This window comes from Somniosus microcephalus, chromosome 21, assembly GCF_052327205.1.
Source record: "Somniosus microcephalus isolate GS21.2 chromosome 21, FLI_Smic_1.0, whole genome shotgun sequence".
Lineage (NCBI taxonomy): Eukaryota > Metazoa > Chordata > Chondrichthyes > Squaliformes > Somniosidae > Somniosus > Somniosus microcephalus.
In genome coordinates, this window is record NC_141007.1 from 44,105,766 (window position 1) to 44,177,338 (window position 71,573).

At 48.7% G+C, this 71,573-nt stretch overlaps 1 pseudogene and 1 gene segment (V, D, J or C); one reads left to right on the forward strand and one right to left on the reverse strand.

Annotated features, from left to right (window-relative positions):
- Nucleotides 1–17,828: 17,828 nt before the first annotated feature.
- On the reverse strand, nt 17,829–34,971 carry LOC147102754 (uncharacterized; annotated as a pseudogene).
- Nucleotides 34,972–35,386: 415 nt separating this feature from the next.
- Nucleotides 35,387–54,512, forward strand: LOC147102755 (Ig kappa chain V-V region T1-like). The segment is given in 4 exon segments: nt 35,387–35,475; nt 41,840–42,178; nt 48,214–48,356; nt 50,807–54,512. Coding segments are annotated over 4 exon segments (651 nt in total).
- The last annotated feature ends 17,061 nt before the right edge of the window (nt 54,513–71,573 follow it).

Here is a 71,573-nt window from a genome sequence, read left to right on the forward strand (position 1 = left end):
GTTTCTCTCTCTCCCTCCCTAGTTTGTGTTTCTCTCCCTCCCACCCAAATTTGTGTTTCTCTCTCCCTCCCTCCCTAGTTTGTGTTTGTCTCTCCCTCCCCAGTTTGTGTTTCTCTCCCTCCCTCCCCAGTTTGTGTTTCTCTCCCTCCCTCCCTAGTTTGTGATTCTCTCTCTCCCTCCCTTGTTTGTGTTTCTCTCTCTCACTCCCTAGTTTGTGTTTCTCTCTCTCCCTCCCCAGTTTGTGTTTCTCTCTCTCACTCCCTAGTTTGTGTTTCTCTCTCTCCCTCGCAAGTTTGTGTTTCTCTCTCTCCCTCCCCAGTTTGTGTTTCTCTCCCTCCCTCCCCAGTTTGTGTTTCTCTCTCTCCCTCCCTAGTTTGTGTTTCTCTCTCCCTCCCTCCCTAGTTTGTGTTTCTCTCTCTCCCTCCCTAGTTTGTGTTTCTCTCTCCCTCCCCAGTTTGTGTTTCTCTCCCTCCCTCCCCAGGTTGTGTTTTTCTCTCTCCCTCCCTAGTTTGTGTTTCTCTCCCCTTCCCGGTTTGTGTTTTTCTCTCTCCCTCCCCAGTTTGTGTTTCTCTCTCTCCCTACCTAGTTTGTGTTTCTCTCTCTCCCTCCCTAGTTTGTGTTTCTCTCTCTCCCTCCCTAGTTTGTGTTTCTCTCCCTCCTTCCCTAGTTGGTGTTTCTCTCTCTCCCTCCCTAGTTTGTGTTTCTCTCTCCCTCCCTAGTTTATGCTTCTCTCCCTCCCTCCCCAGTTTGTGTTTCTCTCTCTCCCTCCCTAGTTTGTGTTTCTCTCCCTCCCTCCCCACTTTGTGTTTCTCTCTCTCCCTCCCTAGTTTGTGTTTCTGTCTCTCCCTCCCTAGTTTGTGTTCTTCTCCCCCCCTCCCCAGTTTGTGTTTCTCTCCCTCCCTCCCCAGTTTGTGTTTCTCTCCCTCCCTCCCCAGTTTGTGTTTCTCTCCCTCCCTCCCTAGTTTGTGTTTCTCTCCCTCCCTCCCGAGTTTGTGTTTCTCTCTCTCCCTCCCCAGTTTGTGTTTCTCTCCCTCCCTCCCTAGTTTGTGTTTCTCTCTCTCCCTCCCCAGTTTGTGTTTCTCTCCCTCCCACCCTAGTTTGTGTTTCTCTCTCTCCCTCCCCAGTTTGTGTTTCTCTCTCCCTCCCTTCCCAGTTTATGTTTCTCTCTCTCCCTCCCCAGTTTGTGTTTCTCTCTCTCCCTCCCCAGTTTGTGTTTCTCTCTCTCCCTCCCCAGCGTGTGTTTCTCTCTCTCCCTCCCTAGTTTGTGTTTCTCTCGCTCTCTCCCTCCGCAGTTTGTGTTTCTCTCTCTCCCTCCCCAGCTTGTGTTTCTCTCTCTCCCTCCCTAGTTTGTGTTTCCCTCCCTCCCTAGTTTGTGTTTCTCTCTCTCCCTCCCCATTTTGTGTTTCTCTCCCTCCCTCCCTAGTTTGTGTTTCTCTCTCTCCCTCCCCAGTTTGTGTTTCTCTCCCTCCCACCCTAGTTTGTGTTTCTCCCTCTCCCTCCCCAGTTTGTGTTTCGCTCTCCCTCCCTCCCCAGTTTGTGTTTCTCTCTCTCCCTCCCCAGTTTGTGTTTCTGTCTCTCCCTCCCCAGTTTGTGTTTCTCTCTCTCCCTCCCCAGCGTGTGTTTCTCTCTCTCCCTCCCTAGTTTGTGTTTCTCTCGCTCTCTCCCTCCGCAGTTTGTGTTTCTCTCTCTCCCTCCCCAGCTTGTGTTTCTCTCTCTCCCTCCCTAGTTTGTGTTTCTCTCCCTCCCTCCCTAGTTTGTGTTTCTCTCTCTCCCTCCCCAGTTTGTGTTTCTCTCTCTCACTCCCTAGTTTGTGTTTCTCTCTCTCCCTCGCTAGTTTGTGTTTCTCTCTCTCCCTCCCCAGTTTGTGTTTCTCTCCCTCCCTCCCCAGTTTGTGTTTCTCTCTCTCCCTCCCTACTTTGTGTTTCTCTCCCTCCCTTCCCAGTTTGTGTTTTTCTCTCTCCCTCCCCAGTTTGTGTTTCTCTCTCTCCCTACCTAGTTTGTGTTTCTCTCTCTCCCTCCCTTATGTGTTTCTCTCTCTCCCTCCCTAGTTTGTGTTTCTCTCCCTCCCTCCCTAGTTTGTGTTTCTCTCTCTCCCTCCCTAGTTTGTGTTTCTCTCTCCCTCCCTAGTTTGTGCTTCTCTCCCTCCCTCCCCAGTTTGTGTTTCTCTCTCTCCCTCCCTAGTTTGTGTTTCTCTCCCTCCCACCCTAGTTTGTGTTTCTCTCCCTCCCTCCCCAGTTTGTGTTTCTCTCGCTCCCTCCCTAATTTGTGTTTCTCTCCCTCCCTCCCCACTTTGTGTTTCTCTCTCTCCCTCCCTAGTTTGTGTTTCTGTCTCTCCCTCACTAGTTTGTGTTTCTCTCCCCCCCTCCCCAGTTTGTGTTTCTCTCCCTCCCTCCCTAGTTTGTGTTTCTCTCCCTCCCTCCCCAGTTTGTGTTTCTCTCCCTCCCTACCTAGTTTGTGTTTCTCTCCCTCCCTCCCTAGTTTGTGTTTCTCTCTCTCCCTCCCCAGTTTGTGTTTCTCTCCCTCCCTCCCTGGTTTGTGTTTCTCTCTCTCCCTCCCCAGTTTGTGTTTCTCTCCCTCCCACCCTAGTTTGTGTTTCTCTCTCTCCCTCCCCAGTTTGTGTTTCTCTCTCCCTCCCTCCCCAGTTTGTGTTTCTCTCTCTCCCTCCCCAGTTTGTGTTTCTCTCTCTCCCTCCCCAGTTTGTGTTTCTCTCTCTCCCTCCCCAGCGTGTGTTTCTCTCTCTCCCTCCCTAGTTTGTGTTTCTCTCGCTCTCTCCCTCCGCAGTTTGTGTTTCTCTCTCTCCCTCCCCAGCTTGTGTTTCTCTCTCTCCCTCCCTAGTTTGTGTTTCTCTCCCTCCCTCCCTAGTTTGTGTTTCTCTCTCTCCCTCCCTAGTTTGTGTTTCTCTCTCTCCCTCCCCAGTTTGTGTTTCTCTCTCTCCTTCCCTAGTTAGTGTTTCTCTCTCTCCCTCCCTAGTTTGTGTTTCTCTCCCTCCCTCCCCAGTTTGTGTTTCTCTCTCTCCCTCCCTAGTTTGTGTTTCTCTCCCTCCCTCCCTAGTTTGTGTTTCTCTCTCTCCCCCCCCAGTTTGTGTTTCTCTCCCTCCCTCCCTAGTTTGTGTTTCTCTCCCTCCCTCCCTAGTTTGTGTTTCTCTCTCTCCCTCCCCAGTTTGGGTTTCTCTCCCTCCCTCCCTAGTTTGTGTTTCTCTCTCTCCCTCCCTAGTTTGTGTTTCTCTCCCTCCCTCCCTAGTTTGTGTTTCTCTCTCTCCCTCCCTAGTTTGTGTTTCTCTCTCCCTCCCTAGTTTGTGTTTCTCTCTCTCCCTCCCTAGTTTGTGATTCTCTCTCTCCCTCCCCAGTTTGTGTTTCACTCCCTCCCTCCCCTAGTTTGTGTTTCTCTCCCTTCCTCCCTAGTTTGTGTTTCGCTCTCCCTCCCCAGTTTGTGTTTCTCTCCCTCCCTCCCTAGTTTGTTTTTCTCTCCCTCCCTCCCTAGTTTGTGTTTCTCTCTCCCTCCCCAGTTTGTGTTTCTCTCTCTCCCTCCCCAGTTTGTGTTTCTCTCTCTCCCTCCCCAGTTTGTGTTTCTCTCTCTCCCTCCCCAGTTTGTGTTTCTCTCTCTCCCTCCCCCAGTTTGTGTTTCTCTCTCTCCCTCCCCAGTTTGTGTTTCTCTCCCTCCCTCCCTAGTTTGTGTTTTTCTCTCTCCCTCCCCAGTTTGTGTTTCTCTCCCTCCCTCCCTCCCTAGTTTGTGTTTCTCTCTCTCCCTCCCTAGTTTGTGTTTCTCTCTCTCCCTCCATAGCTTGTGTTTCTCTCTCTCCCTCCCTAGTTTGTGTTTCTCTCTGTCTCTCCCTAGTTTGTGTTTCTCTCCCTCCCTCCCTAGTTTGTGTTTCTCTCCCTCCCTCCCTAGTTTGTGTTTCTCTCGCTCCCCCAGTTTGTGTTTCTCTCCCTCCCTCCCCGGTTTGTGTTTCTCTCCCATCCCTCCCTAGTTTGTGTTTCTCTCTCCCTCCCTAGTTTGTGTTTCTCTCTCTCCCTCCCTAGTTTGTGTTTCTCTCTCCCTCCCTCCCTAGTTTGTGTTTCTCTCTCCCTCCCTCCCCAGTTTGTGTTTCTCTCTCCCTCCCTCCCTAGTTTGTGTTTCTCTCTCCCTCCCTCCCCAGTTTGTGTTTCTCTCCCTCCCTCCCTAGTTTGTGTTTCTCTCTCCCTCCCCAGTTTGTGTTTCTCTCACTCCCTCCCTAGTTTGTGTTTCTCTCTCTCCCTCCCCAGTTTGTGTTTCTCTCTCTCCCTCCCCAGTTTGTGTTTCTCTCCCTTCCTCCCCTAGTTTGTGTTTCTCTCTCTCCCTCCCCAGTTTGTGTTTCTCTCTCTCCCTCCCCAGTTTGTGTTTCTCTCTCTCCCTCCCCCAGTTTGTGTTTCTCTCTCTCCCTCCCCAGTTTGTGTTTCTCTCCCTCCCTTCCTAGTTTGTGTTTCTCTCTCTCCCTCCCTAGTTTGTGTTTCTCTCTCTCCCTCCCTCCCTAGTTTGTGTTTCTCTCTCTCCCTCCCCACTTTGTGTTTCTCTCTCTCCCTCCCCAGTTTGTGTTTCTCTCCCTTCCTCCCCTAGTTTGTGTTTCTCTCTCTCCCTCCCCAGTTTGTGTTTCTCTCTCTCCCTCCCCAGTTTGTGTTTCTCTCTCTCCCTCCCCCAGTTTGTGTTTCTCTCTCTCCCTCCCTAGTTTGTGTTTCTCTCTCCCTCCCTCCCTAGTTTGTGTTTCTCTCTCCCTCCCTCCCCAGTTTGTGTTTCTCTCTCCCATCCCTCCCCAGTTTGTGTTTCTCTCTCTCCCTCCCCAGTTTGTGTTTCTCTCCCTCCCTCCCTAGTTTGTGTTTCTCTCCCTCCCTCCCTAGTTTGTGTTTCTCTCCCTCCCTCCCTAGTTTGTGTTTCTCTCTCCCTCCCCAATTTGTGTTTCTCTCTCTCCATCCCCAGTTTGTGTTTCTCTCTCTCCCTCCCTCGTTTGTGTTTCTCTCTCTCCCTCCCCAGTTTGTGTTTCTCTCTCTCCCTCCCCAGTTTGTGTTTCTCTCTCTCCCTCCCCCAGTTTGTGTTTCTCTCTCTCCCTCCCCAGTTTGTGTTTCTCTCCCTCCCTTCCTAGTTTGTGTTTCTCTCTCTCCCTCCCTAGTTTGTGTTTCTCTCTCTCCCTCCCTCCCTAGTTTGTGTTTCTCTCTCTCCCTCCCTAGTTTGTGTTTCTCTCTCTCCCTCCCTAGTTTGTGTTTCTCTCTCTCCCTCCCTAGTTTGTGTTTCTCTCGCTCTCTCCCTAGTTTGTGTTTCTCTCCCTCCCTCCCTAGTTTCTGTTTCTCTCCCTCCCTCCCTAGGTTGTGTTTCTCTCGCTCCCCCAGTTTGTGTTTCTCTCCCTCCCTCCCTAGTTTGTGTTTCTCTCTCTCCCTCCCTAGTTTGTGTTTCTCTGTCTCCCTCCCTAGTTTGTGTTTCTCTCCCTCCCTCCCCAGTTTGTGTTTCTCTCTCTCCCTCCCTAGTTTGTGTTTCTCTCCCTCCCTAATTTGTGTTTCTCTCTCTCCCTCCCTAGTTTGTGTTTCTCTCCCTCCCTCCCCAGTTTATGTTTCTCTCTCTCCCTCCCTAGTTTGTGTTTCTCTCTCTCCCTCCCTAGTTTGTGTTTCTCTCTCTCCCTCCCTAGTTTGTGTTTCTCTCTCTCCCTCCCCAATTTGTGTTTCTCTCTCTCCCTCCCCAGTTTGTGTTTCTCTCTCTCCCTCCCCAGTTTGTGTTTCTCTCTCTCCCTCCCCCAGTTTGTGTTTCTCTCTCTCCCTCCCCAGTTTGTGTTTCTCTCCCTCCCTCCCTAGTTTGTGTTTTTCTCTCTCCCTCCCCAGTTTGTGTTTCTCTCCCTCCCTCCCTCCCTAGTTTGTGTTTCTCTCTCTCCCTCCCTAGTTTGTGTTTCTCTCTCTCCCTCCATAGCTTGTGTTTCTCTCTCTCCCTCCCTAGTTTGTGTTTCTCTCTGTCTCTCCCTAGTTTGTGTTTCTCTCCCTCCCTCCCTAGTTTGTGTTTCTCTCCCTCCCTCCCTAGTTTGTGTTTCTCTCGCTCCCCCAGTTTGTGTTTCTCTCCCTCCCTCCCCGGTTTGTGTTTCTCTCCCATCCCTCCCTAGTTTGTGTTTCTCTCTCCCTCCCTAGTTTGTGTTTCTCTCTCTCCCTCCCTAGTTTGTGTTTCTCTCTCCCTCCCTCCCTAGTTTGTGTTTCTCTCTCCCTCCCTCCCCAGTTTGTGTTTCTCTCTCCCTCCCTCCCTAGTTTGTGTTTCTCTCTCCCTCCCTCCCCAGTTTGTGTTTCTCTCCCTCCCTCCCTAGTTTGTGTTTCTCTCTCCCTCCCCAGTTTGTGTTTCTCTCACTCCCTCCCTAGTTTGTGTTTCTCTCTCTCCCTCCCCAGTTTGTGTTTCTCTCTCTCCCTCCCCAGTTTGTGTTTCTCTCCCTTCCTCCCCTAGTTTGTGTTTCTCTCTCTCCCTCCCCAGTTTGTGTTTCTCTCTCTCCCTCCCCAGTTTGTGTTTCTCTCTCTCCCTCCCCCAGTTTGTGTTTCTCTCTCTCCCTCCCCAGTTTGTGTTTCTCTCCCTCCCTTCCTAGTTTGTGTTTCTCTCTCTCCCTCCCTAGTTTGTGTTTCTCTCTCTCCCTCCCTCCCTAGTTTGTGTTTCTCTCTCTCCCTCCCCACTTTGTGTTTCTCTCTCTCCCTCCCCAGTTTGTGTTTCTCTCCCTTCCTCCCCTAGTTTGTGTTTCTCTCTCTCCCTCCCCAGTTTGTGTTTCTCTCTCTCCCTCCCCAGTTTGTGTTTCTCTCTCTCCCTCCCCCAGTTTGTGTTTCTCTCTCTCCCTCCCTAGTTTGTGTTTCTCTCTCCCTCCCTCCCTAGTTTGTGTTTCTCTCTCCCTCCCTCCCCAGTTTGTGTTTCTCTCTCCCATCCCTCCCCAGTTTGTGTTTCTCTCTCTCCCTCCCCAGTTTGTGTTTCTCTCCCTCCCTCCCTAGTTTGTGTTTCTCTCCCTCCCTCCCTAGTTTGTGTTTCTCTCCCTCCCTCCCTAGTTTGTGTTTCTCTCTCCCTCCCCAATTTGTGTTTCTCTCTCTCCATCCCCAGTTTGTGTTTCTCTCTCTCCCTCCCTCGTTTGTGTTTCTCTCTCTCCCTCCCCAGTTTGTGTTTCTCTCTCTCCCTCCCCAGTTTGTGTTTCTCTCTCTCCCTCCCCCAGTTTGTGTTTCTCTCTCTCCCTCCCCAGTTTGTGTTTCTCTCCCTCCCTTCCTAGTTTGTGTTTCTCTCTCTCCCTCCCTAGTTTGTGTTTCTCTCTCTCCCTCCCTCCCTAGTTTGTGTTTCTCTCTCTCCCTCCCTAGTTTGTGTTTCTCTCTCTCCCTCCCTAGTTTGTGTTTCTCTCTCTCCCTCCCTAGTTTGTGTTTCTCTCGCTCTCTCCCTAGTTTGTGTTTCTCTCCCTCCCTCCCTAGTTTCTGTTTCTCTCCCTCCCTCCCTAGGTTGTGTTTCTCTCGCTCCCCCAGTTTGTGTTTCTCTCCCTCCCTCCCTAGTTTGTGTTTCTCTCTCTCCCTCCCTAGTTTGTGTTTCTCTGTCTCCCTCCCTAGTTTGTGTTTCTCTCCCTCCCTCCCCAGTTTGTGTTTCTCTCTCTCCCTCCCTAGTTTGTGTTTCTCTCCCTCCCTAATTTGTGTTTCTCTCTCTCCCTCCCTAGTTTGTGTTTCTCTCCCTCCCTCCCCAGTTTATGTTTCTCTCTCTCCCTCCCTAGTTTGTGTTTCTCTCTCTCCCTCCCTAGTTTGTGTTTCTCTCTCTCCCTCCCTAGTTTGTGTTTCTCTCTCTCCCTCCCCAATTTGTGTTTCTCTCTCTCCCTCCCCAGTTTGTGTTTCTCTCCCTCCCTCCCTAGTTTGTGTTTCTCTCTCTCCCTCCCCAGTTTGTGTTTCTCTCCCTCCCTCCCTAGTTTGTGTTTCGCTCCCTCCCTCTCTAGTTTGTGTTTCTCTCCCTCCCTCCCTAGTTTGTGTTTCTCTCCCTCCCTCCCTAGTTTGTGTTTCTCTCTCCCTCCCCAGTTTGTGTTTCTCTCTCTCCCTCCCTAGTTTGTGTTTCTCTCGCTCCCCCAGATTGTGTTGCTCTCCCTCTTTCTCCCAGTTTGTGAGTCTTTCCCTCCCTCCCCAGTTTGCGTTTATCTCTCCTTCCCGCCCTCTCCCAGTTTGTGTTTCTTCCTCCCTCCCTCTCCCAGTTTATGCTTTTCTCTCCCCTCCCCAGTTACTCTCTCAGGACTCATGGGCCTAGAAATTGGGTATAGCCTCGCTTGAGGCGTTAGAACTGGCGCTGCGCAAAATTTATAGCCAGACGAAACGTATCGCCGCCTCGCACGATATTGGGTTGCATCACCCCAAAAGGGGATTGTGGCGTGAATTCAGACGTTGCACGGGCCTCCTAAGGCGCAAAACTTCCGGCGCTACCCAATATCGGCGCGGACGGGTGCAGCGCAGGTGATCTCAATTACCGATAACCAAGAGACTTCCAGGCGCCGGCCGGCTCTTAAAGGGGTGGGTCAGTCAACCTCAGCTTCCACACTCAACGCCCTGTAGGCCTCAGAATCGGCGCTCGCCCTTCTCTGGCGCAAAAAACTTGGTCAGGATGGAGAAGGTGAGACAGAGAGCAGAGCGCTTCAGCACTGAGGCTCTGGAGGAGTTGGTGTCCGCAGTGGAGCGCCGTCGAGATGTTCTGTATCCTGACAATGGCAGGAGGCCGAATCAAAAGGATTACCGCCGAGCTTGGAGGGATGTTTCTCAGAGGGTCAACTCCAGCAGCATGGCGACCAGGAGCCCTGTTCAGTGCAGGAAGAAATTCAACGACCTCACTCGGGTCGTTAGGGTGAGTGTTGTTTATGCAAACTTCTGATTCCCTCCATCTGCACCTGACTTCGCGCACCCTGTTGCCATGATGCCCCAATGGCCATCTGTCAGCAAGCACCCATGGCCCTTTCTGAGCACACACATGGACATTTGACTCAGGGCATCATGTAAGGGCTCTTGCACCATGGGGGGCATGAGATGATCTCTCAAGGCATCATGTAATGGCTCTTGCACCATGGGGGGCATGAGATGATCTCTCAAGGCATCATGTAAGGGCTCTTGCACCATGGGGGGCATGAGATGATCTCTCAAGGTATCATGTAAGGGCTCTTGCACCATGGGGGGCATGAGATGATCTCTCAAGGCATCATGTAAGGGCTCTTGCACCAAGGGGGGCATGAGATGATCACTCAGGGCATCATGTAACATAACTTCCCCTTCTTTCCCCTGCAGTCCAAGCTGGCGAGGATTGGCAAAGACCAGCTTCAAACCGGTGGAGGACCTCCACAAGTGGTCAATCTCACGAATCTCGAGGAGTGAGTGCACCAGATTCTTGGAGGACGCCTGAGTGGTCCTGTTACCACTGCAGCTGCCGACCCCATTCTCGACAGCGAGGGTAAGGCTCTCACCTTTTTCAGCTGTCCCCTTCCACTTAGTCCCCCCGCCAGCATGCTTTCTCAGTGTGCAGCCATGTCAGAGCCTTGCCGCAATCTGGCATGCCTTGCCACCAACCTGACCTTTTGCTAAAGCCACTCTTCCACCTCCCTGCTTTCAGATGCTGCATCACCAGCTCGGGATCCGGGCCCGAAGCTGCCAGTGCCAGTGCCTCCGGAGGCAAGGATCAGGAGGAAGCCAGAGCATCCGTTCCAACCTCAGGGGAGCCTACACATCTGCAGACTGGGGATAGTAGTTCCCTGGAGGGGAGGGGGGGGCTGTGATGATGAGCCAGTTGCCGGAACAAGCGGCATGCAGCAACGTGAGGGGAGTAGGCAAGTTCGGCCACTGGCTCCCCGGAGGGCAAGGCAGGGAGTGATGACTGCTGCACAGAGTGCAGAGGAGGTGCGTAGCCTGGCTGAAATGAGCACCCAGGCCCGGCTCAGGCACACTGAGCTGATGGCTGCAGTGGGGAGGATGCCTCAGTCGATAGAAACACTGGCAAAGAGTGTGTTGGACTTTGGAGCAGCAATGGAGAGGACTGTCCAGGGCTTCGAGGCTGCTATGGAAAGGACTGTTCAGAGCTTCGGACAATCCCTGGAAAGGTCTGTCCAGGGCTTGTCCGAGGCAGTGGAACGGACTGCTCCGGCCTTGTCCGAAGCAATGGAAAGAACTGTCGAGGGCTTCTCCGAAGCACTGGCACCTGCCACACAGGTCCTCACTGCTGCCGCGTAGTCACTTGCTGGCCTCGTCCACACCCAGATTGAGGCAACGCGAACTCTCACTGCAGCCACCCTATCTGCATCAGCTAGGATCACCCCGGGCCCTTCCAGTACCATACAAGGCCAGGAATCAGTGGAGCAGGCGATTGTGGCAGATGAGCCGAACCGGTCCCCTCAGAGAGCCAATGTGTCGTCCGACCATGGTGCAGGTGTCCTCTCTCGGCAGGTGACCATTGCTCATGCCACCGCTGGAACGTCTGCAGTGCAGCTGCCACCACCTGCAGGGCACACTGCTTCCAGCCATGCTCAGATCAAGCAGCCTGCGTCCGCACCCTCCAAGACCAGAGGTCGGCCAGGCCGTCTCTCAGGGGCTTCTGCGCTTCCACACAGTCAGCAGGCATCCCCCAGCCTTGACCCCGCCACTGGGGTTCAATTACGTAGGAGCAGCAGGGAGGGAAGGGGCCGACCGCGAAAGAGAAGTCGTTCTCCATCAGGGGGCCAGCAGTAGAGGGAGGTGCTGAGACATTTCTTTGGCCAAATTCAAGGACTCCCTCACCTGTTGTGATTGTTGGAAATGGTTTGTTTAGTTTTACGGCTTTGCCGAAGAGTTAACTGTTATTTTGTTAGTTATGGTTTCTGTTGACATGACGTTGTTATGCTGGAAAGAAGGACTTTTGTGACAATAAAGAAAAGTTTTAATTTGCAATGGTACACGTTACTATTTACAGTCATGCTGGCCTTCAGAGGCTTTCAAAGTTCCGAAGTGCGCAGGACGAATGACACCCATCATTCCGCCAGAGGGGCCTCGAACCGAGTCCTGATGAGCCTCTGACGGATGGCCCTTCCACTTTCAGGAGCCCTCCCATCTTCCTCCTCCTCCTCCTCGTCCGCATGCTCCTCCTCCTCCTCCTCCTCTGCATGCTCCTCCTCCTCCTCCTCGTCCGCCTGCTCATCCTCCTCCTCCTCCTCCTCGTCCGCCTGCTCTGCTAGACCTTGAGGGGCAGCTGGCATTGACTGGGTGTGTCGAATCGCCAAGTTGTGGAGCATGCAGCAGACGACGACGATGTGACCCACTTGCTCCGGCGAGTACTGCAGGGCTCCCCCCGAATGGTCCAGACAGCGGAAACGCTGTTTGAGCACACCAATAGTGTGCTCCACAATGTTCCTGGTCGCCTGATGGCTGCTGTTATACAGCTCTTCTGCTGGGGTGGTGGCCAAATGGAGTGGTGTCATGAGCCATGGGCAGAGAGGATAGCCCTTGTCCCCAAGAAGCCAGCCTCGTGGGCGAGCCGGCCCCTCAAAAAGGTCACAAACTGAGGTCTGCCGCAGGATGAAGGCATCGTGGCTGCTCCCTGGGAATTGGGCGTTGACTGCCATGATCATTTGGCGGTGGTCACAGACCAGCTGCACATTGAGGGAGTGGAACCCCTTGCGGTTGCGGAAGTCCTCAGGATTCAGTAATGGCGCCCGCAAAGCCACGTGTGTGCAATCAATCGCCCCCTGCACCATGGGGAAGTCCACAATATCAGCGAAGCGCCGCGCGCACTCTGCCTGCTTCTCCAGGGTCAGAGGGAAGGTGATGAATTGACGCCTTCGTCTATAAAGGGCAGCTGTAACTTGCCGGATGCAACAATGGACTGCAAACTGAGAGATATTCGCAATGTCCCCAGTGGCTGACTGAAAGGATCTGGTGGCATAGAAATTGAGGGCAACAGTCACTTTAACGGGCACCGACAAAGACGTCCTGCACCGTAGACGCGGCTGCAGATCCTCAGCAAGCAGGTGGCACAGCTCAGTTACAACCTCCTTCCCGAATCGGAGCCTTCGCACGCACTGCTCCTCCGACATTGCAAGGTATGACACCTGCTGCCTGAAGACCCTCGCAGCGTACCCTTGGATTGGCCGACCTCCATTGCCCCTCCTCCTTCTGGCCAATCCCGGCCCTCTCTCCTGCCGTCTCTCTGCCCCTTCACAGTGTCCGGCCATGAGGACGTGGCCCTCCAAAGCAGCTCCCATTCCGATGCCAGTCGGCCAAAACGCTGTTAGGTGTAGCGCTCCAACTGCTCCGGACAGGTTTGAAGGTCCCAAGTATTCTAAGGCTAAATTCAAAAAATTCTGCTCCACAGTAGCTCACCAACTCTCTCCAGCAACGATCACAATGAACAGGCCAAGTGGCTGCAGCTTTTATACTAGAGCTAGCCCCTTTAAATAGCGCCCCCCTGACTCCGAGAAGGGCCTGGTAACGTTCCATCGAACTGTCACTAATAGCGCTAGGCGCAAAGGTTCCGGGCGCCACCGAATATCCAGTCAGGGGCGCCTAAAAGGCGTTGCACACTGAAATGACGTCATGATATGCCTGCGCACGCGGGCGCGCGCTAACACTTAGCGCAGGCGTTAAATGTATAGTCAATATGGGAGGTGTCGCTATCTTCATTGCGCCCGCCTGAACATTGGGTAACGTCCTAATTCTCGGGCTCTTTAGGCGCTAATCGCTGGCGCTACCAACCGAATTTCTAGGCCTTGGAGTTTCCAGGCGATTTTCATTGTCCCCGATGCTGTCAAGAAACCGTGTTTCTGAATAGCGAGGAGGCCAGTCGGGCTCAGAAATGCGGCTTGGTTGCAAGCCATGACAGGCAAGGTACTTCGCACGTGTGAACCATTCATACAAGAACTGTTTTTCCCGAGTCATCAGCAGCAGCACCCGGGAGACCAACCGTCCATTCCAGTAGACTCCTGCCCAAAGCTGGATGGTTGGGAGTCCTAGTGCTAAACATATGTTTCACCCATCATCTATATTGCATTATCCTGGAATATTTTAATACATATAAGCTGGAATGTGCAGAAAACCAGCAACTCACTGAGGGTTCCGACATTGCTGTGAATTCTATTGCTCCAGCTTTAATTTTCTAGGCATTATCTCACCTCAACGTGCCTTCTTTTCTAAAAACAAAATGCACCCAGATCTTTGTTATTCTGTAGATGCAAGTGGAGTTCATAAGAATTTTTTTTGTTCTGTTTCTGGTCATTTATTTCAGCCAGGAGTGCATACACTAGTGAACTTATTTGGCCTCAAATGGGCATACTTTACAAACTGTCCTGTGCATTAATCTGGCCATGTTGATGAAATAGTGCAATAGAATATTTACATGTGCTAAAAAAAAATCACCCATCTAAATGCAGTAGCAGAAAGGTAATTGTAATAATGAATATTGACATGAGTTGGTCTTTTCTGAAATGTTTGATTTGAGGACAGATTGCATTTGTACACAGAGCACCTGCTGAAAGAAAACCCTCCATTCACAACCATATTGGCAACATTGGGCACCCAGCAGGTTTTCAAAGAACTCAACATCTACTTTTACTCCCAATGGCAAAATGGTTCAGATTAGATCCCCTTGAAGGTAAATTAACCTTAACTCAAGTAATTCGCGCTTGGATCCAAATTTAACATTTCGAAAACTGAATTAGAATGAACACACAAGATAAAATGCTGCAAGCTGATTGAAGGTGGGTTGCTGCTCTGCCAATAATGACAGCAGCTGACCATCTCCTCCTTACCCCAAACTGCAATGATTTTCGTCGATCTGCCAACAAATCCAGAAAGATTTTGGTTTAAATCCCAGATTCTGTATTTTCAATTGTAGTCTTAATCTTGAATAACTTTCAAATGTCTAATCTTCACTCCGAAGTTCCAGTTAGCATGCCAAACAGAAACAATGGCACTTTAATTGGCACCTTTTATCATAACTGGCCAGTTCCTGCCTGGACCCACAGCAATGTTGATTGCCTCTTAACTGCCCTCCGAAATGGCCTAGCAAGCCATTCAGTTGTACAATAACTGCTACAACAAAGTCACTTTGTGAGTTCCTTCACCACACAGACTGCAGTGGTTCAAGAAGGTGGCTCATCACCACCTTCTCAAGGGCAAGTAGGGATGGGTAATAAAATGGCCTTGTCAGCGACACCCACATGTCAATGAATAAAAAACATTTTCTCTTTTTACCTCTAACTTTCTAATACTCGCTTTTTAAAAATGAAATAAAAGCCCTACATTTCAACAGATAGAAAATATTTAATTGAAATCCTAATGTAATTTTGTGAAAGCATTTCTCATGAACAGTGCTCTGTACAATGACAGCTGACTATGAGTTACAACGTTTTAATCTAATTCACATATTCAAAATTCTGCTGTTAGAATGTAGTCTTTGACTCCCATCCTGTTTCCATCTCACTTTCTGCTTTCCTTCAGTTCAGTTTTACAATTGAGGCATTTGTTCTATTCCCCTGGGCACATTAAATCTTCTCTTACATTTGAATTTTGTTTATGCTTTTCCCATTTTGTTTCCTATGAATGGTTCTGAGAAACAGCTACACCAACTTCCTCCTGAGTGCAATAACTGTTCACCGTGCTTCTCTTTTCTATTTTTGACTTGAATCATTTCTCCACCAATAAACACTGAAACTGCCGTCTACGGGTTGTGTTCCAGATGACAGAATGGTTGGTCAAATGTTACCATGGAGTACTTCAACTACACTTTTACTGTAAGGCTGGAGGGGAGAACCAGCGTTGATTTGAAATGAATTGACTGGCAGCGATTTGCTCTCATAATTGAGAATAATAGATATCAGTGACTAAAAGCAGTAATCGCATCAGTTCAGAAGACATTATCAACTGTAAAAGTGAAATTCAAGTGGGTTATAGCTCTCCTACAGCCAATACACACTGTGTAATATGCTATTGAGCCATGTGGATCAAGAAGGTGTAACATTTAATCCTCTTTTGTGCTGTGCTCGGGGTAGTGGTGGTAACACTAGAATTGACTTCAACTTTCTCACCTAGCTGTCGAGGGGCGATGCTTAGACGCTAGCTTTTTGGAGATAGTCATTACCTGGCACTTGTGTGACGCGAATGTTACCTGCCACTTATCAGCCCAAGCCTGAATGTTGTCCAGGTCTTGCTGCATGCGGGCATGGACTGCTTCATTATCTGAGGAGTTGCGAATGGCAATGAACACTGTGCAGTCATCAGCGAACATCCCCACTTCTGACCTTATAATGGAGGGAAGGTCATTGATGAAGCAGCTGAAGATGGTTGGGCCTAGGACACTGCCCTGAGGAACTCCGTTATGATTGGCATGTAACATGATGTCTGAGCCAACTAAGGAAAATAGAGAATAGCTAATGAAAATCCACAGAACCCAGTTTATATTCCACCAGTGTACTGATTTGATAACTCACAAGACACAAAGCTTAAAGTGAATTATGGTCTGTTGTGGGGCTTAAACTCATAGGGCTAAAAATTCAGTGGCGCCACGTTTGGGGCGCCAAGCTCGCCTGGGCGCCGGAAGTGCCAGCCCGATATTCAGTTTGAGCACCCCGAGAGGGACGCGGGGCGCTGCTTGAGGTGCCCCGCGTCCCTCTTGGGGCGCTGAAACTGAATATCGCATGGCACGCTGCGGTACTGCAGGCCTTCCTCCCCTTCTTAAAGGGGAGGGGCCTGCACCAGCGCGATCACCGATCGCGAGTGCCGGCAAAAGAGCCCGGCACCGAGGAGAAGTGCCGGGCACTCGGGACACAGCCAGCACTGCCCAGGGGGGGGAACAGGAGGCCGGGGAGGGCGGCGCGAGGAGGTGCTGGCAGACGGCCACTGAAAAAAAATGGCCGCCCCGCACCTCCCCTTTAATTTGCGCCACTACCGCCACAGGTAGGCCCCCTGAACCGGTCGCGATTTGTGACCGGTGCTACGGGGGGGGGGGGGGCGCGACCCAATATCGCGTTCGGGGCGGTAGCGGGGCGCTGCGCACACCGATGATGTCATCGGTGGCGGCACAGCGCTACAGGCTAATGCTGCCATTAGCGCCCCGCTAAATTTTGCGGGAGGCGTGGCCAGTGGCGCTAAAGCCACTGAGTGCCCTCTTTAGGCGCTGACTGGTGGCGCAGCCCACCGAATTTCTAGGCCATAACCTTCTGCCTCAGAGATGAGAGTGTTACCAACTGAACCAAACCAGCACTTAAAATGTGTACATTACAGAAAATATATGTAATAACTCCACCAGGGTCACAATTTGTCGATAAATGAGGGAGGGTTCAGTCAGGTCCTTTCTCACATATAAAATAAGCCCAGTTTCAGCTACCTCCTAGTCATGTAATGTGTTTATTCCATGGACTGTTTTATTGAATGAGTTAAAACTAGCATTAAAAAATATAAGTACTCGAGTGTTTGGTTAATGGCATGGCTGTATATTGATTCCAGCTGATGTGATTATGCACAAGCATTATTAATAGCAGAGCATAGAATATTAAGCAGTGATTTTTCAGCAAACTGTTGGGGGTTTTCTCTCTGCCCCACAGCAGATGGAGACGAGCGTGTACTGGTTTCAAGCGATCTTTATTCAAACACATGCAGGGAGAGGCTCACTCAGCCGCAGCTGAGACAAGAGTCTAATTTTTACATTCGAGCAGTTGGCTTATATACAATCTTACATCTTGTTTCCTTCACATCTTCGGGACTTGGCCAATTAATTGTCCAAGTCATGTACACTTAATTACATCTCCACAAAACACATCGGGCTAAAAATTCGGTGGCGCCGCGTTTGGGGCACCAAGCTCGCCTGGGCGCCGGAAGTCCCGCCCCGGAAGGAGCCGGGAGCGCCAGCCCGATATTCAGTTTGAGCGCCCCAAGAGGGACACGGCGCCACATTCTTAAAGGGGAGGGGCCTGCACCAGCGCGATCACCGATCGCGAGTGCCGGCAAAAGAGCCCGGCACCGAGGAGAAGTGCCGGGTTCTCGGGACACAGCCGGCACTGCCCGGGGGGGAACAGGAGACCGGGGAGGGCGGCGCGAGGAGGTGCTGGCAGGCGGCCACTGAAAAAAATGGCCACCCCGCACCTCCCCTTTAATTTGCGCCACTACCGCCACAGGTAGGCCCCCTGAACCGGTCGCAATTTGTGACCGGCGCTAAAGGGGGGGGGGCGCGACCCAATATCGCGTTCGGGGCGGTAGCGGGACGCTACACACACCGATTATGTCATCGGTGGCGGCTCAGCGCTACAGGCTAACGCCGCCATTAGCGTCCGGCTAAATTTCGCGGGAGGTGTGGCCAGTGGCGCTAAAGCCACAGAGTGCCCTCTTTAGATGCTAACTGGTGGCGCAGCCCACCGAATTTCTAGGCCATCTTGTTTATCTCGTTTGCCCTGTTTCCACATCTGCCATTGTTCTACTCTTTAGCAATTATCCAATTTACATACACTTGACCACATCTTCGCAAATCACATCTTGTTTATCTCATTTATTCTCCTTCCATTCCAAGTATTGACCGCACATCCTTGATTGGCGGCCCATTGTTCAATGCATGGCCTCTTCGCCTTCTTTCACTCCCCCAATCATCGTGTAATATTCTTTATCCAACTGTCAGCAACTGTCTTTGTTCTGCCAGACTTCTCCTTTATTACATCAGCCAGCTAGTCAGTTAAGCTGCTAATCTAACTTTTAACCCCTTCAGTCCCGCCTTTTGGCCCTTGGTGTTAGCTGAAAATGGCCAACTAACTTCACCTGCCTGTGCTCCTTGCCCCATCACTGCTGGCCAGGCTGGTGGTTGGATTCGCACGGGTGGCTAGTTAAACTACTTTTAACATTTCCTGCTTCTCTCCCAATCTATACTGTGTTTTAACACGGTTTTAGCAATGGTTTGGTTACGGCGTCATTTACATCGAGTACAATACTCAAACATAAGTTGATGACAATTAGCAACTGCACCACCACCAATACATGAGATGCAATTCTGATCCAGGGGTGAATGTCCACCCTAATATCCCAGTCCCAAAGTGTCTGCCACCATGAGACATCTTCCAGCTTGGCGTCCACATCCTTCCCCAGTTGTTTGGCCTCTTGTTCAATTCGGTGATACTGCTTAATTATTGCCCTGGCCTCTTTCCTCAGTTCCAGCAGGTGTTTTGGTAGTTTCGGGATGTCCTTCCCCTCAGGGAGTACATATTCGAGCATGCTGTCCTTTAGGTCCTCAGTTGGACTCACCCGTTCCTCGCGGTTATGGTTGCATGTCCGATCATTGTTGGGGACCGGGGGTGGAAGCAGAAACTTGAGCTGGTCACTGGGCACTGAATGTTACCATACTGGTGTTAAGATTCACTGGTGGTCACACAGTATTCTCCTTTTCCCCGCTCGCGTTGGCTCATGGTGGGAGCTAGAAATTTTCAAGGGTACAGTTTAGGGTGGTGGTGAAGCCGCACATGGCTCCTGGCCCCGTCCCCACGGGATGTGGGCGGACTACGTTACTCCCCCTTTCTCTGCATCCCTCTAGCGAGATCCCCGTCAAGAAGGAACCTTTCTGAGTTGCATAACTGGGTGCGTGGTGGTACCTGAGCCAATTGCCATCTCTTATGATCCCGACATTCTCTACCTCGTAGAGGGGCTTGGATTCCCTTTCCTGCAGACTGGGTACAGCTAATACCATTCCTATCAGCCTCAGGTGAGTGGTAACACTATGCTTAGTTGTCGGGTAGACACTTAAAAGTCCTCAAAGGGTGCACAAAGAGCAATTGCCGCTCTCTGGCGTCCAGTCTTGCAGTGCACTATCCGTAATCCAAGCCGGCACTTCTCCATTGTGGAGCTGTGCTAGATTATGTCGCAACTCCCCTACTAGCCATGCACCGTAGGCCACGCACATTCGCTCCCTAGAGGCCTGATTGGTTATGTTATGCAGGGTGGCGGTGACGTGGTTAAATGTATGGGCATGGCTTTCCAAAACTTGCACGGACTCTAATAGGGTTTTAGCTAAGTCTTCTCCGGTCTGTCCCTGTTGTCCCTCCAACTTATTTGCCTTTAACATGAGGTCCCTTAGTTTGGATGTTAGATGATCCGCCTTGCTATCGATTTCCGCTATATCCGGGGAATTAACTGTGGATGTCCCTGCACTGTAAGCGGTGGCTATGTCATCTGCCAGATTCCTCTTGTGGTGAGATAGGCTCGACCGCACGCGTCCCCCAGAAGCCTGGAGGGCATCAGTAATTGTCATGTCGAGGAGCCGATGGTAAACGACCTTGTTGGCCACTCGCACCATTTGGGTAGCCCCATCTGGCTAATATTGAGGACAACCAAAACTATCTCATGGTGTACATTCTCAAATAAGTGCCTATCAGAATCCCGGATCATGAGCCCCCCTTGGGGTCCCGAGCTAGGCTGCGGACACCTCAAGAGTTCCTCTGTAGTCAAAGTGGTGGGCTTCAGGGCTGCTGTTATTGGGTGGTCAGTGTGGTTGTGGTGATGGGGGTATCTCGGGGGTTCAGCTTCCAACACCAATCATCAGAGTTAGTGCACTTGGAGGTTGGGCATATTTCCCACCCTCCTTCTTCCTGCTGGGGTACCCCGGACATCTCAGTGAAATCCTTCCCACATCTTATTTGCATAGTTCCTCCCTGTACGCATGTCAATGCATCATCACTCTTCTTCCCGAAGCATACCGTGCTCATGTTTGTCCATTTAACAACCATTTCCGTGTTACCCCTATCCCCTGTATCGCCTGGCTTGTCAGATATGCTTACGCCCGTTAACCCGGAACTACAATTTAAATATTCTGTTTTAACAACCGTGACAGTTAACGCCCCAGATTCCCGATTGCAACTGACATCGCTCGAGTTCCTGTAATACAGGCCTTGTTGCTCCCTTCGGTCGACCGACGTGGCTCCTTTGGTGGTCGCAGTGACCAGGCATATCAGTAGCGTTACGGATATCATGATCCTGCAAAGAGGGAACATAATGGGTGCCGGTCATCACCAGTTTCGTCCTCATTAGTCTTTGCGTCTCCATACCTCTTCACCTGCATCCAGTGTTTCCACCGGCCCTTTCCTTTCAAATCCACACATGCGCAAGTATCGCTGGTCATCAGGACCTCATAAGGCCCTTGCCAGCAAGGTGCTAAGCCTGGTTTCACGGGCAGGACCCTAACCATCACTCGATCTCCTATTCCCGGCAACCTCAGCTTTTCCTCTACCTCCTCCCATTTTACATTCTCTGGCCATGTGTCCGGGCTTGCCGCAAGTATAACACTTGGTTGAACTGGTTACTGCCGCCACTTTCCTTCCTAATGCCGCCTTGTCTTTCCTTCCCTTCGTATCTACCTCTGTGGCCCACTCAACGATCTCATCATAATTTGTTCCCACTGGCAGCCTTAAATCAAGGACCTTCTGATGATCGGGGCTCAAACCCTCCTTTAACATTTTTCGGAACATCGGATCATCTCTGCCTGGATCATCTAATCCTGAGAAATCACAGTAGGTGGTATATTTTCGCTCCGCAAACTCATGGGCACTTTCGCCCCTATTCTGGGTTACTACCACAACCGCCAACCAGTTAGATCGGGCCTCGCCTAACCCTTCTTTTACTATTCTTTTAAAACAATTGTATTTTCCCACATTGTTCATTCCCTGCGCCTGCATCCATCGTCCACTAGTGACTAAGTTTTGCATCTGCAGCCATGTCTGTCATGGTACTCTTATGTTCATTAAAGATAGACATTCTTATTATGAACACAGCTAGCTTTTGCTAGTTACTTTATTGAGCACATGTGGACTAAGTTCAGTATCTGTAGAGGCTTCCATCTTGACTGCTGCCTTGTGGGTAGCCTAGTGCCTCATGGGTAATGTAGTCTTAATATACTTACAGCTGGGTAGTGTAGTCTTATACATACAGCTATATACAGCTCTACACAGCTCTACGGCTCCACCTAGTGTCCACTATAGAATGACATGTTATTGATCATTACATCCCCCTTTCTTTGAGGTTTAACAAAATCAATATCAATCAACTTTCAAGAAAACAATAAAGATAATATCAGTAACACTTTTGTTAGTGCTCTATAAACATAAACATTTTCAAAACAGTCAACACATTTTCAAAGCTTTACATTGCACTCAAAGATTACATCTATCAGGCTCTTTTACTTCACGTGTGGATCTTCTCAACACGGGTAAGTCTGATGTGTCTTCATGAGATTGTTCTGGCGGTGAATGACAAGATGCAGTTGCAGCATTGTCATCAATCTGGTCTTGAATAGTCTCTTGTGTTTTTAGGAGGGAACGGCGGTTCCTCCTGAGAATCTGTCCTTCCTCAGTTCTAACAGTGTATGACCTTGGTCCTACTTCCTCAAGAACTGTAGCTTTCCTGTTCCATGCATCTGGATCCTCAATCCTGACAACATCATCCCTTGGCAATGGTTTTAGAGTTTTGGATGACTTGTCATCGTATGATTTCTGTTTCAGCTTTAACAGTTGAAGTCCCTGTCTCAGTTCCTCACTTTGCTGTTCTTTTGCACAGCAGGGTAGTGTGGGCGCAACTTGTGACCCATTAGTAGTTCAGCAGGTGAAGAACCACAGCCTAAAGTTGAGGCTCGGTAGCTCAGCAGGGCGAGATAAGGATCAGACTTGCTTTCTGTCGCTTTCTTCAGTAGCTGCTTGAGAACTTGAACATCTTTCTCTGCCTTACCATTTGACTGAGCATACAAAGGACTGGATGTGATGTGCTGAAAGTCATACTGTGCTGCAAACTGTTGCCACTCCTTACAGTTGAAGCACGGACCATTGTCGCTAATGGCAATCCTGGGAATTCCATGTCTGGCGAAGATGGATTTCACATGCATTATGACACTGCTTGCTGTGGTGCTTGAGAGCAGCGCCATCTCAGGATAGTTAGAATAGTAGTCACTCACTATTAGATAGTCTTTACCATTTAAATGAAAAAGGTCCATACCAACCTTTTGCCATGGTGCTGTTGGTATGTCAGCTACTATCATTGGTTCCTTTGCTTGTTTGTTTTGGTGTTTCTGACATGTGTCACATTTGCCTATCATGTTCTCAATGTCCTTATTTATGCCAGGCCAATAAACAGTGTCTCTTGCTCTCCTTTTGCATTTTTCAATTCCGAGGTGTCCCTCATGAATCCTTTCGAGCATGTCTTGACGTAGAGCCTGTGGAATGACTATTCTGTTCTGTTTTAGTAATAGTCCACTTGCGACACTCAATTCTGGCCTTATGTGAAAATATTTTGGACAGGAACCTTTTGGCCAACCATGATGAATGTTCTCTATTACTGTTTGTAATACTGTATCTTTTACTGTTTCTTCTGCTATTTGCTTTGATTTTGTGTCTGACACGGGCAGCGCAGCAGTGACCATACTCACATGAACATCCACGTCTTCCTCAGTAGAGCTCACATGACTCATTGTGGGTGCTCGGGATAGTGCATCTGCTAACACTATGTATTTGCCTGGTGTGTAGATCAGTTCAAAGTCATATCATTGCAGCTTCATCATGAGTCGTTGAATCCTTGGAGACATCTCATTCAGGTTTTTTTTTATGATGGCAACCAGAGGGCTGTGGTCTGTCTCAACTGTGAAGGTGGGAAGTCCATATATGTAGCCATGAAACTTTTCTAGTCAAACTATCAAGCCTAGACATTCCTTTTCAATCTGGGCGTATCGACACTCAGTATCAGTCATACACCTGGAGGCATAGGCAACAGGCTTCCAATCTTCACCCTCTGCTTGTAGCAAGACCGCACCTAGGCCATTTTTTGATGCATCCGTTGACACTTTGATTCTTTTTGTTGGGTCAAAGAAGGTGAGTACAGGTATGGTTGTCAGCACTGTTTTGAGGTTTATCCAGTCTTGCTCATGTCTTTCTGTCCATGCAAACTCATTTGTTTTATGTAGCAGGTCTCGCAGACAGGCTGTCTTGGCTGACAAGTTAGGAATGAACTTTCCAATGAAGTTTATCATCCCCATGATGCGTAGCACACCTTTTTTGTCAGTGGGTCGGGGCATTTTGAGTATGGCGTTTACTCTTTCCATATCTGGCTCTATTCCTTTACCAGATAGATTATCTCCTAGGAAAGTGACTTCCTGGACGCCAAACTGACACTTGGCTTTGTTGAGCTTCAGTCCATTCCAGCATATGCTCTGTAGCACTTTAGTCAGTCTCTCATTGTGTTCTTTCAGTGTGGCGCCCCAGATGATGATGTCATCAACATAGACCCGAACTCCTTCCAGACCTTCAATTATGTGTTCCATCGCTCTATGAAAGATTTCAGATGCAGATATTATCCCGAAAGGCATTCTGAGGAAACAATACCTGCCAAATGGTGTGTTGAAGGTACAGTATTTGGTGCTCTCTTCACCCAGTTTTAGTTGCCAAAATCCTTGTGAGGCATCGAGCTTTGTAAAGTATCTGGCACCTGACATTTCACTGGTGATTTCTTCTCACTTGGGAATCTGCTAGTGTTCACGTTTTATGTTTGCATTTAAGTCCTTTGGATCCATGCATATTCTTAGATCATTGTTCTTTTTCTTTACACATACCATGGAGTTAACCCAGTCTGTTGGCTCTTCGACTTTCCTGATGACTCCTAGTGTGGTCATTCTGTCCAGTTCATTCTTGAGCCGGTCACGCAGAGGTGCTGGAACCCTTCGTGGAGCATGTACCACTGGCTGAGCATCCTCCTTTAGCTGGATTTTGTAAGTGAATGGTAGAACTCCAAATCCTTTGAACACATCCTGGAAATTATTCACTACAGAATCCACCGAGTCATCTGGTCTGTTTATGGCACAGTTTATACGGTAGACTCTCTTGACCAGTTCTAAGTCCTCACAAGCTTTGTCACCCAGTAGTGAATCAAGTCTTTCAGCCACAACAGAAAACATGAGATGATGCACTTTGTCTTTGACTGTCACTTTAAGTCTGCATACACCTAAGCTATCTATTTTCTGTCCATTATAGTCCTTCAGTAGTACTGACTTTTTCTGTATTTTGGGCTTTTCTTTCATATTGTTAATGTCACTCATACTGATTAAGTTTGCTTTTGCCCCAGTGTCTAGTTTCAAGGTAACTAATGCTCCATTTACCTGCAGTGGGATCATCCATTTGTCCTCTTTTACTGCATTAACTTTATGATCAGCATTGTCCATTTCTGATGGCTGCACATTTTCTGTATCCTTTTTGATATTGTCACATGACACCATTTCTACAAAAAATGTCTCACTTAAATCAGTGTACTCAATTACATTAACTCGTTGCCCTTTCTTAGTTTTTACTTTTGAAAAGCATTGTTTGGCAAAGTGATTCTTTCCATTACACTTTGTGCACATTTTTCCAAACGCTGGGCATTGTCTTAACTGGTGTTTGTAACCATAGCGTTTACAATTAAAAATTTTATCCTCCGATTGCTTTTCATTTCTGTTCTGCCCACGTTTCTTCCCCTTGTAGGACACAGCACCGACAGTAGCATTATCACTCATTACAATCGCATCATTATTGATTTCACTGAAAGTCTTCGCGTGCTTTCGAGCTAGCTCGCTGGTGTATTGATTTCTTTGTGGGTTCAATAACAACTCATTTATGAAAGAGAAAGTTGTTTTAATCTAAAGTCTATTCAACTCTTTTTAACAGCCTTTACAGAACACACTATGCTGTGATGCATCTAGAATCAAACTGAAAGTAAAAGCTTGTCAGCCTGCTTGTCTGTGTCACATGACCTCTGCTGCTCAGGCACAAGCAATCAAAAACACAGACAAATACGCTGTAAGGCATAAGTAATCAAACACAGACAAATATCATCACTATTTGCTGATATCATTACATCTCCCTTTCTTAAAACAAAAGTATTTTACTTTTAATTAACAACATTTAATGAACTTACATTATCATTATCATGATCAAGGTTTTTACCCTTGCTTTGTGTGTTCACATGAAATATGTCAATACACTAGAACTTGAAGAAAGAATAAGATAACATTACTTCCTTCTATAACAATAGTCCTTAAATTTGCTCAATGAGTCTCTCAGGAGGCTTCACGTGTCTTGAGGATTTTCTGATTGATTGTCCTTGAATCTGAGTTGTTGCCTCAGATGATTGGTTCTCAGCTGTGTGATCAGGTTGTTCAACAGTATCAGTCTCTTGACCTGCTGTGGCTGGTCCCATGAGAAGATCTCGACGATTTCTTCTCAGAACAGCACCCTCATCTGTCTGAATGGTGTATGATCTTGGTTGAACTTCACTCAGGACAGTTCCCTTCTGAGTCCATGTGTTTGTTTTGTCTTTGAACCTTACTTGGTCACCAGTGTGGAGTTCAGGTAGGTTTTGTGTTCCTCTGTCATAATAGTACTTTTGCTTTTCTTTCTGTTGTTCTTTGAACTTCCTCACTTTCTCCCCCTCTTTTGTTTTCAGGAGGTTCTCCGGGATGGGTAGGTTTGACCTTAGCCGACGTCCCATCAGGAGTTGGGCTGGTGACATACCACACTCGAGCGGCGTTGTGCGGTATACAAGCATGCTTTGGTAGAAGTTGGTTCCACTGTCTTTTGCCTTGTACATCAGTCTTTTCACTGTCTGGACCGATTTTTCCACTAGCCCATTGGACTGTGGATAGTGAGGACTTGACGTTGTGTGGACAAAGTCCCACTCTTTGGCAAAGTGTCAGAAATTTGCATTGTTAAACTGGGGTCCGTTGTCTGTGAAGACCTCGCTTGCCACGCCATGTCTGGAGAATATGGCTTTCATACTTCTTATCACAGCTCCTGCAGTGGTGGTGTACAGTCTACAAACCTCTGGATACAGGGAGTAATAGTCTGTGACGACAAGATAGTCCATCCCTTGACATACGAATAGGTCAGCGCCTACCTTCTGGTAAGGTCTGTCTGGTGCTGGGTGTGGCTTTAGTGGTTCTACCGGATTGCTTGCTCGATATTTCAGGCATATTGTGCAGTTTGACACCTCATTTGTCACATCTTGGTTGATTCGTGGCCAGTACATCACCTCTCGTGCTCTTTTCTTACACTTTTCGATTCCCAGATGTCCTCCATGGATCTTTTTTAGCATCTCTCTTCTCAGACTCTTTGGGATAACTATTTTACTTCCTTTGTAGATGATGTCTTTGACCACTGATAGTTCCGCCCTGCAGTTCCAGTACTCTGCTATATCAGGTGAGCAGTCTTGCTTCATGTTGGGCCATCCATCCAAGATGCTTTTTCTCAGTCGTCTCATTGTTTCATCTTTGTTTGTCTCAGTCTTTATGAGCTCCATTTTTGCATCTGCTATGGGCAGTGCACTTGTGATCATGTCCACGTAGGCGTTCACTTTTTCATCCATTGTGGTGTTTGCGGGCTCACTTGGGTCAACAGCTCTGGACAACGTGTCTGCTGTATACATCAGCTTACCCGGTGTGTACGCAACATTCAGTGTATAGTGTTGCAGCCTGATCATCATTTTTTGTATTCTAAGCGGACAGCTATTTAGTGGCTTTTGGAACAATGCAATCAAGGGCTTATGGTCAGTCTCTACACTGATTGCTTGTCCTGCCACAAACTGGTGAAATCTTTCACAGGCGTATGTGATGCTGAGCAGCTCCTTTTCTATTTGAGCATATCGCGTCTCCGCGTCTGTCATTGAGCACGATGCATATGCAATAGGTTGCCAGTAGTCATATTGTTGCAGAAGAACGGCACCGAGCCCACTCTGTGATGCATCTGATGATATCTTGATGGGTCTCGCTGGGTCATAAAACCTCAGAACTGGTTCCTCTGTGAGCAGTTTCTTTAGATCGCTCCATGACTTCTCATGCTCATGATTCCATTCCCATTCTATGTTCTTTTCAGTTAGTCTTCTCAGTGGCGCTATTTTTTCTGAGAGGTTGGATATGAATTTACCCATGTAGTTGATCATTCCATTAAACCTCTGCACGTCCTTTTTGCATTGTGGCCTTGGCATATTCTCAATGGCGGACACCTTTCTGGGATCTGGTTTGATGCCCTCACTGCTAAGGATATCTCCCACGAATGTCAGTTCTGTCACCCCGAGCTGGCATTTCTCTCTATTCAGCTTCAGGTTTGTTTTCCTTGTTGCTTCCAGCACTTTTTTCAGTCTCTCGTCATGCTCAGTTCTCGTGGTTCCCCATACTATGATGTCATCCATTGATGTATCAACTCCCTCCAGGCGCTCATAGATCATATGGATAGTCTTGTGATACACTTCAGGAGCTGAGGCAATGCCAAATGGTAACCTTAGGAATCTGTATCTGCCAAATAGAGTGTTGAACGTGCACAGTCTTGAATTTGCTTCGTCCAGCTTCATCTGCCAAAATCCTGAGGACGCATCTAACTTGCTGAAATATTTTGCATTTGCAAACTGTGCCATGATTTCCTCACGTGTAGGAAGCTTGAAGTGCTCTCTCTTTATTGCTCTGTTTAGATCTCTTGGATCCAGGCAAATTCTGAGCTTTCCATTCTTTTTGTCCACTACGACGAGGGAACTCACCCACTCAGTTGGCTCATCTATCTTCTGAATCACATTCAGGCTTTCCATCCTGTCCAACTCTGCCTTCAATTGCTTTTGAAGAGCAAACGGAACTTTTCTGCATGGATGTATGACCGGTGTCATGCTTTTATCTACTCTGATCGTGTGTTCTCCTGGAATGCAGCCTAGACCCTTAAATAGGTCTTTGTACTCTTTCATGAGTTCATCATAGACTGTCTCTCCTTCGCTTTCCACAACGAGGACTCTCTTTACCAGGTTCAGTCTCTCACAGGCTTTTAAACCTAGTATGGCTTGCACATCCTTTGGCACCACGATTAATGCTAGCGTGTGCTCTCTGTCCTTGTGTGTTACTTTGACAATGCATTTTCCTTTCACTGGTATATCAGTACCTGAGCATCCGGTCACTTTCACTTGTATTCCATGTAACTTTGGTCTGGGTCTAATTCTCTTAAAATCGGTCTCTGATATCACATTAACTTGTGCTCCAGTATCCAATTTAAATGGAATGTGTATGTTGTTCACTTTTAGTGTCAACATCCAGTCTCTTTCTTCTTTTTTGTTTTCAGACACAACATCTACATTGAATTCCTCTATCTCGCTTTCATCTACTGTATGGACCTTGCTTTGTTGCGCTTGGTTCTTACAGCAACGGGCATAATGGTTGTTTTTGTTGCATCTATTGCATGTTTTACCATATGCTGGACACTTTCTTGGTGGATGCTGTGTACCGCATCGATTACATGACTTCCGATTGTCCCTTTCATTTTCGTTTGCTGGCCACGTCTCTTTTTTCACATTGGCGCTCTCTTTGTTAAACGGTTTGTATCCGTTCTTTCTCACTGCATCCACGTTGCAGCTACTGTCACTGAACAGCTCCTTTGCCTGCAACTTCACAGTCTCTGTAGCCCTACACAGTGCTATGGTTTTTCCCAGGTCTAGATCTTGCTCTCTTAGCAGTCTTTCCCTTAGACCATTATCTGGAATACCACACACCAGTCTGTCTTTTATCAGCGAGTCTGCGAGTCCCCCAAATTCACACGATTTGCTCTGGTTTCTCAGTTCAGTCACATACTGATCAATAGTCTCGCCGATTTTCTGTGCACATGTGAAAAATTTGTGCCTCTCAAAGGTCACGTTGCGTTTAGGTATGCAGTAGGCCTCAAACTGTTCCATTATTTTATCTAGCTTCATTTTGTCTCCATCAGCAGCAAATATGAAATTATTATATACCTCCAGCGCTGCATCACCCACGACATGTAAGAACAGTGACGATTTCTGTTTATTACTTTTATCGTCAGCTCCGATTGCTGATAAATACAACCCTGCACGTTGTTTGAATCTCCTCCAATTTTCAGCCACATTACCTGTCAATTGAAGCGTCGCCGGTGGGAGTAAACCTTCCATTTTTCACTTCGTTAGCTATTCTCTAATGGTAAGCAACGATGTTCTCTTCTGGCTTGCTAATCTGTGGAGAGCTGATTTTGCTTACTTGCCACAACTCCTTTCACTGTCCCATCGAGTTGCTAACTTCAGATGTTTTCTCTTTCAGCCACTTCTTACATCATGTATTGATTTCTTTGTGGGTTCAATAACGACTCATTTATGAAAGAGAAAGTTGTTTTAATCTAAAGTCTATTCAACTCTTTTTAACAGCCTTTACAGAACACACTATGCTGTGATGCATCTAGAATCAAACTGAAAGTAAAAGCTTGTCAGCCTGCTTGTCTATGTCACATGACCTCTGCTGCTCAGGCACAAGCAATCAAAAACACAGACAAATATGCTGTAAGGCATAAGTAATCAAACACAGACAAATATCATCACTATTTGCTGATATCATTACAGCTGGCTTGGCATATTTTCACTGCATTTTCCAAATTTAGTTCGGTTTCTCTCAACAGACGTTCCCTGACTTTTTTATCATGAATACCAAACACAATCTGGTCACGAATCATGGATGATTCCAGCTTAGAGAAATTACATGTCTGTGCTTTCAGTTTCAGATCAGTTATAAAGCTATCAAAAGTCTCATTTTGCTGCTGTGTCCTTGAACAGAACATGTATCTTTCATAGGTCTCATTCTTTTTGGGAGAGCAATGTGCATCAAATTTTTTTAGCACATCTTCTAATTTTTCTCTGTTCTCCTCTGGATTAAATACAAATGTATTAAATAACTCTATCGCCTGTGGGCCTGCAACCGTAAGCAGCAACGCTATCTTCCTTGCATCTGGCTTTGTACCGAATCCGATGGCTGCAATGTAGAGTTCGAATTGTTGTTTAAGAGTCTGCCAATTGTAGTCGATATTTCCTGTGAGTTTCAAACGCTCTGGTGGCTTCAAATTCTCCATGTCGCTTTTCACAATTTTCAGCAGATCTTCACCATCCTGGTACCATCTTATGTTCATTAATAAATAGACATTCTTATTATGAACACAGCTAGCTTTTGCTGGTTACTTTATTGAGCACATGTGGACTAGGTACAGTATCTGTAGAGGCTTCCATCTTGACTGCTGCCTTGTGGGTAGCCGAGTGCCTCATGGGTAATGTAGTCTTAATATACTTACAGCTGGGTGGTGTAGTCTTATACATACAGCTATATACAGCTCTACACAGCTCTACGGCTCCACCTAGTGTCCGCTATAGAATGACATGTTATTGATCATTACAGGTACCTTTGATTTTACAAGGATGTGTAAACCTTCTGGGTGGAGAGAATGTACATCTATCATCTCCTCTAGTTTATACCAAAAAATCGGTGTTTGCATGGTTCAATTCAATGGGTCGGGAGATCCCTTGTCATCATTGGTTTTTCAGCCAGGGAGAACGGGACATATCGTACTGCAGTCTGAGCCTGTCCCTGCCCTATAAGTTTTTGTTCGGTTATAATAGGGGCCATGGCCATTACGCCCTTCGTCCCGGTTTCGGGCAGTGGTGGGGCCGATGGTCCCTTTAGGTGGGGGCTCCCAACCTCTGTCATCATCCTGTCTGTCATAATCTGTGGCTTCCTCCTCTAATTCTCCCCAGTCAACGTCGTCATTATCGTCCGGTGGTCTAAATCTCGGCCCTGGTGCCTGTACTGCACTGATCTTATTTTGTCTCTTTTCCATCTGACTTCTTACATGTTTACTAAGTCCCAAGTAGCTACTAATAATTATGATTATTCCCTTTTCTTCCTTACCCTTACTCTGAATGCCCCACCATTCCCTTTGCCTGGCCGGACTGTCGTCCGAACTCCAGCCTTTCTTTTTTTCATTTCCTCGATCAGTTTCTTATTGTTCTCTGCTATAAAGTTAGTTATGGACCCCTCTGGTCCCCAACCTTCCCCTCCCGTGGCCATGTCCTATTCCTGTGGCCTGCCTTTACGGTAGCTCGGACATTCCTGCCTCAACGCGGTTCTGGCTACCTACGGTGGCTCGCGGTTCTACTGCACAGAGATCACTCCAGTACCTGCTGGTCTCCTGTTCAGATTCTCAGCAGTCTCACTCTGGGTGTCCACACCTAACTGTGGGTGCTAGAATAAAGTACTCACCCGCTTTGTGGCCTGTTGGGGTGAAAGAGAAGTGTTCCCTCCTCTCAAGCGAACCCCCTGAAATAAGGGGTCAACGCTTGCTCTATAGCGACCACAATTTCACCAGACGGACACCTTGGATAAGTTTCACGATCTTTATTCAAGCATATGCAGGGGGAAAATCTCAGTCTCATCCAGAGAAAGGATGCTACCACCAAGTATCAAATACATACAGCAATTATACCTTAACTTGAGGCGGGCACCCCTTGTGCACACCCCTTCTACGATTATTGATTGGTGTACAGAATAGGCGAAGGGCTGTGTCCATTCATTGCCCCTTATCAGGGAAGTTGCTGAATGGTTCACAGAAACCCATCTTTACAGCATTTGCAGGCTAAATTATCTGTTTCTACTCTGGCCATGAGGTGTGACATGAATCAGTCATTCATGTAAAAAAGACTTATGAAATAATACTGAGCGGCCTACGGTGGCGCTGTCCAGGGAGAGCATAAATACTTGGATGCAGGACATTCTTAATAGGAACTAGTGAAGGACACAACTAGACCTCCATGTTGTAAAACAGTTGATTAAAGCTTTGTTTAACGATTAGACCAAGTGCCTAGTAGTTTTCTTTCATCAAGGTGCTTACCTCATTCTATGAGAATCTGTTTGTCCTGCCTTATCTATTAAGCAAGGACAAAAGACAAGCTTGTTAGCCTTACAGTTCCTGTCTTATCTTGGTCCTACATTCCTAAGCAAGGATAGGAGACAAGTTTGTCAGCCTTATAGTTTCCACTAATTTTAATTCTAAGAAGTTATAGTTTCTTCTAACTTTAATTCTAAGAAGTCTTTTTTGTCCCCTTACAATCCCCCCTTATGGCCCTTGGCTATATGCCCAAGCCAGGCCATTTCCCTGATACTTTCTCATGGGTGAGCCCCAGGTTTGTCCCTCCGCTTGGGTAGCTACTTCCCAAACTGCAGGATCCACCTGTTGGCTTTCCCATCGAGATTATATAGGATAAGTCCTTTCTGCCGGACTGTTTAAATTTGCCTTATCCAGTTTTTTAATTATCGCTTGCGCTATGGCTTGTCTCTTATTCCTGCTACATTTTTGACAGGATAACAACAACAAGATCACCAATACAACGCCTTGTACAACAACCAATACATGTGATATTATCCTTATCCAGGAGTGTATTTGCACCTTGAGTTCAGCATTCCAAAACTTAGTATACCAAGGCCGACTAGCCAACATTTCTTCAGTGTCCTTTTGTAGCTTATCTATTTCTTCCATCAAAATAACATACTTTTATCTCTGCTTCTGAATGTCATGCTCCTGTTGGGTTTGTTCTTCATTCAGTTCGGGTATCGGTTTTCCTTGTGGCCTTATTGCCTTTGTATAACCTTCTCGGATAGTGTCCGTCACTGCCCCATTAATGGTTTCTTCTTTTAGTTCAGGATATACAATATACCCGTTTATATGTGTCTCTTCTTGTGGGGTAAAGCAGAAGTCAGTAGCCGTGATGGCACAGGAGGTGATCCCTCCCTTATTTGTAACTGTCATATTGGGTGCCTTGGTGCTCACACACCATTCTCCATTCCCCCGTGGGGGGGGGCAGTGCCGCTCACACACCATTCTCCATTCCCCCGTGGGGGGGGGTGGTGCCTTGGTGCTCACACACCATTCTCCATTCCCCCGTGGGGGGGGGTGGTGCCTTGGTGCTCACACACCATTCTCCATTCCCCCGTGGGGCGGTGCCTTGGTGCTCACACACCATTCTCCATTCCCCCGTGGGGGGGGGCAGTGCTTTGGTGCTCACACACCATTCTCCATTCCCCCGTGGGGGGGGGCAGTGCCTTGGTGCTCACACACCATTCTCCATTCCCCCGTGGGGGGGACGGTGCCTTGGTGCTCACACACCATTCTCCATTCCCCCGTGGGGGGGGGGCGGTGCCTTGGTGCTCACACACCATTCTCCATTCCCCCGTGGGGCGGTGCCTTGGTGCTCACACACCATTCTCCATTCCCCCGTGGGGGGGGCGGTGCCTTGGTGCTCACACACCATTCTCCATTCCCCCGTGGGGGGGGCGGTGCCTTGGTGCTCACACACCATTCTCCATTCCCCCGCGGGGCGGTGCCTTGGTGCTCACACACCATTCTCCATTCCCCCGTGGGGGGGGGCGGTGCCTTGGTGCTCACACACCATTCTCCATTCCCCCGCGGGGCGGTGCCTTGGTGCTCACACACCATTCTCCATTCCCCCGCGGGGCGGTGCCTTGGTGCTCACACACCATTCTCCATTCCCCTGTGGGGCGGTGCCTTGGTGCTCACACACCATTCTCCATTCCCCCGCGGGGCGGTGCCTTGGTGCTCACACACCATTCTCCATTCCCCCGCGGGGCGGTGCCTTGGTGCTCACACACCATTCTCCATTCCCCCGTGGGGGGGGCGGTGCCTTGGTGCTCACACACCATTCTTCATTCCCCCGTGGGGGGGGCGGTGCCTTGGTGCTCACACACCATTCTCCATTCCCCCGCGGGGCGGTGCCTTGGTGCTCACATACCATTCTCCATTCCCCCGCGGGGCGGTGCCTTGGTGCTCACACACCATTCTCCATTCCCCCGAGGGGCGGTGCCTTGGTGCTCACACACCATTCTCCATTCCCCCGCGGGGCGGTGCCTTGGTGCTCACACACCATTCTCCATTCCCTCGCGGGGCCACGATTGTTTTGGAATCCCGTGTCATTGGCGTGATACTCAATGTGCACCCTTCCGTTCGGCCATATCTACAGTCATCCTTGGTCATTCTTGGTGGATCTCGGCATAAAACAACTTGGTTATTTCTATAACAATCATCTATGTTAATACCCCTCGTACTGTTGTTCTCTTTAATCACATGTCTGGACAAGTCATGGTAGCGCAAGCAAGTTTGATTCCTTATCTCCCCTATATTGTTTGCTTGGTATAAGGGATCTCCTTTTGTTATATCATACTGCGGTATTGATAATACAAATCCTATTATATTTAAATGTTCGGTTATGTATCTAGCTTTTGGTATCCAAGCATGACTATTCCTCCATACCTCACACGTATGAGTCATGTTTTTATCTAAGGTCCAATTGGTAAATACATCATTCGCTATCCAATCCGGTACTTCTCCATTTTGGAGTTGCTCTAGGTTATGTTGTACTTCACTCAGTATCCATGCTCCGTACCCTGCGCAAACTAGTTCCAACTGTAGTTGCCGGCTCACGTCTTCCCCTGCTTTGTTTATCAAATTTATAGTTCTGGTGTGGTCCCGCAATGTGTGGGCCACTTGTAGCAATTCTTCCTCCGTACCATCACCTAGCTGTGCCTGCAGTCTTTGGTTATCCCCTTCCCTACCCAAGATTCGGATTAGGGCAGTACCCCGATCGTCTATGGTGTGCAGGCCTATAGTGTTCACCGTCGCAATCCCTGCCGCGTATCCCACGCCTGCCGTTTCTAGAATCCCTCTTTTCTCCCGGTCCCCTTTTTTACCCGTCCTCCTTTTCACATTAAATGTTATGGTTCTTGATTCAGGGCCTTCAAGAGCTCATAGGGTCAAGTTATTGTACAGGCTTATTGTTTCCTTTCCACAAAAGCTGGGAATAGTTATATCTGTTAGGTTTGGGAACACCGTAATTATTCATTGGCGTACCCCAAAGTGTATTTTATCCTTGGTTTTCTTTATTACCAAACCCCCTTTTGCTCCTGATCACAGCTAACGTTGCTCAAGTTTCTGTAATACAGGCCTTGCTGGTCCTTTTGGCCGGCCTGCACAGCTTCTCCCGTGGCTCCCCCTATAAGGGATAAGATCCTGTAAAACATAATATTTCCCGGTCGCCACCGGTTAGTTAGAGTCCATGTCTTTTCAACTGGGTCCAGTGTTTCCATTTGCCGGTGCCCCTTATATCTACTCATGCGCTCGTGTCACTTACCATTATTACCTGATAGGGGCCGGTCCATTTTGGTGAAAACCCAGGTTTCTCTGGGTTTATCTTTATCATTCCCTAACTGCCTACCTGGGGTATTTGGACTTTCTGTTCCTTGGTAACATTCTCTAAGTCTTTAATTACTTGCTGGTCTCTAGCCTGTGCTTTCAGGTCATGTAATTGCTTACAGAGTTCCATCACAAACCTCCGTATTCTGTCTACGTCCTCACTTCCTGTGACCAGTACCTCGGGCAGTCTCATTGCTCTCCCTGGTTCATGCTTGAATAAAGATCACTTGAAATCAGTACACACTCGTCTCTGTCTGCTTTGGGGAAGCGAGAAAACCCCCAACAAAACATTTTAATGAAATGTGTTGTAACATTGTGGTTTCCACTGATGCTTCAGCGGAAATTTAGATAGATATACAGTGCTTTCCAAAATGTGTTGACAGGAGTAAACTGAATAATAAGTATGGCTGCACAAATATTTCACCTTCTTCAGTTCCTTTTCTTTTTAATGATATCTGGAGAACAGACAGGTAGGAAATGGCTTTGCTGTGAAATCTTTCAAATGTTTAATAATTGCGGTATATTATACGCAAAGAAAATGTTCAAGCTCCATTTAAAAATTATATTAGTCTAAAGTTATCTGACGCACTCAATCTGTCTTTGGAATTCTCTTCCGAAAGCCCTCTGCCCTCGGTTCAGCTTTAAGACTCTCTCTAAAACCCACCTCTTTAACCAAGATCCGGATCACTCCTAATCTCTGCTCTTTGGCTTGGTGTTGGATTCCCTCACACCTCTGTTGGAGAACTTTGGGACATTTCTCTACGTTAGAAGGACTTTATAAAAATGCAAGTTGTTGTATTATTATGTGGCGATGTGATAACTTGAATGTGATTTTGATTAAAGCTTAAAATGATGAAATATAAATATTTTAATAAAATAATTGTTATTTACATACAGAAAGTAAAATGTTACAAATAGAGTTCTTGGTAGAACAGCATTGAACCTGATGCTGCACAGGGCAGAGGGCGTCAGCGCAGGGCTGCACCGGGCTGCAGGAGATGCCCCCAACACAGGGTTTACAGGCCGAGGATGACCTTCCTCAACATGACTGAGCAGCAGTGCCAAAGGAGGCTGAGACTTTCACGAGAGGTAGTCGCTGACATCTGCGCAATGCTGCACGAACACCTGGAGCCCAGAGGGGCGGGTGGACACCCTTTTCCCTTGGTTGTTAAAGTCACCACCGCCCTCAATTGTTTTGCTTCAGGGTCTTTCCAGGGATCATCAGCAGACATCAGCGGCATCTCCCAGTTGGCTGCACACACTTGCATCATGCAGGTAACCAATGCCCTCTTTGCAAAGGCGCACAATTACATTCACTGTTCCACGGATGAAACGAGTGTAACCGCGCATGTGGTTGGCTTTGCAAAGATGGCAGGCTTGCCAAGGGTTCAGGGCTTCGTCGACTGCATACAGCTGTATTTGTCAACCACAGGGGCTTCCACTCCCTTAATGTCCAGCTGGTGTGTAACCACAGGAAGGAAATTATGCATGTTTGCGCGAAGTACCCTGGCAGTTGCCATGACTCCTTCATCCTGCGGCAGCCTACTGTGCCGCCGCTCTTCAATCCGCCAACCCAACTTTCCGGATAGCTACTTGGAGACAAGGACTATCCCCATAAGACGTGGCTAATGACACTGTTGAGGAGGCCGTCAAACAAAGCAGAGGAGCACTACAATGCCAGCTACATTTCCACAAGAGCCATCATCGAGCAAACCATCGGCTTGCTCGAAATGTGATTCAGATGCCTTGACAGATCAGGTGGAGCCGTACAGTACTCAGCAGCCTAGGTCTCCAGAATCATCGTGGTCTGCTGTGCACTTCACAACATCGCACAGTATTGTGGCTTGCAGCTGCCTGAGGAACAAGTGGCTTAGTGCATAGCCTCCTCAGGAGGAGGAGGAGGAGAAGGAGGAGGAGGAAGACCTTGTGGAGGCAGATGAGCCAGCTCCAGCAGCACGCGAGCACATTGCTGCCCGTGATGCAAGGGATGTGTGAATCTTTGCCAGATTCGCTTAGGTAGACGAATCAAACACATGTGGCTGGCACCTTCTTATCACACCATACACAATGTACAAGAACCTGTGGGTTCCTATCACTCTCACCACCATCATTACAAATGCAAGTCACCCTGAGCCCTCAATGTGCAACTTCCATTTCCCAGATCACATAGGCCAGAACTTCAACTGTTTGCCATCACTTTTGTTTAATACATGCACAAAAGGATGACAATGGCAAATATTAAACACAACAAAAGACAACAGAAGAGAACACCAAGGCCTAGAAATTCACTGGCGCCTCGTTTGGGGCGCCAGCCTCGCCTGGGCACCGGAAATCTCACCCCGGAAGGAGCCGCTTGCGCTAGCCTGATATTCAGTTTCAGCGCCCCAAATGGAAGCAGGGCGCTGCTCGAGGCGCCCCACATCCCTCTTGGGGCGCTGCAACTGAATATCGCAGCGCAACGTGCCGCAGCGCCACATGCTGCGACATGGCGCGCTGTGGTACTGCAGGCCTTCCTCCCCTTCTTAAAGGGGAGGGGCCTGCACCAGCGCGATCGGAGATCACGAGTGCCGGCAAAAGAGCCCGGCACCGAGGAGAAGTGCCGGGCTCTTGGGACACAGCTGGCACTGCCCGGGGGGGGCTCAGGAGGCCGGGGACAGCGGCGCGAGGAGGTGCTGGCAGGCGGCCAGCGAACAAAATGGCTGCCCGCACCTCCCCTTTAATTAGCGCCACTACCGCCACAGGTAGGCCCCCCTGAACCGGTCACAATTTGTGACCGGCGCTACAGCAGGGGGCGCGACCAAATATCGCGTTAGGGGTGGTAGCTGGGTGCTGCGCACACCAATGACGTCATCGGTGGCGGCGCAGCGCTACAGGCTAACGCTGCCATTAGCGCCCCGCTAAATTTCGCGGGAGGCGTGGCCAGTGGCGCTAAAACCACTAAGTGCCCTCTTTGGGTGCTAACTGGTGGCGCAACCCAACGAATTTCTAGGCCCAAGTGATGACCCTTGTGACTAATTGTGCTTTATCTTCCTCTTATGCGTGCTTCTACATAGTGCTTCCCCTGTGCCTTCTGCAGATGTGGAGGCACCTTGCTCACTTTCATGCTGCTTCTGCTTCAACAGCTTTGGTGGGTGTCCTCTGGGTTTGCGAGCCTGTGAGGTCTCGGCAACAGTCTGCTCCTCCTGTGGCTGTGCAGGGGGTGAGACGCCCATCTCAGTTGGGTGAGGAGTCTGGTGGGGCTGTGACCGAAGGCTACGCAGTGGCATGGTCGTGTGAGTGCTTGGAGAGGAGCCCACACTTCCTTGTTATCTGCCACCAACATCCCTCTCATGGGTCAGCCCCACTTCAGTGCCAGCAAGTGGCTGGACAGCACCTTGCTGCACATCAGGGGGGCCACGAGGATCCGTATCTGCATTGGCAGTCCTCCTCAAAAGGACTTCCATGAAGCTCAATAGCTGCCCATCGCTCCTCCAGAGATGTCAATCTAGTCTGAACATTCAGCATGTTTTCCTGACACTGGTGACTTATTTCCTCCATAACCATAGCCATCCTTTCCACGGAGGTAGCCATCCTTTCCACGGAGGTTGCCATCCTATCCGTGGTGGTGCGTTCATGCACCATTGCCTCCACAAAGGCACTGCTCATGTTAGACATGGACCCCTCCATCCTCTCCACACTCACAGTAACCCTGGATGCAAAACCTGCCAGAGACTCCTGCACTTGTTCCTGAAGTTCCAGCAGCGCGCTCTTTCTGGATGGCCCCAGAGGCACAGGATCCACATGCAGCTGAGCAGAGCTGGGAGCACCCTGCGGCCTCCGACGAGGACTCTCCACTGCTGTCCCTGTCTCCACGGATGCTCACTTGTGAGCTGTGATACACCAGCTGACAACACTACTCTATCTCGCGAAGGTCCCACCGAGGTGTGCGTATCTGCGCTGGTGCTGGGTGCGCTTAATTCTGCTGATGCTGCGCCTTCAGAGGTTGCAGCTTCTGTAGGGGGTGGCGCATGAGCCCAGTCAGTTATGCCTCTGACTGCCCGTGAGCAGTTCGAATCGCCCCCACGCCCCTGAGATTCTCGACACCGGACTTAGGTACAGGTAGCGATGCAGAAAAGACTCGAGTAGACAGGTGGTTTGGATGTAAGCAAAACTCAGGATTTTATTAAACAGGAAAAGTTAATACAGTCTTAAGAGAAATTACCAGTATATAAAATTACAGGCAAATACAAACAACTATACTTATACAGGGAATGCGGAACACACGGCACATCGAGGGAAAACAACTATCTTAACAATCCCCTTATCCTTATCCCACCCCCTTATACCTAACTAGATTAAGCTATAAGGGGCCAGAATTCATGCTCACCAATCAAAAGGATTTGTTGGACTCAAAACAGCGGTGGGGTTCGGGATTCGCTCTTGGTGATCTCTGGATCCTGCCGTCGTCACGTGGTCTCCAGGTGCTGCAAGGGCGTTGTCCAGGTTCGAGTACCCCAAATTTAAAGTCTCTGTTTGGGTACTTTACCTTGCAGGGATGATTCTTCTTCTTCAGCCGACAGTTTGAGTTTGCATGAAGATAGTCGCAGGTTGGCTGAGGCTTAAGGCCCAATGATTCGAAGCCTACCCTCAGTTCATCTCCTCAGTTGGTCTTCCTCAGTTGGTCTTCCCTCCTCCCCTCATCGTGTCCTGCCTCGCCTGGCCTGAATTGTCCGTGTCCGCCCGACGCAGTGCCTGGGCGATTTCCAGATGGAGTGGCAAAAGGCACGGGCAAAGGCCAGGGGGTAAGCACGGGACGGGGAAAGAGCAACAGCCACGCGGGCGAGGGGCAGAAGAGCCGAGCAGAGCAGAGAGAGAAGAGAGAGATTGCTACCCGGGGCCTTCAATTATACTCCTATGGATGGCCCTTAGCTGCGCGCCAAATCAGGTTAGTTCTTTGTCTTAATCTTGGCGGGCTGTTTTAAATAATGGTAGCAATCCATACTAACTGTTTTTAGATGGCCGGTAATTGCATTTACCGGCCCGATAATTGACTTGTTTTGTCATGAATGTTCCTTGATGGGCCTGTCCAGCCTCGATGGCTTTCTTAATCTGTTTCCGATTATATATGTAAACTGCTTGATGGCCTTAACTATAGGCCTAACTGAATTTAGATTTGTCTCCAATTCGGTCTAATACATAATTCAAAGTCCTGTCTGGTTTCAAAATACAAAGTCTCTCTTCACAGAAACTGCAGCTTTGGTTTCGATCTCTCCACAAGCTGTCTGCGTTGCAGAGTCCATTTTAAAATCTCACAGGCTTTCTGCCACGAGGCACGGACGCCATCTTGGGTACCCTTTTTGATTTAAAATGTCCACGCAGGGTCCCGTTTATTAATAACAACCTTCGGGGAAATGTAGAAATTTTGCAAATCTTACACTTCCTCTGAGGAGTCTTCAGGCTCTTCCTCCTGGACAGTGGGGAGGGGGGCTCTCGATGGTCTTCTGGGGAGTAAAAGCATGAGTTAGACATGTGATATTAATGTTGCATGCACATCGAATTGTGCAGATGATGATAAGTCAATTTATATGAGCAGCAGATGCCATATCAGTCACTCATGCAATGTAAATGAGAGAGATGCAAATCTATTCTGTCACCAGCTTGCTCTGCTGCGCCCATCTGACTGTCCCCCACTTCCAGATCCTCATCAACTCCGATTATTTCGAGTGCCGCATCCTCAGCGTTGGTCAGATGGGAAATGGAAGGTGGCCCTCCTCCTGTCCTAGCCCTCTCCCTCTTATTGTGGGCTCTCTATTCCTGCAATGAGGGACACAAGTGGAGTTTGAGTGAGAATGATGGAGTGAGTGTAGAGAATCCATAGCATAGACGCTTAGAAGGAGACAAAGATGGAGTGATGTGCCAACACCAATGGTCCTCCCTGTGCATTGTTAGTTGTTGGCATTGCATAATAGTGATAGCGAGTGTGAGGGCAGCATAGTCGAATAGTGAAGTGATTGTGTACATAGAGAGAGAGGGATGGTTAAGAGTGCAAGGGATGTAAGGGTAAAGTGGGATGTGCAGGAGTAGGTTGACAATGCAGAGTGCTGGTGATGAGAGGAGATGGGGAGCAGATTGATACTCACTTTTCCTGAGCGTACCAGGTCATTAAACCTTTTCCTGCACTGGACCCAGGAGCGAGCACACAACGATCTGGAGCTGACCTCCTCAGCAATTTGCAGCCAGGCTGCTTTGCTTTGCTGAGGAGGCTTCCTCCGTCCAGAGGATGGGAAGAGTACCTCCTTGCGCCCTCTCCCTCCCTCAACAAGAGCATGAAGGGAGTCATCATCAAAACAGGGAGAGGCCTTAGCTCTTGTAGCAGTCATGGGAGCAGTTGGCAACACGAAATCCAACATTAAAGGATGAGAATGAAACAAGGCTGCATGGGCTGCTTAAATGCAGTTGGCTGACAGACGTCAGCAGAGGCGAGCAGCAGACCCGAAACCACTAATGGGCCAGTTAGCACGCACGCAGGGATTCAATAGGGCAATTAAGGGAAAATTCCAATTTCTGACCAGCTGAAAGCGGCGGCGGGACCGGAACCCGACGACCACCTGGCCCACACCCAACCCGCCTCAGGAATTAAAATCGTGCCCCTGGACACTCAGATGATGCAAGGGAGCCATCTTTCTCCAGTGACATGAAATGTTAGAGATTACCCTCAATGGTCCCCTCTTTCTACACCTCTATTCTTTAATTCAAGAAATATTTACACAAAGGGAAAGTTTTGTTTGATAATTGATGATCGCATTCAGAGCTTTCTGACTGTACTGACGATATTTTCAATTGTGTATTTTACAGATGTCCGTGTTTCCCAGTCTCCTCTCATTAAACAAGTGAAAAATGGAGAATCAGTTTCAATAAACTGTGAATTTTCATCCACAGAAGTGACCCTTGTAGGCACCTATTTAAAAAGGAACTTTTCAAATCCCATTGAGCTGATCTATGTCCACAAACAAGGTAATACGATACACGAGTCATACAGGAGTCGCCTTGTGTATGAAGGAGATGTGAAAAAATTCACCATAACCCTCAAAGATCTTCGGGAAAATGACATGGATATTTACTTCTGTGTCTTTGGACTGAGACTTGGTGAAGTATCAGACCGATTCGGACAAGGAACAATGCTTTTTGTCTCAGGTATGTTTAATGTTTCAAATATTCATCTGACATAATTTACTGAAATGAAACTTTTACTTAAAAACGATGTCCCAGAATTTGCGGTCGAGATGACGGTGAACTGGCAGCGATCGCCGTCAATCCGCCTTTGAAACTGACCGCACCTTCGGGATTTGGCGCAGGCGCTTGCGGAAGTCCCGAAGTTCCGGTCGGTCAGTGACAGCTCCGAAACAGGCTGCGCTGTGCACTTCCGACACAATCTGTGTAATCAGCCAAATCAAGTAAACTGACAGAAACTTCGGCTCTTCCGCAGTAATTACGCTGTTAGATTCCTCACTAAAAGTTAAACCCAAAGGGATTAGGTGTAACTGGGGTTTTAACAGTGTATTGACTGCTAAACAAATGTTAAGGGCCTGGAAAACTAATTTTAATGTTGTGCAGTGTGAAATTTGTCCATTTTACTTAAAATTAAAAATTTTCAGAAACTTAAAAAAAAAGTTTAAAGTTTGCCCATCTCTAGCTCAGGTTTGCCTTTTTCCAATATGAGAAGCCCAATCTTTGTTTTGCACTCTCTAACATTTTTAAAAAGTTAGAATTTTAAGAGCTTACTCATTTCCTGGTTCGCTGTCTGAGAGACTTCTGCATTTGATTGGCTGCTTAGACAGCCTGCTGACGTCACAGCAGCTCGCAGAAGGGAATCCCCACTACAGTCCATTGATTTCAATTGGAAGTCGTAAAACCTGAAGTTCTCGACACAGGGATCGCGAGATCCTTGTGCGCAGTGTACTGCGGGACCAGCAGCGAACGCCTTCACTTTGCTGCTTGTTGTGTATGTACCTTTAAGAGAATAACTGGTCTCAGACTGCAGTACCGGCAGTGACCACCCCTGTATAAAAGGCGCTAGTGAGCCTCTGTAGTTTCAGTTTCCCGATTGACTTCAATCAGAAAAGACTTGTTTTGTTCAACTCCTGCTGTCCGTGTCTCAATCATTCATGGACATAATACTGGCGACGAGCAGATACGAACTTACCTACAGTCTGCACCACCTCCTGGGATCCATTCCTGCAGCGAAGTGAGCAGAGGTCGAGGCCAGAAGGAAGAAAGAAGCAGTAGAAATGGGCGTCGACCGTGGGCATCCACCCCTGTGTTAGCGGAGTTGAAGATTGCTGGAGAAGCTGTCGAAAGCGGGGCCTGGTTCCTGTCGATGGTGCTTCAGCTAATCGGGCTGGTGGCAGGTAGTACACTGATCCTTCCTGGGCTGCGGAGGTCGCGAACTCGAGCGGGTGGCTTGCAACTGGGCCGAGCAGCGTTGTCGGGAAGAGGAGAGAGAGAGGGTGGAGCACACAGGACGCGGCCGGTGCTACGAAGCCGGGCTGCGTATAGACCCGAGAAGAGGGAGGCAAGAGTCCCACAGGGTTGTTCCATGACGGGAAAATAATAAAAAAAGAAATATTAAACGTGCAAGCTGCAGGTTGCAACGGAAACCGCGGAAAGCAGCGCTAGCAACAGCGGGGAAGAAGGCAAAGCGCGGGAGGCGCCATCTTAATCAGCGGGGAAGAAGGCAAAGCGCGGGAGGTGCCATTTTGTTAAATCGGGAAAGAAGGCAAAGCGCGGGAGGCGCCATTTTAGATTTTCAAGATGCCGAAGACTGGCTGTATCACTGCCTTTGATAATACAATAGAGGACTGGACCATGTATGTGGAAAGAGTCAAGGTATATTGCGAGGCAAGCGAAATAGCCGATGAGAAAAAGGCATCGGTATTGCTAAACTTAATGGGCGCTAGAACGTACGGCCTATTGCGGGACCTGATTACTCCAGCCAAACTGAAGGCGAAGAGTTTTAACGAAATTGTTGCTGTCCTACAGGAACACCTAAACCCTGCACCGCTGTTGATAGCAGAAAGATTTAAATTCCACAGGAGAACTCAGCATAAAGATGAGAGCAATGCTGAGCACCTTACGGAACTACGCAAGCTATCAAAGCACTGCCAGTTCAGAGCAGGACTGGCAGATACCCTACGGGACAAATTTGTCTGTGGACTCCTGAGTGAAGGAACACAGAAGAAGTTACTCTCAGAGAAAGAGCTGACGCTAGATAAGGCTTTCAGCGTGGCAGTATCGTACGAAGCAGCAGCCAGGGGAGCTGCAGAAATTCAACAAAAGCCACAGGAATACGGCACCCACGAAATGACACGGGGATTTGCAAAATGTTATTGCTGCGGCAGAACTAACCATGACCAGAAGGACTGCTGGTCCAAAGACAAAATATGCAGGCAATGCGGAAAGATGGGACACATTGCACGAGTTTGCAGGTCTGGGAAGAAGACCAGCGACAACAAAAAGGCTACTAAGGAACCGTACAAGAAAGTACAAAAGATGACGGACAGTAGTTCCGAAGACCAGATGAGCGATAGTGAATCCGGGAACAGGAGACTAAGCTGTCTCAAACTTCACAATGTAATTGCAAAAGAGGATCACCGAACCATTTGGGTCACCCTCACGATAGCAGGGTCCCAAGTTAAAATGGAATTGGATACAGGATCAGCGCTAACCGTCATGAATCGACGAGACTACGAGCGGCTATTCTCATACATACCCTTGAGAGAGACATCCATCGTCTTGACGACATATACGGGGCAAAAAGTATACCCCAGAGGAAAAATAAGGGTGCCTGTCGAATACAACGGCAAGAAAATACGGAAATTGATCTCTACATACTGCAAAATGGTGGACCACCGTTATTGGGACGTGAATGGATCAGGAAGATAAGCTTAGATTGGCACTCCATTCATGCAATGACGGTGGACAGTAAAAAAGATGACGACGTCACTCCTGGACGATTGTCAACAATCTTAGCCAACGCCAAAGAGGTATTTCAACAAGAACTGGGCACTCTTAAAGGCGTAACCGCCTCAATAAAAATAGAAGAGAATGCAATTCCCAAGTTTTTCAAAGCAAGACCGGTACCATATGCAATTCGCCCAGCCGTCGAGGCAGAGCTGGAGAATCTGGAGAAGGCAGGCGTGTTGTCTAAGGTTGACTGGAGAAAGTGGGCGACACCCATCGTTCCTGTCATGAAGAAAACGTTAAGCAATAAGTCTGAGGAGCCAAGGAAGGTTCGCATCTGTGGGGATTTCAAGGTGACGGTGAACCCAGTCCTTCACACAGTACAATATCCTCTTCCAAGGATAGAAGACATCTTCGCCTCACTGTCTGGAGGGAAGCGTTTTACAAAAATTGACCTAGCACAAGCATATTTGCAGATGGAGGTTGAAGAATCCTCTAGGAAGTATCTCACGATAAACACTCACAAAGGTCTTTACCAGTATCATCGATTGGTATTCGGAGTAGCATTGGCTCCGGCGATATGGCAAAGAGCGATGGAACAAGTCCTGCAAGGGATTCCGGGGACTCAGTCTTACTTGGACGACATCCTTGTGACAGGTGAAGATGACAGTGAACACCTTAACAGCCTAGAACAGGTGCTCACTAGACTATGGGAACATGGGCTACGAGCCAACCGCCCCAAGTGCGAGTTTTTTAAGAAACAGATATTGTATTGTGGCCACGTGATTGATGAAGAGGGGTTACATAAGTCCCCTGACAAAATTGAAGCGGTTGTTAAGGCCCCAGCGCCTGAAAATGTGTCGCAACTGAGGTCATTCCTTGGATTGGTGAATTACTACCATAAGTTTTTGCCGAATTTGTCGACAATTCTGCACCCACTGAACGCCCTGCTACGAACGGGAGTAGCATGGAAATTGAGCAATGACTGTATGCGGGCCTTTCAGAAGAGTAAGGACTTAATCACTTCAAGAGAAGTATTGGCTCACTACAACCCAGCACTGCCGATCAGACTGGCGTGTGATGCGTCTCCCTACGGCATTGGGGCGGTACTGTCACATAAATTCCTTGATGGTTTAGAGAGGCCGATAGCTTTTGCGTCACGCTCGTTAACTTCTGCCGAGCGTAACTACGCCCAGATTGACAGAGAGGCCCTCAGCCTAGTGTGGGGGGTGAAGAAGTTCAATCACTACCTGCACGGTCAAAAATTTACTCTACTAACCGATCATCAACCTCTTGTCTCCATTTTCAACCCTCAGAAGGGCGTACCGATAATGACAGCATAACGGCTGCAGAGGTGGTCCCTTTTCCTAGGGGCACACCAATATGACATCGAGTACAAAGGAACTAAACAGCATGGGAATGCTGATGGATTGTCACGCCTACCGTTGCCGACGGTGGAAGAAGAAGACCTTGCAGTGGATCCAATGGAGTTATTCCACTCAACCATAGTCGAATGTCTCCCTGTGACGAATGCAAACATAGAAAAGGAAACACGGAATGACCCGACACTATCACGGGTCTATGATTTAATGGTGAGGGGATGGCCAGCACATGGCGAACCACTGCTGCCAGCATTCTCGCCGAGAAGAGAACAGCTGTCAGTGTGCAGAGGAACCTTGATGTGTGGATCCAGAGTAGTAATTCCACCTAAGTTGACGGATAGAGTGCTCAATGAGCTTCATGAGGGTCATCTGGGTGGGGTAAAAATGAAGAACTTAGCCAGAGCGTTTGTGTGGTGGCCGGGAATCGATAGAGAAATCGAAGAGATGACCAAGAGCTGTGCAGGATGCCAGAAGGTCCAAAACGCCCCACCACAAGCTCCTCTGCATCCATGGGAGTGGCCCTCATCTCCATGGCAAAGGGTGCACATTGATTTTGCTGGTCCCTTCATGGACTCGATGTTTTTAATTGCGGTGGATGCACATTCAAAGTGGCCAGAGGTAATAAAAATGTCCTCAACCACCATGGAAAAAACTATCACAGTTTTACGAACCATATTCACCAGGAATGGGCTGCCTGAACAGATTTGCTCTGACAATGGACCACAGTTTGTGTCTGAAGAGTTCCGGAGGTTTTTAAAGAACAATGGTGTTAAGCATTACACATCTGCCCCATATCATCCAGCCACTAATGGATTGGCTGAGAGGTTTGTTCAAACATTCAAGAAGGCTATCAAGGCAATGTGTAATGAAGATATACCCCTACAACACAAGGTGGACAACTTCTTGTTTGCCTACCGGAATGCGACACATGCGGTTAACAACCAAACTCCAGCCATGATGTTCTTCAATCGAAGACTACGATGCCGCTTGGATTTGGTTAAGCCAAACGTCTGAAGAGATGTGGAGAACAGGCAGTTTCAGAATATGAATGAAAGGCCGACCAGGAGTTTTAAGATAGGTCAACCAGTTTTGGCCCGGGACTACCGCACTGAGAAATGGCAGCCAGGAACGATTTGTACACGGCAAGGACCTCTCATGTATACCGTAGACGTTGGAGAGAGCATTGTAAGACACCATGCTGACCAGATTCTAGAGTCACTGGAAAACGTCAACTCCACACCACGATCTGATACACCTGGCAATGAAATCGACGTACCAATTGCAGCTACCGCAGAATCGGTGATATTGGAAGCAGATGAACCAAACAACGACATTGATCCCGACTCAACCTTGCCAGAAGAACCTGATACCCCAAAGAGGCGTTATCCAGACAGAATCAGGAAGCCTCCTCAAAGACTGAACTTATAATTGCTTAAACTTAACCAATGTATCTAGCAACCGTAATTGTGATTGTAATTAGTTATCATTTAGTTGTTAAATGAATGTTATGTACTGTTTATCTAAAAGGGGAGGAATTGTTGTGTATGTACCTTTAAGAGAATAACTGGTCTCAGACTGCAGTACCGGCAGTGACCACCCCTGTATAAAAGGCGCTAGTGAGCCTCTGTAGTTTCAGTTTCCCGATTGACTTCAATCAGTAAAGACTTGTTTTGTTCAACTCCTGCTGTCTGTGTCTCAATCATTCACGGACATAATACTGCTGACCGCAAATTCTGGGCCAGTCTGTCTCTTTACTGCATTCTTATCTTCTGTAATGGATTCAAGACACTTGTAGAAAAAGAAAAGAAAATCATTTAATGACAAACAAATATATATGAAATGTGCACTTCTTTTGTCAAAACAATAATATATTTTGTATCCTCCCAGACCCCAACATGGAGCGCTGCCCAGACGGCTGTGTGGAAGCAGGAAAGTGCAAAGAAATTTCATATAAGGATCCAATTGTGATTGGTGTGATTGTTACTGCAATAGTTGCCATGCTTTGTGTACTGGTTCTGTTACTTTGGCATGTAAGTTTATAAAACAAATATTTATTAAATTAGACTTTATAGATATTAAATAATACAAAGTGAAACAAATGAAATCAAATACAAATAGTTCTAGTGAAGAATTTACCAGATTGTTAAACTGGTTTAAAAAACTGTTGCTCTGAAGAACAAATTGTATGTCATTTACTGTCCATTTGAAAATGGATACCTGTAAATCATATGCTGTCTGCTTTTTCCTTGCCTGGGATACACTCAAAGAACCTGAGACATATGCATTAAAAAGATTATGGGTTGTCCCGATCTATGATACTCCCCTCACCTCCCTCCTCCATGGAAACAGGGAGGAGATTTGTGATCTTTAAAAATTCTAAGTGACTGCCTTCCTTTTCAAGACTTCTGATTTCTCTGAAATATGAGGTTAATATAATCAAACTTGGTTTTACCAGTCTTGACAAGAGCCTCAACACGTAAGTCAAAATTTGTCTAATAGACTATATTAATGTCCCAAAAATCTTTGGGGGTGCAATCCTGGCAGATTCTCCAGGATCATACGGATGGCTGAACTCCAGGATCATGGGGTGAGAGGGGACTGGGTCCCTCAGCCCTCACAACAATGCTCGCCCTACCGTCTGCAGCCCGCTACGTCATTTATTTTCCATTCAGTTGTGTAATTAAGTCATTCTCAAACCTTTCTGTCGGGGGGACGCCCTCCAAATATGGACATATTTCTGGGGACTCCCTGTTCTAACTTCAGAAAGGTTGTGGGTGTCGCCCAATGGAAGACAGTGCAGAGAATGTCTTTTATTAGAGAAACAGAAATAATATGCTAACAAGCACAGTAAAATATAGAAAGCTGATGCCAAATGAACAGACTTTTCCAGGATCCACCAGGCTTCCTTGTTGACCCCTAGGGTCCAGGGATCTCTGTTTGAAAATCTAAGGGCTGGATTTTGCAGGTGGTCAGCGGGCACGATCGGTGGCGGGTCGGTGGGAAAGTGTTTTTTTTCCCCAGCAGGTCGGGACCCTGCTATGAACCCACCATCACGCGCCTTTACCAAATGTCGGGTCTGCCAGCGTTGAGCAGACCCGACACGCAGCAGCCGGAGAGGCAATTAAAATCATTAGTGGCTTGTTTACAGTCACTTATCAAAGTTTTTTTTCCCAGCTTTTTGGATTTGACAGGTCGCCCACCGGTTTCCCGCTGTGCCTAGACCTCATCAGTGAAGCTGAGGCGGAGGTCAGTGGCCATTGAATCAGCTCCCAGCTGATTGAGAAATGTTCCCTTAACCACTAGCTTCTCTAAACTGCATTTCCACTACAGATTCAGAATGCTGCAAGCCTTTACACAAGTCTCCATCCAGTCTGACCTCATGACCTCTCCCACCATTGACAGATCGCCATCTATTCCATCAGCATGGGTGCCCTTGAAACTCTCTCACCTTGGTCCTCAGAATCCCACCATGATCAGCCCCAACACCAGCAGCACCAGGCACACCATCATCACCAGGCACACCAGCAGCACCAACAACAACACCAACCTTCTCCGCAAACAACTGATGCTGCATAGGGCACAGGGCATCAGCACCTGAGCACATTGCTGCCTGGGAAGCCAGGGATGGCATCACCATGGCCAGATTTACTTCACTTGACGCTGTACACCCTGGCTGCCACATGATGCGCCAGGTTGGCACCACCCCACAACAATATCATAAAGCATCCCTACAATGACCAAGCCATTCCTTTCACACTCATCACTATTGCGGGGTTACCATTATGTCTCACCATTCACTGCAACTCACTAAGCCACTTCCAAAGGTGCACACAAATCTGTCCAAGAGCGCAAAGTGTTGAAAATAAAGGTTTCAACGTTTAACACCACATTAACAGAAACTTTACATGAACATTGCATAAAACACCCAAGTGCTTACCCTTGTGTATTGTTAATCAGTATGTTAACCATTGAAATGTTTGCGGTACTGCACCCAGGTCCTCCTGACCACATCCCGGCTTGTGCCCTCCTGTGCAATGCGAAACCAGGCTGTGTTGATCTCCTGGGGAGGTCTCTTCCTCCCATGGGAAGGGAAGAGGACCACCCTGTGTGCTGTGCATGGGAGAGCCTAGGTGCAGCCCTGCACCTCTGTGCAGTGCTTGTCAGTGTTTGCAGCACCTCAATGCTATAGAACACCGACAGCACAAATGTCAAAATAAAGTTGGGCATGGTCCCTTTAACGAAACCGACTGATGACACGTCATCAAATGACATCACCAGACCAGCTTACTCTACTTGGCCGGCAAATGCGCTGGGTAGGCCTTATCATGGTAAATTCATTTCAGAGACTGGGATCAAGACAGCAGTGGGATCGGGACCTGCTACCAACGTCAACCGCCATGGACCCATCGAGGTTCGTAAAATCCAGCCCTAAGTAATAATTCAGAGTAATGTGATTTTTTTTAAATATCTTAATTTTTAGGTGAAGAGGCTCTGCCAATGTGACCAGCCACAGCGAGGGCGAGCTCCGAACTCAGTGTTTGAAGACATGAACCTGGTTCGAACACAAAGCATGGCACGATAGTTCTCAAATGAATTGTGTTAATTTGACTGGATGTTTCGATTCACTTTTGCTATGAAAGGTGAAATGTATCAATGGAATTGTAAAATTCTTAACTTTTTACAAATTTATAGTGCCTTCATAATTCTTTTTACAATGTAAGAGTTTGTTAAATATAAAACAAATGATGTTTTTACTTTATAGAATTAGTAAAGTGCCGGCTTTGTAGAAGCTGGTACTTGTATACGTGTCACATGTATATTGTGATTGAACAGTACACCATTGTATGGGGGAGAAATGTCATTTGTACAGCTCTTTCATCTCATTAAAAAATCTCCCTTTCTCTCTGCTCTTCCCTGCCCTCACTGCCTTTAAGTGTCCATGTACTGTTCCACAGGCAAGAGAGTAAGCCCACATGCCCCTGCTGCCAGGCATCTATCAATGTCACACTTGTAGTACGAGTGTGAAACAGGAGGACGTGCCTGCCTGTGAGGAGCATCTGATCTTTAATCAGTGCCTCCCTTTAATTAAGACTTCACCCTCCCTCGTATTGAAACAAGATTCATATTAACATCTGCTCTCATTTTTTTCCCACAATATCAAAATTGTGGAATTTCTTAACTCCCTTCATCTTTCCTTCCTCCTACAATCTAATGGCTTTTTAAAACCTAAGCCTAATATCTCCTTATCCTGCTTCTCAAGATCTTTTCAACCTTGCTGGATCCTTGCACAAGTGTCCTTGTGTCTTTACCAGGTTTCTCAATTTAACAAACAAGGCTAAATCTCAGCTGCAGCATGATATTAAAACAAAACTCTGTGGCAAGGCATACAAACTGAGTCCACGAGTGCCTTCTTACAGTTTGTCTTGTTTTACAAGCCTGTTCGCAAGAGCTTTTGTTCTTAAAAACTGATGCAGAGTACAACTGAATTATGAAACAATGTCAGGAATACCTTGATGGAAACATAGCCACGTGCTGTGATGAATCAAAGAATCTTACAGCAGTGCTATTGAAAAACATGTTCAGGAAATGTGGACATCAGTGGTGATATCTCAGTGTGACGTTACAGCTGACATTTAGTGATTTAGTGACATTTAGTGATTAGGTTTATCACAAGGCCTAAGTAGGGTGTTTTTTTAAATTTGAATGATAGTTTCCTCTTATCTAGTATGCAATGCCTTGAATATGCTTTAGTGTCAGTAACAGTATATTTACGTGAACATTTTTATGTACAGGAAACTTTCGATTAACCGGCCACTAAATAACCGGAACGCTCTATCCACCGGCAAAATTCAGGAGTCGGTTCAGATAACTTTTTTTACTTTTAGTTACTTTTTTTACTCCATTTGTGGCTGTGCAAGCGTGTAGCTGAAGCTGTTGCTAAGCTACAGAGACGCTTGCAACTTGTGCCGATTGTTTTGAAGCGGTAAGCAACAGGGTTTGTTGCTTTTTACGGAGCTCTGAGCTCCGTATCTTTTACTATAGCATTCGGTTATCTGGCATTGTTGATGGACCGGCACCAGGTCGGTCCCGTCCGTGCCAGATACCAGAAAGTTTCCTGTACTTTATATGCAGTATTTTAATGTTTCAATACTACTTTGCGCTTTAAATTACATTTATTCTAATCTGTTAGATTTGGAAGAAATAATTGTGTTCAAATATTGTCAAGTTGTTTTTCTGTTAAATGTTCCACTTTTAAAGCACCTTCTCCACTGCTGTTTGAATATTTTGTGAAAATGATTTAAAGCTAAGAAAATAGTCATGGTATCCCAGCTCACTTTGCTCCAGCATTTTAGCCAGAGAGTGAATGTGGAGAAAAGGGTGGGGGTTGAATCTTGTCCCTGCATGTGAAATAAAAGAAGCTAAAAGACAGAGAATGCTGAAGTCTCTAAGACGATGATAACTCCCAGGTCAAGAGCTGGTCCTTAACCTAGATAAGAAAGCTGGTTGCTAGCGGACCAACATACCCAACATAGGAAACTGCTCTTGATTGTAGTATTTGAAAGCACCATGCAAGGGCACTAATCTTCACCTCTCCAGGGTCCAATGTACCATATACTGCACCCTTGTATGTTCACCACCACCATCCTGGCATTTGTCTGAATAGAAAGGAAATCCACTCTACTTAACGTCCATGTTGTTTGTGACTTAAGAGCAACGCATCTATTCAGGTCTGTGCCTGGTTTCCAAGCAGCGGTCATGATTTATTCATCTTGTGCCAATCCTCTGTGCTGTCTTTATTCCAACCAGGCTGCCGGGTCACAGGCTGGCTTCTGGGCGACAAGGGTAACCCCCCTTCAAGCATGGCTCATGACTCCTGTCAGGAACCTGGACACTTCTGCAGACGTGGCCTACAATGAGAGCCATGCTGCCACCAGAAACATCAGTGAGCAAACCATCGGCGTACTGAAGCAATGCTTTTGCTGCCTCAACAAGGGAGGAGCTTTTCAGTACAGCCCTAACCATGTATCCAGATGTGTGGCCGTATGCTGCACAATTTCACGATAATGAGGGACCAGTCACTACTGGGCTGCAAGAATGAAGGAGGATGAGGAGGAGAAAGAACAGCACGGAGAAGAGGAAGTGCATTAGCATCAAATTGTCACTCATCCAAGAGCGCTTCACATGAGCTATTCCTCCCATCCCCAATGCACCTACAGCTCCGTAATCCTTATCACCACCGTCCTTTCTGCCCCCAAGAGAAAATAGGACCTCCCTCCTCCTGTTGACGGCCTGGACCAGGGCCTCAAAGCTGCATCTGATTGCCTGGGTGCCCTCTCTGTAGCTCTTCCAGCCATTTTAACCCTTTGAGAATGTTTCACTGCTGTCTACAGCCAAAGTGCATCTCTCCGTAAAGAGGTGCTGGCTGACCTTGAGTGGTGTCAGTAAAGTCTGATTTCCCACCCTCCCCAAACAGGCACACAGCCAATAAGTCGTGAGGGTAGTGCTGGCTGCACGTCTGATTCATGATAGTGAGCTGGCAGCACTAATTTCACGTGATGAAGGATTGGCATAGCACGCTTTAACACGTTGTGATGCTATTTCATCCTGCAAGAGAAAAGATAAGGTAGGTGAGCCTTTTCCCTCACACCCGTATTGTCATATGGAACTTGGTTAATTTGGCTTCTGAAAAGTGTCCATGTTTAGTTCATACAATATAGAGCAAAAAAAGTGGTTGGCATCAATGGAGAGAGGAAGAGTGAGAGAGAGATACAGATTTCACTGAGCAACAGCCAGTGATCAAGATTGAAGTAAGGCCTTGGGATGTTTATAGTACTGCCATACTATAACCATCCCACCACATACCACTGCAACCTACAGAAGGGGATGTTGATGTACAATAAATGTAAACTTGTTTGCATACAAATTGGCTGAACGACAGTGTGTTGACTGGAAACTACTAAATAAGGCAAGGCCACTTCCAGTTTGATAAAGAGAATAGTGTATAAAAAAGAAGCTTTAGTGTTAAGTTGAGAGAAAAAAAGAGAGCTACCTTTTTGACTGCATGCCTACACACAGAACTGCTGATAAAACTCTGCTTGTAAACTGCATTAGACTCTGAAGAAATTATACTCCGCATTTAAATTGTTTTTTGTGTTAAAGTGGCAAAAATAAAGTGATTAAAACAAGGCTGAATTCTTTACTACTCAACTGAACAACAGAAGATTGTTTAAAAACAGCAACCAGAAGTGCATTTTTACCAATCCCACCCTTGCAGAAGCTAACGTGGTCCGTGTCTAACCCAACTGGGTAAATTGCATACTAATTAAAGGAATTTAACTCTCAGCACTAGAGTGGTATTGGCTAGAAATGATTGCAGTATTTATTCATATATTAACAAATATTTAAACATTTAACATTTAGGCAATTTTGCCATATACGCATAGCATGGAATTTTCATCTTAAAGCCCCTGTGTGTTTTCCAGAATTTTGATGACACAAACAATTAAATAAACTCTGCTGTAGCAATGTCTTCTGTTTTCTTGATGTCTTCCTGTGGTATACATAACATCTGCTTATGATACACAATTCTTTCTGCTGAGCTCAGTTTGGGAATGAAATGCAGAAGTATGCTATAGTCATGTTAATAATCACGTTTGCCTTTGACGGTAGGCTGTCAATCAAGCTTAGTTAAATTACATATCAAAGTAACAATAATATTCTGACAAGTGAAAAAAATAGACTCTGTCAATATTTCTCTACAATTACAATATATTATGAAAAATACACATCGTCTAATCAAATGACTGTAGACTCAACTGCCCCCTTACAAATATTTACAGCGTTACAAGTTCAAGATGTAGCAAGTCTGTGAACTCTTTACTAATACAATAACGCATGCATTGGCCCTTTAAGTTCATGAAATTTCAGGTAAGGAACTTTATTGTAGCAATTGTGCACAGGTCTATCTAACTGCATCCTAATACCTCAACTTCATGCACCTTATCTTAAATAATTAGCTAGAAATTGCGGTCGGAGGCGTAACTCCGGAGTGCGCCTGCCATCTGTGAAACAATTACAAAACTACCTGCTGGCGCCCAGGCTGCGAAAGTTGCAGTCTCAGGCCTTGAGGCGGAGGGCAGTGTAACGGCCCACGGATCCCAGGGACACAGGCACTGCGGAAGCGTCCCAGGGATCACGTGGGCCCGGTCCTCCAATGACAAAGGAGGATTCCATTGCAGTCATTTACGAAGGGAATCCCCAAATGATATGCAATGGAATCCCCAAATAATTACACAATGTACAGAATCGCAATTTTATTCATAAGTTCCTTCATTGCACCAACTTCAATAAAAATGCAATTTTTTTGATCATTTTAAGCATCATTAAGATTGCAATCCGGGCCAATATTTGCATGAACTCATTTAATAAAGGGTATGTGCTTAATTTTGGATTTTTAAATGTTTTATTTAAACCTTGTTGGTTTTTGGAACCCCCGCGGATGGCCTGTCAACGCGCACATTGACAGGCCGCAGGTTCCACGTTGCGCTAATGTGCAAGTGTATGCGGAAATCCGGATCTTGCGGGCATTTCGCGGGGATTACGATGGAGAGTATGCCATCACAGACACTGCAATTTCAAGGTCAATACTTGATCAAAAGAATCTTTGTGGATTCCCATAAATGGACTACCTCTGGTCCATTGTTTTAAATCTATGAAACAAACATCCACTTCTGAGTTGCAAACAGTGCTTTTTAAAATGTGTAAAATAAGCCTTGTTGAGATACCGCGGCAAACGTGGGAGTCGAGACCAGAGCTATTGAAAACACAACTGCTTTATTCCAACCACATGACAAACAGGAACTCGAAAAGCCCGCGCATCCACTTAAATACTTCCCAGACAGGAAGTGCTCCCGGCAGCCTGTCCCTGCGGGAAACAAGTTGCTGGAGGAAAGGGCCCCCGGCTGGGGGCTTCTGCTTAGACTGTCTGTGCCGCCGTGAGCGGATTATGTCCAGTGGTGGCGTGTCGCCACAGAGCTCCCCCCAGAATCCGCTTAGGAGGAGTGGACGAGTCGTGACGGTGGTCTAATGGTTCTGCCGCAGCGGCTCTGAGTGGTCGCCGGTCTGGTCGGTTGGGTCGGGCGGTTCGCCGCCGGCTGTGCTGGCTTGCCGGGGGGACGGCCTCTAGTTGGAGGCTGGGCCACGGGGACCTGTTCCCCTGGTTCTGTGTGTGCTGGTTTGAGCCGGTCGATGGAGACTGTCTCGACCCTGTCGCCGAGTCACAGCTTGAAGACCTTGTCCCCAGTTTGTAGTACCTCGTACGGACCATCGTACGGGGGTCGCAGGGGCCCGCGGTGCGCGTCTTGTCGCACGAAGACGAAGTGCGCCTGCTGTAAAGTTGGCGGGACGTGAGGTGCGAGTTCGCCGTGTCGGTTGACGGGAAGTGGGGCGAACTGCTGAGCGGAAGAGAAAGAGCCGAGCCGCTGCTGTTCGGCCGACCAAGGCTTGGTAGGCTCCGGAAGGAATTCGCCTGGGACGCGCAGCGGTTGTCCGTAGACTAACTCCGCTGCCGAGGACTGGAGGTCTTCCTTGACCGCGGTGCGTAGGCCGAGTAGCACCCACGGTAAGCGGTCGGTCCAGGTACTGTCCTGCAGGCCGGCGCGGAGTGAGGCCTTGAGCGACCTGTGGAAGCGTTCACAAAGTCCGTTGGCCTGCGGGTGGTACGCCGTGGTGCGGTGGAGCGTCACCCCGAGGTTGCGTGCTGTGGCCGTCCAGAGTTCGGAGGTGAACTGGGCGCCTCTGTTGGAGGTTATGTCGGCCGGTACGCCGAACCTCGCAACCCAGGTGTTAACGAACGCCCTGGCGATGTCGGCTGTGGTGGTGGAGGTCAGCGGCACTGCCTCAGGCCAGCGTGTGTAGCGGTCGACCATCATGAGGAGATAAGTTTGGCCTTGCGATGGCGGCAGGGGACCGACGATGTCGACGTGTACGTGGTCGAAGCGGCGGCTGGGTACCTCGAAGTCTCCCAGGGGTGCTTTGGTGTGCAGCTGTACCTTAGCCCATTGGCAGGCGAGGCAGGAGGTGGCCCAAGTCCGAACATCTCTGCTGAGGCCGCGCCAGACGAAGCACTTGGAGAGGAGTTTGACGGATGCGCGGGAACCCGGGTGAGAGAGCCCGTGGAGCGCGTCGAAGACGCGGCGGCGCCAGGTCTCAGGGATGACCGGCCTGGGTTGGCCGAGTGAGACGTCGCACATGACTGCCGTGGCTTCGGGCCCGTGCGCGACCTTGGCTAGGCGTAGCTCTGGCAGGCTGGTAGCCGCCGAGAGGAGGTCTGGGTCCGTGAGCTGGGCCGCTGCTAGTTATGCGTAGTCGACCGCGAGGTGATTCGCACAGACGGCGGGACGGGAAAGGCAGTCGGTGACCACGTTGTCTCTACCGGAGACATGCTGAATGTCCGTAGTAAACTCGGAGACGGCCGCGAGCTGGCGTTGCTGCCTAGCGGACCAGGGTTCGGTGTGCTTGGCCATCGCGTATGTGAGTGGCTTGTGGTCCACATACGCGGTGAAGGGGCGGCCTTCCAGGAGGAACCTGAAATGGCGGACCGACAGGTGGAGTGCGAGAAGCTCGTGGTCGAAAGTGGAGTATTTGACCTCCGGGGGGGCACAGTTGGCGGCTGTAGAAGGCAAGTGGCTGCCACGCGCCATTGACCCACTGCTCGAACACGGCCCCGACCGCGTGGTCAGAGGCGTCGGTGGTGAGCGCGACCCGGGCATCGGCCCTCGGGTGCGCGAGCAGAGTGGCGTCGGCGAGCGCGTTTTTGGTGGCGTCGAAGGCGGCTGCCGTGTCAGTGGTCCAGGCTACGTCCATCTTGCCGGATTTTCCTCGGAGGGAGTCGTATAGGGGCTTCATGAGGGCTGCGGCTCTGGGGATGAACCTGTTGTAGAAGTTCACCATCCCAAGGAACTCCTGGAGGCCCTTGATGGTTGTGGGGCGGGGGAATTGCTGGACGGCCTGCACCTTGTTGGGCAGGGGGACGGCCCCAGCAGGGGTGATGTGGTGACCGAGAAAATCGATCTCGGTTAGGCCGAATTGGCACTTCGCCGGGCTGAGGATGAGCCCGTGTTGGGCTAGGCGCCCGAACAGGATGCGAAGGTGTTCGAGGTGTTCCTGTTTGGAGGAGCTGGCCACGAGAATGTCATCTAGATAGACGAATAGGAAGTTCAGGTCCCGGAGGACTGAGTCCATAAGGCGCTGGAAAGCCTGTGCTGCATTCTTGAGGCCGAAGGGCATCCTCAGGAACTCGAACAGGCCGAATGGGGTGATGACGGCCGTTTTGGGGATGTCCGCGGGGTGTACGGGGACTTGGTGGTAACCGCGCACCAGGTCGACTTTGGAAAAGACGGTTCGTCCGGCCAGTCGGGCCGAGAAGTCCTGGATGTGTGGCACCGGGTATCGATCGGGGGTGGTGGCGTCGTTGAGGCGGCGGTGGTCCCCGCAAGGGCGCCAGCCTCCGCCGGGCTTGGGGGCGATGTGGAGGGGCGAGGCCCAAGGGCTGCTGGAGCGGCGGATGATGCCGAGTTGTTCCATGTTGGTGAACTCGGCCCGCGCGATTTCCAGCTTGGCCGGGTTGAGTCTGCGGGCGTGGGCAGAAACTGGGGGGCCGGTGGTGGGGATATAGTGTTCCACACCGTGCTTGGCGGCTTTGGCCGAAAAGGTCGGTTTAGTGAGGGCGGGAAACTCAGCTAGGAGTGCCGAGTAGTCGTCCGTGGCTCTGGCAAGGCAGTAGGTCGTCAGGCCGGCCGAATGGGCCGGGGTAAAGGCGCCGGGGATGGGGGCCATAGTGTTGATGTCGACGAGGCGGTGCCTCGGAATGTCGACAAGGAGGCCGTGGGCGCATAGGAAGTCGGCGCCGATGAGTGGGCAGAGGACCTTGGCTGTGAGGAACTCCCAGCGGTAGCGGCGGCCCGCGAGGTCGAGCGTGACCATGCGGGTGCCATATGTGCAGATTTCAGAGCCGTTGGCTGCAGCCAGTGTGATACCCCGTGTGCCGCGTTGGATCTCGAGGGCGGAGGCGGGGGTGATGCTGTGCTGGGCCCCTGTGTCGCACAGAAATCGGCGGTTGGTTCTGTCGTCAGTGACGTACAGTAGGGGCTCCTTCTGCCCCGCGGCCATCGCGGGGGCCGGTGCGGGGGGGGGGTTTGAAGGTACACGGTGGCGTGCAGCGTTGAGCCCTAGCGCCAAAACGGGTGTGGTAGTAGCAGTGACCCGGAGTGGTAGGGCGGTCGGGCCTAGCGGCCCGGGAAGACCGCGTGGTCGTTGCCGTGAGGTCGGGCGCGACGTCGCGAGCGGCCTGTGCAGAGAGCAGCCGGTCGGCCTTTTCGGCTATATCATTCAGGTCCGTGGAGTCAGACCCCACAATGAGCGGGCGGATGCTGGCGGGGAGCTGCCGAATGAAAAGCGTGCGAAAAAGGGCGCCGGGATTTTTGTCGTCTGAGAGGGACAGCATGTGGGAAAGCAGGTCTGATGGTGAAGCGTCACCAAGGCCGGGGAGGTCCAGGAGTTGGCAGTGGCGCTGGTAAGAGGACGTTTGAAATTTTTTAAGTAGCGCAGCCTTCAGATGTTCGTACTTGCCCTCCGTTGGTGGATTCTGCAGCGCTGCCCAAACCTTGGGGACTGTAGCGTAGGTGAGCGAGGCGACGAGGTAGTCGTACTTCGTGGCGTCGACTGTAATGCCTTTCAGCCGGAATCTGGACTCAGCTTGAACGAACCAGGCTTCGGCGAGGTTCTCCCAAAAGTCTGGTAATTTAACCGTGACTGCGTTTGTATCCGCCATGCTAGCTTAGGATTCGTCCTGAGCGTCGGGGTCACCAGTGTTGAGATACCGCGGCAAACGTGGGAGTTGAGACCAGAGCTATTGAAAACACAACTGCTTTATTCCAACCACATGACAAACAGGAACTCGAAAAGCCCGCGCATCCACTTAGATACTTCCCAGACAGGAAGTGCTCCCGGCAGCCTGTCCCTGCGGGAAACAAGTTGCTGGAGGAAAGGACCCCCGGCTGGGGGCTTCTGCTTAGACTGTCTGTGCCACCGTGAGCGGATTATGTCCAGTGGTGGCGTGTCGCCACAGCCTACCAATAAGATTGCAGCTTTTGTCAGAGTGACCTTTAACAAGAATGTGTAATTTTGGTGTACAGTCAAAGCACAAATTATTTACTGAAGTTCCTAAACAGGAAAGGATATTTCTGAGTTTCATTCAAGACCTTTCCTTTATCAAACGAGCCCTTGAAAGATCATGTTGACAAACATTTGTCAAGTATTGAGAGTTCCTGCATAAAGGTCTACAGGCGTCTGGCAATTCCAGAGGACATTTTGATTGCTTGTATTTATTAGATGATAAAGAACATCAATGGTGCAGACTTCTAAATGTCCACAGATTAATCTGATAATCATACCATACATGGAGAAACAAATCCGCTTTACAGACCAAAAGCTGGGCAGTTGTACAGTACACCTCAGACTTCCTGCAATGTAAGAACCAGGCTCAGTGCAACTCAGAGAAATAAGAGTGTTTCACAGATAAATGGTGGAGTTCTTCAACAACTTAACTGAGTTATAGTAGTGTGGGCTTTTAGTGGCAGTTAAACCATAGCTATAGCACCGACCTTGGCGGACTTCACTCAGACTGAGTATGCAGATTCAAAGCACTCAAAGGCCTTTTAAGTCTATCTGCTTGGCCCAGAATTCCAAAACAAGAAACAGAGTTAATTACTTATACCCCTATATCTCTATATATCTATGCCACGAACAAGGTATAATCACCCATGAGATACACGTGAAAAATAGTTTTATCTATTCGAGGTCATTTAAACCTGTGATAAATGCACAGTGCTAAAACCCTGGTGTTTTAGACGATAAGAACAAAGGAATACGAGTAGGCCATTCAGCCTCTCAAACCCATTCAATTAGATCATGGCTGATCCATATCTTAACTCCATCTAGCCGCCTTGCTCCTGTAACCCTTAATACCTTTGCCTATCAATGTCAGTTTTGGAATTTTCAATTGACCTAGCCTCAACAGCTTTTTGGGGGAAGAGAGTTCCAGATTTCCACTACCCTTTGTGTGAAGAAATGTTTTCTGACATCACCCCTGAATGGCCTCTTGCGAATCTCTGATTTTCATCGTTCAACCATTGGCGGCCGTGCCTCCAGCTGCCTAGACCCTAAGCTCTAGAATTCCCTCCCTAAACCTCTCCGCCTATCTACCTTTCTCTTGTCCTTTAAGATTCTCCTTAAAACCTACCTCTTTGACCAAACTTTTAGTTACCTGTCCTAATATCCCCTTATGTGACTTAGTGTCAAATTTTGTCTGATGATGCTCCTGTGAAGCTCCTTGGGACACTTTACTGCGTGGAACATTGTTGATTGCAAAATAGTTTATCACCAAGAAATACGATCTGATGGCTCATCATAAGCAATATGGTTGAAATGCAAGATTTTAAGCAGTAAGGAATGAACATGCAATTTGGTTGTAACCCTGAGCTTAATGATGTCTTAAAAGCTTAGATCCTTTTCACTGCCTCTGCCTGACCAGCATGATGATGTTAATTTTGAAAGCTGGGCCCCAGTGAAGAACCACTGAGGACTGCAGGATGTGCAGCCAAATATGAGTCTTATATAATGATCCAGAGTTTTGAGTCAAGCAGAAAAACATAAAAGTTCTGGCATCATAATTCCCAATTTTGTTTTACACCATCAAGGGAACAAACAAAGGCAATGACATTCCGTGGCTTTCCAATCATTGCACCTACAAAGTGGTCATCTAGTGTGGTGCTGGTTTTATGTCCTAAGTGGCGTGAGATATCTCACGGTCTGCAGATCCTGTTCACAAACACAAACACGTCAAGTCCACCTCACACAAACCACAGTATCAGCTGAGATCCACACCAGATCCATTGCAGTGGAGGCTGAAATTCCACCTTTCACACAGAGTGTGTGATAAAGCTGTTTTTTTCCCTACTGCCCAATACTGATGTACTGCTGGGGGCTGTAAGGAGCTGGACAGAAATACTCTTCCTCAGCAGTGGGAGGAAGAATTCCTGCTGGTGGGACCAAGAAGGCGCGGCTGGAGGTGGCCCAGGAGGTGAGCAGCAGGACAGGAAAGGTGAGTACAGTTGCGCATTCACTTACATCCTGCTGTAAGCATTACCCCAGCCCCTCACTTTGCCTTCTCAAGCCTACTCCATCACATCACTCCTCACACCTTGCACACACACCCATCCTTCTCTTTCTATGAACTTCCTCTATCCATCCACCACTGCCACTCACCCTCATGCAATTACATGCCTGATAGACACCCTCGCCAAATGCACTCCATCCATCAGGTCGTCGTCGTACGTGTCTTCACACTGTTCCCTTTGGGGAACTGTATGAAGTGGTGGAAGGATTTCTGGCCGCGATTAACGCTCCTTCCGTGACCGTAACCATCTTCGTACCAGCCATTAGGATGGTTAGTCCTATGGCGGGAGGGTTTTACGGGCTCCCACAACCCATACGAGGGGGGGGGGGGCACCCACACCCACGGACGCAAGTATCCCGCTGGATGTCAACCCAGAATTTAGAGCCAGAGCTCCGACTCCACTTGCCGGGACTGTCTGGAGCGGGGTTCAAAACCCTACGCCTTCTGGCCCAGCAGCGGGAATGCTACCGCTACGCCAAAGGCCCACTCCATCCATCAGGTGAACAAATACCATTACACTCACTCATAGGTCTGTTCTTTCCCTCATTGCTGGAGAAGAGAGCACAGAACATGAGAGAGGGAGAGAACAGGAGGTGAGCATCCACAGATTTGCTACCTCGCTGTATCGATTTCTTTGTGGGTTCAATGACGAGACATTTATGAAAGAGAATGAGTTTTATTCTAAAGTCTGTTCAACTCTTTATACAGCTTTACAGGAGACACGATGCTAGTGATGCATCTAGAACGAAACTGAAACTAAAACTAAACTGCCTTGCTTGTCTCGGTCACATGCCCTCTGCTGGTCAGGCAGAAGCAATCAATACATGCAAACATGCTGGTAAGGCATCATAATCAAACAGGCAAATAACATCACTATTTGCTGATATCATTACACTCACCAGTGCAGAGAATGTGCGATGCACAAACAGGCCATCCAAGCACACTGACCACAATTGCCGAGAGAATGGAGGAGTCTGCCTCAAGCGTGAATGAGTCGATGTTGCTGGGCATTGCAATGATGTGTTCTTCCATGGATAGAGTGGCTAGCTCCATGGAACATTAAATGCTTCAATAAAAAGGGTCAATGCATGCCCTGACCATGGCCGTGCAGACTTTGGATGACAGCATGTCTGCCACCTTAACTAGGATGACAGCTACCTTAGCCTTGGCCGTACAGTGCCACGCTGATCTGCACCAAAGTGCTCTCCAGCATAGTGGTAGCAGTGAAATGCAATTGGGCCATAAGAGGGATGATGGCGAAAGGGGACATGGAAGTATGGACTCCACTCAAGGGGCTTCCATTTTTCACCCGTTGCCCTGCCTCCCCCTCACCCACCCACCCAGTCAGTAGCTGACACGCTGCCTCGTGTTCCGATGGCCGAGTCTGCCGCTGCATAAATGCAGGTGGAGCAGTCTTCAAATATTCCTGGTTGATCTGGGATTGCCCGGATTGCTGCATGTGTGGAGTCGATGACATCTTGCACCTGTGGGAAGCCAGCCAGACATGCAAACCCAAGCGCCCGCTCATTCTGACTGGCGTCATCGCAGGCGAAGTTCACATAATTACCAGCCCTGGCAAACAAGCCAGCAGTCACCTGTCATTTGCATTTGTGGGTTGCCAGCTGGGAGATCCAGCACAGCCCTTCCCATGATGGCTCTTCCCATGATCTGCTTGCTGAGTCCCAAGTGACCTCGTATAAATATATCATAATCAGGATCAGTGCTGCTGCAACTCCTGAGCTTCCTGTTTTTACACTTACAAAAGACTCAGAATAAGTTAGACTGAGAAGTACAAGATGCAGTTGTTGCCAGATTCACATGAGACAGGAGGAAGTGAGAGGTTTCTGAGCCTGAAGAGTATGGAGAGTTTCAATTCTGCAGCTGGAAATGGCTTTTTACAGCTGTTTTTTTACCGTGCTTACTACACAGGCCTGAACTTACTTTTCACTGCTTCTGAAAGTGTGGAGGGACTGGGAAATGTTAATCTTTCATCCCCACCCACAGTGAGGCTTTGTCAGGAGCAGATATTACATTCCCTATGGGTGTTTAGCATTATCATAGAAGAGAAGTGGGAGCAGCGCAGGATGGCACAAAAGAGATTCAGACATCATTTAAGGAGGATGGACCCCACCAGCTATTACCCCACCATACAGGCAGCACAGGTCATACGAGGTCCTTAGTGAGGAGATGTGTATAAGAAGAGTGTGCAATAGGGCAACTCTGCTACCCACAGTATGAGGACCTGCAGCCATGGTCATCTGCCCACTCTGCTCTCTCTGTGGCTAAGAAGGTGATGGTGTTATGTCTGACATTTGGTGATAGGTACTCGATTGCCTTGGCCTGAGCACATGGAGTTTGATAGTGCTGTGATCATTGTATTGTGTATAGGTATTCGATTGCTTGTGCCTGGAAGTGTGGGTGTGTGGCAGCCATATTAAAAGCAGCATGAACTGAACTCACTGACAGTCTCTGGATTATCTTTGCAAACGCAATATTTGGCGACAAGGATGGCTGAAATCTCTCTTCCACCACCTCCTCCCTTCCTTGCACTACCCGGTGAGCCCCCGATCCCATGGGTTTGCTGGTTACAGTCCTTTGAAACCTATCTCATTGCTCTTGGACTAGAAACTGTGAGTACGGCTCGGAAAAAGGCAATGTTATCCCATTGCTTGGGAGCGGAGGGCCAGCGTGTTCTTGGGACATTGTGCACAGCAGACTCAATCCAAACATATGATGAGGCTGTGGCTCTGTTAAGCACACACTTCTCTGCCCCACAAAGTGCCCTCCTGCGGCGATTCATTTTTAGACAGCGTCACCAACTCCTCGGCGAGTCAGTGCATCAATACATGGCTAATTTGAGGGGGTTAGCTAGCTCGTGCAAGTTCGGTGCATTACAAGATGAGATGGTGCGTGATCAACTAATAGAGCACACAAACAACGTGAGAGTGCGTGAAAGACTGTTACTCGAGTCCGACGATCTGCCGTTGTCACAGGCAGTCAACATTGCCTTTCAAGTGGAGTCTGCAGCCGAATGTGCAGCGAAACTAACACACACACCCAGTGACAGCATCCTCAGCCCCGACAGCTCTGACACGGTAATGCTCGCGCGACGGCAGCAACGCGCGCTACCGCGGCAACAGTGTGGAAACTGCGGATCTCGTTCACATGCTACCAGAGCGCAGAATTGCCCCACGCGTGGCCAAGCCTGCCGCAATTGTGGAAAACAAAATCACTTTGCCAAGGTCTGCTGCTCTGCCCCTGTTGCTACAGATGAACACTCTCAGTCCTCAAGCAGTTGGCCTACAATTCACAACGTGAGCTCTGGGCCAGTAGTGGCTTTCAAATCATGCACAGTTAACCTGAATGATGTGTGCATCCCGCTGTTGTTGGATACCGGTGCCAGCATCTCACTGCTGAATGTGGACACATTCAAACGCTTTTTCAGCTCCCTGCCACTCTCTGCGCCCTCCACTACCCTTTGCGGGTATGGTAATTCGAAAATTGGACTAGTGGGCTCAGTCAACCTCACAGTACGCTATGGAACAAAAGTTTTGCCAGATTTTTGTTTTCATGTGGCACGCCAAGGAGCTAACCTGATGGGACTGGATCTTTTCACTGACCTGGGTTTTTCTCTCTTGGACACCGGCGGGTCTGCGATTCTGCACGTCGCCTCACCGTGGCGCCAAACATGGCCAGCACTCTTCGAGGGTCTGGGCTGCCTGACTGCCTTCTCCCACCAGCCCATGGTTGACTCCACCGTTACCCCTGTCATTCAGCCACTGCGCCGCATCCCACTTGCTCTCCGTGACGGGGTCACAGCTGAACTAAAGCAGTTACTGGAAGCCGGCATCATCGAACCAGTTGATGCCTCCCCATGGGTCTCCAACCTGGTGGTCGCAACGAAAAGGTCAAGTGGTCTACGCGTCTGTGTCGATCTTCGAGCAGTGAATAAGGCCGTAATCCCTGACAAGTATCCACTGCCCATGTCAGAGGAACTCACAGCGCAGTTCTATGGTTCCATCCTGTTCTCGAAACTGGACCTTCGACAGGGCTATCTACAGGTTCCCCTCCACCTCAGTCGCAGGGACCTCACTGCTTTTGTGACACATGCTGGCGTCTTTCGGTACACCAGGATGCCATTTGGACTTAGCTCTGCACCCAGCTGCTTCCAAAAGGTGATGGCCTCTGTGCTCGCGGGCATTCCTGGGGTGGCCATCTACCTGGATGACATCGTCGTGCATGGGCCCTCGACCTCCACTCACGACGAACGCCTTCACAGAGTTTTCACAGCTCTAGCAAAACACAAGCTCACACTGAATGGCGAAAAGTGTGTCTTTGCTGTTTCAGAGATCGAATTTGTGGGGTTTCGGTTGTCGGCTGACGGTATATCCCCACTCCAGTCAAACGTGGATGCCATTCACAGCATCCCAGAACCCAGCTCTGCAGCACAGGTTGCCTCCTTCCTTGGCATGACTGGGTACTACCTGAAGTTTTTGCCCCAGTACTCAGCCACCACAGCCCCACTGCACCAGCTCCTGCAAAAGGATGAGCCCTGGGTGTGGTCACAAGCCTGTATGGAAGCTGTTCGCCTCCTCAAATCGCAGCTCACGTCGCCTCCAGTGTTGTCTCACTTTGACGTCGCCAGCCCCACCCTCGTCACCTGCGACGCGTCCGCTGCAGCTGTGGGGGCGGTGTTATCGCAGATACAGAATGGAGTGGAGAAACCAATCGCCTTTGCCTCCCGAGCCCTTAGCCCCACAGAACAGAAGTACTCAGTAGGCGAGCGTGAGGCGCTGGCGTGCGTCTGGGCATGTGAGCGGTGGCACCTGTACACGTATGGCCGTGCCTTCACCCTGCGAACCGATCACCAGGCTCTCACTGCCCTGCTGTCGACATCCGGCACGGGCCACAGACCACTGCGCCTACACCGCTGGTCTGACCGCCTCCGCCAATACAATTTCAGTCTCCAGTTCACACCAGGACGTGACAATGTTGTTGCAGATCTGCTCTCCCACACTGTCTCTGCCCCAGCCCCACTCGTCGGGTCTGAACAAGTGGAACAGGATATCGTCCAGATGCTGCACACGCCTCTCCAAACCACAGTCTCTCTCCAGGAGCTCAAAGAGGCCTCTGAGCAGGATCCGGCCCTCTCCCAGCTGTGCACCTTCATCAGAGATGGCTGGCCTCGCAAGGTGCCTGAGGAACTGTCTGCCTACTCCAGAGTTAAAGAGGAGCTCTCCTGCTGGAATGACTCCTGTGTTGCACGTGGGCTCTGCACTGTGGTCCCAAGTGCCCTTCGTGCGCGTGTTTTATCCATGGCGCATGAGGGCCACTTGGGCATAGTGAAGCTCAAACAACGATGCCGAGACCTAGTGTGGTGGCCGGGTATCGACAGGGAAATCGAGGCCCTGGTCAAGGACTGTGCAGCCTGCCTTGTAAATGGCAAGATTGGCCACCTAGCTCCCTGACCCCTGCAACCCCTTGCCTGGCCCTCTCAGCCCTGGGAGCACCTGCAGCTGGACATCTGCGGGGAGATCCATGGTGTCCCCCACCATCAACGGTTCCTAGTGGTGACCTATGACCTGCACTCAAAATGGCCAGAGGTCACTGCCGTGAGCTCCGTCACCTCTCGGGTCATCATTGATATCCTTGAGTCCCTCTTCTCCCGCTGGGGGCATCCAAAGGCCATCACCACAGACAGTGGCCCCCAAATGGTCTCTTCGGAACTCTCCTCTTACCTTGAGAGCAAGGGCATCCGTCACATTCGCACAGCGTACTACCACCCCAAGTCAAATGGGGGGGTGGAGCGTTTTAACCAGACTCTGAAAAATGGCCTCAGAGCACACCTATCCCAGGGGTGTGCGTTTGACAAGGCCCTCCTCCACACACTGCTGCACTACAGAGCCTCCCAGCATTCCACTACAGGGGTCTCACCTGCATCCCTCATGCTAGGCCGTGAGCTCATGCTGCCCCTTGGCAGGCTCCGCCCCTCGCTAGCTCAGAGCCCTGCTCCACCGGCTCAAGCCACAGTCGCTAGACAGCAGGAGAAGATGAAACTCCGCTTCGACCAGTCGAAGAGGGCCAAGGCGCCCAACATCTCAGTCTCCGATTGGGTCAGAGTCCGCAGGCTTCACCGCAATAATAAGATGGCGTCATTCTGGTCCTCCCCTCTCCAAATCAGCCACCAACTTGGACCAGCCACTTTCTGCCTCACTGACAGCTCTCGGTGGCATGCCAGCTGCCTTCGGAAAGTGCCAGCACCCCCTGATGCGGGATTATATGGACCTAACCCCCAAGCCTTACCCCCAGAGTGGCGGGATGCACATGTGGCTCAGCCAGCCAACCCTCAAGCAGATGTTGTGCCTCAGCCTGCTCCTCACCAGTCCACACCTCGGCCTGTTCGTACACGTTCTCGCCTTGGCCACCTACAGGACTTTGTCACTACATTTCATGTTTGAAATTCTGTGAGGGGGGAGGAAATGTTATGTCTGACATTTGGTGATAGGTACTCGATTGCCTTGGCCTGAGCACATGCAGTTTCATAGTGCTGTGATCATTGTATTGTGTATAGGTATTCGATTGCTTGTGCCTGGAAGTGTGGGTGTGTGGCAGCCATATTAAAAGCAGCATGAACTGAACTCACTGACGGTCTCTGGATTATCTTTGCAAACGCAATAGATGGCTGCACATAACTATTATGGCACTGGTTTAGCTGCCTGAATATCACCCGACTCACTGATATCACCCATGAAGCAGTACAGGAAAGCATTCATCAGGTGACTGAAGCACTTTACAGGAGAGCTGAGGAATTCATCGCCTTTGGCATCATCTTCTATGTTATTCTAAATTTATTTCTTTACTACAATTATCCACTCCCACTTTTCCCCCTTTATCCTTCTTCCCTTATCTGCTCTCCCCCTCCCCATCCCACCTTTCCCTCTCATCCCCTTTGCCCCATCATCCTTGCCCCTTGTACCTTCTTCTTTGCCCCTTACCCTTTCACCGTTCTCTGCCCCCATTCCCCATTCCCCATTCACTCTTCACCCCTCCAGTTTACTTCCTAACTTCCAGAACCTTGCTCCCTCACCATTCTCGTCTCCTCCCTTGCCTCTTTTTCTCCATTCCCCTTCCCTCTTCTCCCTCACTTCCTTCCCCTTTTCTACCTTGCCCCTTTTACCTCCCATCTCACCCATGTGTACAGTTACTGGAGAAGGACTAGTAGTACATAAGGTATCAAATTAATAATATGAGAGAAGTTAATGTCCAGATGTTAGGGCCTAGAAATTTGAGTAGGCAGGAAACCTGCTGGGAACAGCGCGGGCCAAGGCTAAATTAATGCTGCCTGCTAATTTACATGAGCAGAGCGTAAAATCTCTTGTGCAACGCACTCGTTCCGGTGCTAACTTTAGCAGGAGGCTGAAGGTCACGTCTGAAGGATTGGTACGGCGTTCTCAGGCACTGTGCTGTGTTGGAGCATTTGGTGACGGCTCATGGGTTTTGCTATCGAGTCCACTGATGGCCCTTGTAGGGTTGGAGCATTGTGCGTTGTTGCACATCACAAGGCATTTGTTTGTCCATGGTTCCCCTCTTACTTGCGTGGACATTTGCCTAGGTCTTGTTTGGGATCCACTATTGGGTGCCAGACTGCCTGGTACTCCCACCTTCGCTAGCTGCCAAAGATCCATAAATCTTTCACCCACATGGTTGCCATGTGGAGGTATGTGCTCCACCATGATGCTGGAGGGGGCTGGGGATGCACTTTCTTGCAGCTAGCAGTGACTGTGCACTAGCTTGCATATTGCATAGGGAATTCACTCCCTGGTGAGTAGTTCTTAAAGCACAGGCTCTGGAGGGACTCCTGGAAACACTACATAAAGACTGAGACACAGACATCCTTAAACTGTTGCATGAGACAACAATGGAAATACATTTTTAAAAACTTGGTTGAGTTTTTTGATGAGGTAACAGAGAGGATTGATGAGGGCAATGCGGTTGATGTGGTGTACATAGACTTCCAAAAGGCGTTTGATTAAGTGCCACATAATAGGCTTGCCAGCAAAGTTGAAGCCCATGGAATAAAAGGGACAGTGGCAACATGGATACAAAATTGGCTAAGTGACAGGAAACAGAACAGTGAACAGTTGTTTTTCAGACTGGAGGAAGATATACAGTGGTGTTCACCAGGGGTCGGTACTAGGACCAATGATTTACTTGATATATATCAATGACTTGGACTTGGGTGTACAGGGCACAATTCCAAAATTTGCAGATGACACAAAACTTGGAAGTATAGTGAACAGTGAGGAGGATAGTGATAGACTTCAAGAGGACATAGACAAGCTGGTGAAATGGGCGGACACGTGGCAGATGAAATTTAATGCAGAAAAGTGCGAAGTGATACATTTTGGTAGGAAGAATGAGGAGAGGCAATATAAACTAAAGGGTACAATCCTAAAGGGGGTGCATGAACAGACAGACCTGGGGGTATATATGCACAAATCATTGAAGGTGGCAGGGCAGGTTGAGAAAGCGGTTAAAAATGCATACAGGATCCTGGGCTTCATAAATAGAGGCATTGAGTACAAAAGCAAGGAAGTTATGATGAACCTTTATAAAACTGGAGTATTGTGTCTAATTCTGGGCACCGCACTTTAGGAAGGATGTGAAGGCCTTAGAGAGGGTGCAGAAAAGATTTACAAGAATGGTTTCAGGGATGAGGAACTTCAGTTACGTGGATTGACTGGAGAAGCTGGGGTTGTTCTCCTTCGAGAAGAGAAGGTTGAGAGGAGATTTGATAGAGGTGTTCAAAATCATGAGGGGTCTAGACAGAGTAGATAGAGAGAAACTGTTCCCATTGGCAGAAGGGTCAAGAACCAGAGGATATAGATTTAAGGTGATTGGTAGAAGAACCAAAGACGACATGAGGAAAAACTTTTTTATGCAGCGAGTGGTTATGATCTGGAATGCACTGCCTGAAAGGGTGGTGGAGGCAGATTCAATTGTGGCTTTC